The sequence below is a fragment of the Microtus pennsylvanicus genome, chromosome 1 (genome assembly GCF_037038515.1).
Source record: "Microtus pennsylvanicus isolate mMicPen1 chromosome 1, mMicPen1.hap1, whole genome shotgun sequence".
Lineage (NCBI taxonomy): Eukaryota > Metazoa > Chordata > Mammalia > Rodentia > Cricetidae > Microtus > Microtus pennsylvanicus.
In genome coordinates, this window is record NC_134579.1 from 222,191,727 (window position 1) to 222,263,815 (window position 72,089).

The 72,089-nt window shown below is 35.2% G+C and overlaps 7 protein-coding genes across 7 annotated transcripts in view; all 7 read left to right on the plus strand.

The window, feature by feature from the left end:
• Nucleotides 1–13,054: 13,054 nt before the first annotated feature.
• LOC142834213 (olfactory receptor 10AG1-like) lies at nt 13,055–20,013 on the plus strand. The gene is made up of 3 exons (XM_075946513.1): nt 13,055–13,983; nt 17,803–17,860; nt 19,924–20,013. Exons 1-3 carry the CDS (start codon nt 13,055–13,057, stop codon nt 20,011–20,013), a joined length of 1,077 nt encoding a protein of 358 aa, XP_075802628.1.
• Nucleotides 20,014–24,874: 4,861 nt separating this feature from the next.
• LOC142842689 (olfactory receptor 10AG1-like) lies at nt 24,875–25,855 on the plus strand. The gene has a single exon (XM_075959382.1). The coding sequence runs from the start codon at nt 24,875–24,877 to the stop codon at nt 25,853–25,855; it is 981 nt and encodes a 326-aa protein (XP_075815497.1).
• Nucleotides 25,856–30,584: 4,729 nt separating this feature from the next.
• On the plus strand, nt 30,585–31,571 carry LOC142834276 (olfactory receptor 10AG1-like). Its single transcript, XM_075946621.1, has one exon. It carries the CDS (start codon nt 30,603–30,605, stop codon nt 31,569–31,571), a length of 969 nt encoding a protein of 322 aa, XP_075802736.1. The 5' UTR covers nt 30,585–30,602.
• A 6,215-nt stretch (nt 31,572–37,786) lies between these two features.
• On the plus strand, nt 37,787–38,740 carry LOC142834324 (olfactory receptor 10AG1-like). The gene has a single exon (XM_075946745.1). The coding sequence runs from the start codon at nt 37,796–37,798 to the stop codon at nt 38,738–38,740; it is 945 nt and encodes a 314-aa protein (XP_075802860.1). The 5' UTR covers nt 37,787–37,795.
• Nucleotides 38,741–52,581: 13,841 nt separating this feature from the next.
• Nucleotides 52,582–53,532, plus strand: LOC142834375 (olfactory receptor 10AG1-like). Its single transcript, XM_075946880.1, has one exon. It carries the CDS (start codon nt 52,582–52,584, stop codon nt 53,530–53,532), a length of 951 nt encoding a protein of 316 aa, XP_075802995.1.
• Nucleotides 53,533–65,672: 12,140 nt separating this feature from the next.
• Nucleotides 65,673–66,653, plus strand: LOC142842690 (olfactory receptor 10AG1-like). The gene has a single exon (XM_075959384.1). The coding sequence runs from the start codon at nt 65,673–65,675 to the stop codon at nt 66,651–66,653; it is 981 nt and encodes a 326-aa protein (XP_075815499.1).
• A 5,402-nt stretch (nt 66,654–72,055) lies between these two features.
• The window catches only part of LOC142834415 (olfactory receptor 10AG1-like), a 1,823-nt gene continuing 1,789 nt past the window's right edge, over nt 72,056–72,089 (plus strand). Inside the window, exon 1 of the mRNA XM_075947024.1 lies at nt 72,056–72,060. Within this exon, the coding sequence (XP_075803139.1) occupies nt 72,056–72,060 (5 nt within the window). The remainder of the gene's footprint in view (nt 72,061–72,089) is intronic.

A 72,089-nucleotide genomic window follows, 5' to 3' on the forward strand; every position in this document is an offset into this window, starting at 1 on the left:
AGAAGAACCTTCCACACCAGGCTATTAAAGAAAACCACAACTGAATATAACGTCAAAAACAATGGGTTATGAAAAGTCCAGCACCAAATTATACATCCTCAGTTCATCTCCTGCATATAAGACTCAGGAAATGTGGCAAAAGAGTAGAAGGGGATTATAAAAGTCAGAATACAAGGATTCCAGCTGTGATACCAGAAACGGTAGCTTAAGTGAGACTTGAACAATGATCATATCAATAAATATACTTTTAAAAATCTTTTGAACTCCTGCCTGCTTGGGCGCTGGGTCCTAACCCCAAGCATAGGGTAAAGGGGAGCTCGGGGGTTTCTTTGTCCCCATAGCCCGCCTGCAGCAAGCAGGGTGGGCCCTTTGTCTGCGAGCGAACCAAGCAGCACGGAGTTTCATCAGGGCACCTAGTGAGACATCATTGTGGTGAGTGAGTGCTGCAGCACCCGGGAACAGCCCGCCTACACTTCCTGATCAACCTACAGGGCTACACTGCCCGGTACCTCCTCTCTCTTCCTATCCCATCCAGCTTACATCCAGATCCCCCCACCCTCTGTTTCTCTTCCCCCTCCCTTCCCTGGTGGCAGAGAGCCTCCCTGCTCTGCCTGCTTGGGCGCTGGGTCCTAACCCCAAGCGTAGGGTAAAGGGGAGCTCGGGGGCTTCTTTGTCCCCATAGCCCGCCTGCAGCAAGCAAGGTGGGCCCTTTGTCTGCGAGCGAACCAAGCAGCATGGAGTTTCATCAGGGCACCTAGTGAGACATCATTGTGGTGAGCGAGTGCTGCGGCACCCGGGAACAGCCCGCCTACACTTCCTGATCAACCTACAGGGCTACACTGCCCGGTACCTCCTCTCTCTTCCTATCCCATCCAGCTTACATCCAGATCCCCCCACCCTCTGTTTCTCTTCCCCCTCCCTTCCCTGGTGGCAGAGAGCCTCCCTGCTCTGCCTGCTTGGGCGCTGGGTCCTAACCCCAAGCGTAGGGTAAAGGGGAGCTCGGGGGCTTCTTTGTCCCCATAGCCCGCCTGCAGCAAGCAGGGTGGACCCTTTGTCTGCGAGCGAACCAAGCAGCACGGAGTTTCGATCAGGGCACCTAGTGAGACATCATTGTGGTGAGTGAGTGCTACGGCACCCGGGAACAGCCCGCCTACACTTCCTGATCAACCTACAGGGCTACACTGCCCGGTACCTCCTCTCTCTTCCTATCCCATCCAGCTTATATCCAGATCCCCCCACCCTCTGTTTCTCTTCCCCCTCCCTGCCCTGGTGGCAGAGAGCCTCCCTGCTCTGCCTGCTTGGGCGCTGGGTCCTAACCCCAAGCGTAGGGTAAAGGGGAGCTCGGGGGCTTCTTTGTCCCCATAGCCCGCCTGCAGCAAGCAGGGTGGGCCCTTTGTCTGGGAGCGAACCAAGCAGCATGGAGTTTCGATCAGGGCACCTAGTGAGACATCATTGTGGTGAGTGAGTGCTGAGGCACCCGGGAACAGCCCACCTACACTTCCTGATCAACCTACAGGGCTACACTGCCAGGTACCTCCTCTCTCTTCCTATCCCATCCAGCTTACATCCAGATCCCCCTACCCCCTGTCTCCCTCCATCCCTCCCTTCTTGGAGCAGAGTGCCTCCCTGTTCAGCCTGCCTGGGCGCTGGGACTGAACCCGAAGGTGAGTGCAAAGGGGAAGGTGGTAGCTCCTTTGTCTCCATAACCTGCCTGCAGCAAGCAGGGTGGGCCTTTGTTTGGAAGCTAACCAAGCAGCAAGGAGATCGGAACTGGACTCCAGGAGAAACAGCACGGGGGAGTGACAACACTTGGAAGGTACATCAGTTGGCAAGAAGACCTGATCCTGTAAAAGAAGATCCATAGGAGAATATTGGAAGGAAGAGATGGGGAGACGCCAATGCAAGAATTCACCCAACAATCTGAAGAACAACACGAAACCACCAGAAGCCAGCGACCTCACAACAGGAGGACATGAACACCTTAATCATGAAGAAGGAGAAAAAACTGACTTCATGACAGTGATTGACACCCTTAAACAGCATATAAAAAACGCCCTTATAGAAATGGATGAGAAGTATAACAGAAAGTTCGAGGAATTGAGTAAATCAGTGAATGATACCCTAGGAAAGCAAGGAAAAACAATCAAGCAGATAATGGAAACAGTTCATGATTTGAAAAATGAAATGGAGGCAAAGAAGAAAACACAAACAGAGGGCCGGCTGGACATGGAAAATCTAGGTAAACGAATAGAGACTACAGAAACAAGCATAACCAGCAGAATACAAGAGATAGAAGAAAGAATCTCAGAGTCTGAGGATAACATAGAGAAAATAAACGCACTGATCAAAGAAAACAGCAAGTCCAACAAACTCTCATCACAAAACATTCAGGAAATATGGGACACAATAAAAAGACCAAACCTAAGAATAATTGGAGTAGAAGAAGGAGAAGAAGTGCAGCTCAACGGTCCAGAAAATATACTTAACAAAATTATAGAAGAAAACTTTCCCAACCTGAAGAAGGATGTACCTATGAAGGTTCAAGAGGCATACAGAACCCCAAATAGGCTGGATCAAAAAAAAACATCCCCTCGTCATATAATAATCAAAACACAAAATATACAGAATAAAGAAAGAATATTAAGAGCCGCAAAGGAAAAAGGCCAACTTACTTATAAAGGTAAACCTATCAGACTTACACCTGACTTCTCTATGGAAACCATGAAAGCCAGAAGGTCCTGGATAAATGTACTGCAAAAACTAAGAGACCATGGATGCAAGCCCAGACCACTATATCCAGCCAAGCTTTCGTTCACCATAAATGGAGAAAACAAAATTTTCCAGGATAAAAACAAATTTAAGCAATACGTAGCCACAAATCCAGCCTTACAGAAAATAATAGAAGGAAAATCACTAACCAAGGAGTCCAACAAAGACCTCAATAACTCAGACATCTAGAGACCCTTCACCAGCGCAACTCAAAGAAGGGAAACACACAAACCCTACTACTTAAAAAGTGACCGGAGTTAACAACCACTGGTCATTAATATCACTTAATGTCAATGGACTCAACTCACCTATAAAAAGGCACAGGCTAAGAGACTGGATACGAAAACAGGACCCAACATTCTGCTGTCTACAAGAAACACACCTCAACCACAAAGACAGGCACCTACTCAGAGTAAAGGGCTGGGAAAAGGCTTATCAAGCAAATGGACCTAAGAAACAAGCAGGTGTGGCCATACTAATTTCTAACAAAGTTGACTTCAAACTTAAATCAATCAAAAGAGATGGAGAGGGACATTTTATACTCATAACAGGAAAAATTCATCAGGAAGAAATCTCAATCCTGAATATCTATGCCCCTAATATAAAAGCACCCACGTATGTAAAAGAAACATTGCTAAAATTCAAGGCAGCCATCAAACCGCACACACTAATAGTAGGAGACTTCAACACTCCTCTTTCACCAATGGACAGGTCAATCAGACAGAAACCTAACAGAGAAATTAGAGAATTAATGGAGGTAATGAAGCAAATGGACTTAACAGACATCTATAGAATATTCCACCCAAATAGGAAAGAATATACCTTTTTCTCTGCAGCTCATGGAACCTTCTCGAAAATTGACCACATACTTGGTAACAAAGCTAACTTACACAGCTACAAAAAAATATTACTAACCACCTGTGTCTTATTAGACCACCATGGATTAAAGTTAGAATTCAACAGCAATGCTACCCCCAGAAAGCCTACAAACTCATGGAAACTGAACAGTCAACTACTGAACCATACCTGGATTAAGGAGGAAATAAAGAAAGAAATTAAAGTCTTCCTTGAATTCAATGAAAATAAAGAAACAACATACTCGAACTTATGGGACACTATGAAAGCAGTCCTGAGAGGAAAGTTCATAGCACTAAGTGCCCACTTAAAGAAAACAGAGAAAGCACATATTGGAGACTTAACAGCCCACCTGAAAGCTCTAGAAAAAAAAGAAGCAGACTCACCTAGGAGGAGTAGAAGACTGGAAATAATCAAACTGAGGGCTGAAATCAACAAAATAGAAACACAAAAAACAATCCAAAGAATCAATGAATCAAGAAGCTGGTTCCTGGAAAAAATCAACAAGATTGACAAACCCCTATCCAAACTAATCAAACGGCAGAGAGAAAATTTGCAAATTAATAAGATCAGAAATGAAAAGGGGGACATAACCACAAACACAGAGGAAATTCAGAGAGTCATTAGATCTTACTACAAAAGCTTGTATGCCACTAAACTGGAAAATGTAAAAGAAATGGACACTTTCTTAGATAAATACGATTTACCAAAATTAAATCAGGACCAGGTGAACAAGCTAAACAGACCTGTCAGTCGCGAAGAACTAGAAGCTGTTATCAAAAACCTCCCTACCAAAAAAAGCCCAGGGCCAGATGGTTTCAATGCGGAATTCTACCAGAACTTCCAAGAAGACCTAATACCTATACTCCTCAATGTATTCCACAATATAGAAACAGAAGGGTCATTACCAAATTCCTTTTATGAAGCTACAGTTACTCTGATACCAAAACCACACAAAGACTCAACCAGGAAAGAGAATTACAGGCCGATCTCACTCATGAATATCGACGCAAAAATCCTCAACAAAATACTGGCAAACCGAATCCAAGAACACATCCGAAAAATTATCCATTATGATCAAGTAGGCTTCATTCCTGAGATGCAGGGCTGGTTCAACATACGAAAATCTATCAATGTAATCCATCATATAAATAAACTGAAAGAAAAAAACCATATGATCATTTCATTAGATGCTGAAAAAGCATTTGACAAAATTCAACACCCATTTATGTTAAAAGTCTTGGAGAGATTAGGGATACAAGGGTCATACTTAAATATAATAAAAGCTATATACAGCAAGCCGACAGCTAACATCAAATTAAATGGAGAGAAACTCAAAGCCATCCCGCTTAACTCAGGAACACGACAAGGCTGCCCACTTTCGCCATACCTCTTCAATATAGTGCTGGAAGTTCTAGCAATAGCAATAAGACAGCATAATGGGATCAAGGGGATTCGAATTGGAAATGAAGAAGTTAAACTTTCGTTATTCACAGATGATATGATAGTGTATATAAGCGACCCCCAAAATTCCACCAAAGAACTTTTACAGCTGATAAACAGCTTTAGTAATGTGGCAGGATACAAGATCAACTCCAAAAAATCAGTCGCCCTCCTATACTCAAAGGATATGGAAGCAGAGAGGGAAATCAGAGAAGCTTCTCCATTCACGATAGCCACAAACAGCATAAAATATCTTGGGGTAAATCTAACCAAGGAAGTGAAAGATCTATTTGACAAGAACTTTAAGGCATTGAAGAAAGAAATTGAAGAGGATACCAAAAAATGGATGGACATCCCTTGCTCTTGGATTGGGAGGATCAACATAGTAAAAATGGCAATTCTACCAAAGGCAATTTATAGATTCAATGCAATCCCCATCAAGATCCCATCAAAATTCTTCACAGATCTGGAGAGGACAATAATCAACTTTATATGGAAAAACAAAAAACCCAGGATAGCCAAAACAATCCTATACAATAAAGGATCTTCTGGAGGCATTACCATCCCTGACTTCAAACTCTATTACAGAGCTACAGTAATGAAAACAGGGTGGTACTGGCATAAAAACAGAGAAGTCGACCAATGGAATCGTATAGAAGACCCGGACTTTATCCCACAAACCTATGAACACCTCATTTTCGATAAAGGAGCTAAAAGTTTACATTGGAAGAAAGAAAGCATCTTCAACAAATGGTGCTGGCACAACTGGATGTCAACCTGTAGAAGAATGAAAATAGACCCATATCTATCACCGTGCACAAAACTCAAGTCCAAATGGATTAAAGACCTCAATATCAGCCCGAAAACACTGAACCTGATAGAAGAGAAAGTGGGCAATACCCTACAACAGATGGGCACAGGCGATCGCTTCTTAGGTATAACCCCAGAAGCACAGACATTAAGGGCAACATTGAATAAATGGGACCTACTAAAACTGAGAAGCTTCTGTAAAGCAAAGGACACTGTCACTAAGACACAAAGGCAACCTACTGACTGGGAGAAGATCTTCACCAACCCCGCAACAGACAAAGGTCTGATCTCCAAAATATATAGAGAACTCAAGAAACTAGACTTTAAAATGCTAATTAACCCAATTAAAAAATGGGGCGCTGAACTGAACAGAGAATTCTCAACAGAAGAAGTTCAAATGACCAAAAGACACTTAAGGTCATGCTCAACCTCCTTAGCGATCAGGGAAATGCAAATCAAAACAACTTTGAGATATCATCTTACACCTGTAAGATTGGCTAAAGTCAAAAACACCAAGGATAGCCTTTGCTGGAGAGGCTGTGGAGGAAGGGGTACCCTCATCCATTGCTGGTGGGAATGCAATCTTGTGCAACCACTGTGGAAGTCAGTATTTCGGTTTCTCCGGAAATTCGGGATCAACCTACCCCTGGACCCAGCAATACCACTCTTGGGAATTTACCCAAGAGATGCTCTATCACATGTCAAAAGCATTTGTTCAACTATGTTCATAGCAGTATTATTTGTAATAGCCAGAACCTGGAAACAACCTAGATGCCCTTCAATGGAAGAATGGATGAAGAAAGTATGGAATATATACACACTAGAGTACTACGCTGCGGTAAAAAACAATGACTTCTCGAATTTTGCATGCAAATGGATGGAAATAGAAAACACTATCCTGAGTGAGGTATCCCAGGCCCAAAAAGACGAACATGGGATGTACTCACTCATAATTGGTTTCTAGCCATAAATAGGGTTCACGGAGTCTACAATAGGCGAATCTAAAGAAGCTAAGTAAGAAGGTGAACCCAAGGAAAAACATATAGTTATCCTCTTGGATAAGGGAAGTAGACAAAATTGCCGGGGGGAAAAGTGGGATCTTGGGGGTGGGGTGGGATGGGGGTTAGGGGAGATGGGGAGAGAAAAGGTAGAAGGGAAGGAGGGTGGACTTGGGGAAACAGGAGGATCGGGATAAAGGAAGGTTGGATAGGGGAGCACGGAACCACAATTCTTAGTTAAGGGACCCACTTTAGGGTGGGCAGGAGACTTGACCCTAGAGGGGCTCCCAGGTGCCCAAGCTGAGGTCCCCAGTTAGTTCCCTGGGCAGCTGAGGATAGGGAACCTGAAATGACCCTACCCTAGAGCAATACTGACGAATATATTGCATACCATCCTAGAACTTGCATCTGGCGATGGATGGAGATAGAGACAGAGACCCACACTGGAGCACTGGACTGAGCTCCCAAGGTCCCAATGAGGAGCAGAAGGAGTGAGAACATGAGCAAAGATGTCGGGACCACGAGGAGTGCACCCACCCACTGAGACAGTGGAGATGATCTACTGCGAGCTCACCAAGGCCAGCTGGACTGTTACCAGAAAAAGCATGGGATAAAACTGGACTCTCGGAACATGGCGAACAGTGAGGGCTGATGAGACGCCAAGGACAATGGCACACGGTTTTGATCCTATGCAATGTGCTGGCTTGGTGGGAGCCTGGCCAGTCTGGATGTTCACCTTCCTAGATATGGATGGAGGGGGGAGGACCTAGGACGTACCACAGGGCAGGGAACCCTGACAGCTCTTTGGACTGGAAAGGGAGGGGGAGAGGAGTGGGGGGAGGGGGAGAGGGGTGGGAGGAGGGGGAGAAGAGTGGGAGGAGGGGGAGAAGAGTGGGAGGAGGGGGAGGGAAATGGGAGGCTGGTGGGAGGAGGTGGAAATTTGTTTTTTTTTTCTCTTTTCTTTATCCTCCTTTTATCAATAAAAAAATTAAAAAAAAATCTTTTGAACTATCATAAAATGGTTTATGTCATAAAATATACTTTTAAATACATCCTCATCTATAAATTTCTATTATATTCAAATTGTTGTTCACATCATATTTTCATAAATGGTTGTAGTTAAAGTTCTTAAAGTTTTTTAAACAAGAGATTATGTAAATATTATGTGTAAAATTGCTCAGTGGTAGTGTGCTAGGTTTTCCTAGCAGTCATCTTTGGTTTTTGATTTTGCTATTGCTTTCATTTTTTATTGTAGCATTGAAAACCAACAAACAAAACAAGAGCATCTACATACTGCCTATACGTATTTGTTAACCATAGTATCTTTTAATCTATATTATACATAAATATGAAAACATGTTTATTCACTTAGGATATTTTGATTATGGTGACAAAAGATGAGATATTTTAGTATTTTACTGTTTAATATGGAGTTTTATATATGGAAAACGAAATTTTTTAATATTCCTGATATCATAACGAAATTCTGAGTATTTGCAAGTATATCTCATCTTATTATACTCAATTTTCCTCTAGGTATTAAGCTTGGAATCTTAACAACAACCTTTAAAACCCTAACCCTTTAAAACATAAATGGACGCTAACTTCCAATTGCATTGAATATGTCTCATTAACTTTAAAGGTGCAATCTTAATATGAAAATGGTTATAGATGAAATTGATTTGAAAACATCTCTATGACATGTTGACTTCAATTGGTTTGGATGAATAGCAGTTTATCTGGGTCACATAACAGTTCTCATTTTAGCTTTGGAATATCTTTCAAACTGAGGTTTTTACACATACCAGCAATATCTCAAGTTTCCCCATTGTCCCTATCTGTCCTAAAATTTTATCAATTGTATTCATTTAAATAATATAATTGAAATAATATTAAATCCATTTCTGCCCTCCCTTTTCTTTTTTCTGTTTTATCCCATTATTCTCCTTTGAATCTCTATGAAGCACTTCACTCTTAGTATATTGATTGGCACTTTTTCTTTTATTATTATTGTTTTACAGACACACATTCACATGTACATGCCTACAAGCAAATACAAATGTGTACAAATGCACAATTATATATAAATACATCATGCTGTGTTTTTATTTATTTGTATATATGTGATTGTAAAGCTGACCACACTACAATAAAACAACCAAAAAGGGGCTAATCACTAGGAAAGCCTAGTTTTCCTTCTACCAGTAGAAAATATTTACCTGTGTTCTTCTTTTTCTTTTTGCCTAAGACTAGAACCCTAGGAAATTTCCCTCTTCCCATGTTAACATGTCCATTGCTTTTACCTTTATTATGCTCTTGTTTATGCAACCATTTCTAGAAGAGATTGTCTTACAGCAACCTTATTCATAATTCTGGTTCTAACAATCCCTTAGCACCATTGTCCATGAAGTTCTTAGAGTCATAGATGCAGGATATATTAGCTCTTGGGTCTGAGATCTCCACCATTTTTGATCTCTGCGGTTTTCTGTAGTTTCCATTTGCAGTAAAGAGAGTCTCCTTTGATGAGGATTTGTACATGTATTTACTAATGGACATAAAATAAGATTTTGAATGTAGTAAGAAATTATGCTAATCTGAATAGTTGTAATAGTAGATTCTTTTCTAAGCTGGGCATGTTTCCTGGAGTAGACATGAGTCTTCTCCTATTAAAGAGCTCCCAAGTCTGATTAATCAGCAATTGTATCCCATTCATCTGTGAATGCCACTTAATTTACCTTTGCGCATATCTTGATATACTGGTAATTGTTATGGTTTATAGATGTTGCAGCTGGTTAGAACTGCTTAATTGTTTCTATCCTTTGAAAGTTTGCATAGTGTTTTCTAGAATCCTTGAAATTAGAACTCAGGAGAGAAGCTGGCAGGCCAGTTTCAGCTAAAATTATCATATCAATGTCCGAATTACTGTTTACCTTTCGACAAAAGATGCAAATTAAAAAAAAAAGGATGTAACCAAAGATTGACTCAGATAATAAATGGAGAAAAGACATGTCAAATTTGCTTAATTCCAATTACATAGTTGCATAAATGTAAGAAAAAAGAACACGACTTTCAGCTATACCAGTATGTTAATAACAACTAGGATTTAAACACATTAATGTAAACTGTATAAGTCAAATTTAGCCCATTAACACATAGTCTTCCATCATTGGGAAGGATGTCAACATGTAGACAGGATGAAATTGAATAGTTCTTAATCATAATTTCTTTTATCTTAATCTGAAAATCTGTAAATTAATGACAGATTTTCAGTCATTTAACATTTTCTTCCATTTATTTTGTGAACGTGAATTTATGTCTGTTTATATGGGGTCTTTGAGTTTTTTTCAATTTTCTTTATGAATTGGGAATGAAAAAGGGCAATAATTGATGGAAAATTCATTAAGTGACAAGGTAGATGTCTAAATGGTTGAGACAGCTAAATTCATACTTACCCATCATGGTAGTTCAGCTAGACAATAAATTCAGAAGTTTTTTTTTTTTCTCCCAGTTGCTATAAATTTGTAACTAGATTTTGATGAGCTATTGCTACTTGAAATTCTACTTCCTGATTCAAATAGTTAATAATGGAACATGGGCAGCTGTATTTATTTATTTAGTTTTGATTTTTTGTGTATTTTTGTCAATTAGAATTAAATGTGTCTATTCTTGGCACTATATTTTTGAATGAAAGACATATTGAAGATGTCAAAATGTTATTAGATTTGTGGTCTAAAAAAGCACATTTCAGTGTATTCTAAGATAGTACATACTTTTAGTCATGGTAAAATATCTTGCGTATATAAAATGCAGAAACACTTATGAATGTGTCAGAAACAACAGACTTCAGCACTAAGAACACATATGCAGGTTGATCACAGCAAAACCATTTTTTGTAATCAAGTGGTCTGTTACCCTAATAAATAACTGCTGAGAAGTGATTCAGTAGCTGAGTGTGTATTTTCCATCAGGAGGCCTTAGCTTCAATCTTCAGCATTACAAAAAGTATAGTTACTAATTTCTCATATTTTCAATTCTAGTGTTTCCTAATAATAACAGAAACAAATACTGACTATGACTATATATATATATATATATATATATGTATATATATATACATATATATATATATATGATTATAATTTAATTTGTGGCACTTGTTTTACTAAATTCATGACTGACATTTTAAAGAAGGGTGCTGTTTACAATTAGAAATTACCAAGGAAAGGAGTTGTCCCCAGGGTAGAAAACATTCCTTTTTATGTAGAAGAGTGATTGTGACAAGAGAATATATTTCAGAAGTGTTTGACCTCTGTTGCAAATGAAGGTAAACTCTTGAGCTTAGAAAAAGAAACTTCCTCATCATTTTGCTCTTGTATGTCAATAAATCAAGGTAAGAATTGTAACTTACATAATTCCAAAGATCATAGACTACAATTGACTAAAAATACTTTGTACTTTTATTTTGATATTTTACTATCAGCATTTGAATAAAACTACACAAAGTAATTAATAGAAAAATTGAATGATTTATTTCTGGTTTAGTTTCAAACACCATTTCATTTCAGCTTGGTTTTGCACTGTTTTTCTGTCCATTGATGACATATTGATGAAATATGACTCGAGAAAGCATCATATGCATTGTTTAACATGGAAGATTGGTACAATAAGGATCATGGTCATCAATATTAACACAGTATTGCTAAGGTGTATTAGTTTATCATTTTATGTCAGGTATATATTTAAATGTGTTTATGATAAGAAATCAAGGGAGAATATATCCAAAAGATACACCTATCTACAATATAGAATGAAAATATTAAAGGAAGATCACTGATATTACCTTGAAAGCTACAATTTCAAAACATCTCATGAAGACAGAATGTTAAGATCTATTTGTAATTAATCTAAAAATATTAATAGAATCACTGCATGTGTTTATTTGGTTCAATAGAATTTTATCATAGGAAAGTTCTTCAAAAATAATGCACATTTATATATATATATATATATAATATTTAATTTTTAGATTATTTTATATTATCATATAAATAACTTAAAGACAAAAATCACAAGCTCCTCACAATAATAGCAGAAAAGCCTCTACTTTTATTTTCAATTTCTAAATTTTATTATTTAAACACAAGACAATGTATATTAAAAAGTTTTCATTAATGCCACAGTATCTGCATCAAAGAAAATCATTGCTTCAAAAGCAATAACAGTTAATATTTATAAAGAATTTAAATAAAAACCAATACCTGTAGTTAGTTTGAAATTTCTACTAAATTTCTTTCTTAGTATGAACTTGAGAATTTGAAGAATTGCAAATAACACACCTGTACATAGATAAGATGGAGAGAAAGACAAGGACAGAAATGTTAAATGATTTGAGAAAGCTTTATTATTTATTAGCAATTTGTGCGTATAACTTGCCTAGAGGAGTTGAAGGAATACCTTGGGGGAGAGAGGTCACCTAGCATTCATGAAACTATGTCTGAGACAGTTGCGTCACAAACAAATGAAACTGCAAGGTAAGTACCATTTAAAAATCTATGATTACTCTGTCTTTTGATTTACATTTAGTATTCAATAATTTCAACAATGTAGAAAACATAAATTATGATTGCATAGATTTTACACCACACTTCCAAAATTTTATATGTAAAAGAGAATCTCATCAAATCATGTGTACAATTTATTATGTACTTTGCAATGAAATTGTATATATTTTGGATTATTGGGATAAAGGGGATTTAGAAAATCACATGAAAAGATGAATAAATTCTTCTGTTCATACTTTTAAGTGTATAAAGAATATTTAATTGAAATGAAATTGATTTGTAAAAATAATAAAAAGCAATTTTGGAAGAATATTAAGGAGATAACTAGAAATGAAATAATTAATTCAGAATTTGTCACATTGCATATTTAGATAAACATTTAAAATATTATGAGTTATTGTGCCATTAAAAAGAATATGTATTATATATCTAGTAAAGAGCTGAGAGTGCAGCACCATTTACCTCAAAGGTACATTTAATAACAAAGAGTATATGCCATTGCAATTTCTGATTTAATAAGGTATAAATATACATATTTGTAAGCAGAACTTAAAATATGCAAATAAGATTCAAAGCTGAGAATAAGGAAGTGTACTTCTTCTTGGATCATCCTCACAGATGATACACACAAACATCATAGAAGAGGACAATACTTCCACAGTGACACAGTTTCTCCTCCTCGGATTCTCTGACATTCCCAACCTCCAGGGCTTTCTATTTGGAATGTTCTCTATAATGTATGTAATTATCCTATTTGGAAATAGCTTCATAATTGTGATAACAAGAATCGATCCTGCACTACACAATCCCATGTATTTTTTCCTGTCAAATTTCTCTTTTCTGGAAATCTGTTATGTTTCAGTCACTCTCCCTAGGATTCTGTACAGCATTTGGACGCAGGACAGAAGCATTTCTCTTCTGGCCTGTGCCACACAAATGTGTTTCTTCCTAATGCTGGCAGCTACGGACAGTATTCTCCTGGCAGTGATGTCCTATGACCGCTACGTGGCCATCTGCAACCCTCTGCACTATCCTCTGGTCATGAACCAGACAAAATGCACACAGCTGGCAGTGGGCTCCTGGCTTGGTGGCATGCCTTTCCAGCTAGGGCAAACCTGTCAGATATTCTCTCTACATTTTTGCAATGCTAACCGGATAGATCACTTCTTCTGTGACATACCCCCTGTACTTAAGCTGGCCTGTGGAGATACTTCTGTTAACGAGTTGTACGCCTATGCAGTGGTTATCTTGCTAGCTACAATCCCTTTTTTATTAATATTAACATCATACAGCAAAATTATTGCCACGATCCTTAGGTTGCCAACTGCTGAAGGACGGGCGAAAGCCTTCTCCACATGTTCCTCACATCTGGTGGTGGTGATTTTGTTTTATGGATCTGCATCTATTACCTACTTAATGCCAAAGTCATCACATTCTGCATTAAGTGACAAACTCCTCTCTCTTTTTTACACGGTTGTGACCCCCATGTTCAACCCCATGATATACAGCCTTAGGAACAAAGAAGTGATTGCAGCTCTGAAAAGATTATTGCTTAGAGCATAGTGCAATGGACTTATGTACAGTGATAGAATGCAACCACAGTTATCACATAGACTGTTACATCTTTATTTAAACTTTGGGATGTTAATTACTGTTTTGACTGCTCTTTGTTACTTTTGAAAGTTAGTATAACATTATTTGCAAAAAATGCACTAACCAAATTGTTATATTGTCAATGTTTTATGGAAAACATAACATTTTAATTAAATTTGTTCTATGACTTTTTCTACATATGTGAAGAACATTCCTTATTCCTCTCAAAGCTCAATTTCTCCATCCAAATCCTTTCCCACATGTGTGTCTTATTGTTTTCTTTCATGAACCATGAAATTTAACTGAGGCCCTCTGTGTGACCAAATGTTTTTAGGTATTATGCCTAACCAATTGCAGATACTGAGTCCTGCTCTCTCTGAATCTAGTAGTAGGTAGAATTGGAGATATTATAGAATTTGATTTAGATGTGTCCTGATGATCTCTGTATTTGGAATATATATTTTTTCTTCTTCACATCCCTACACACACAAAATGGTATGTATTACTTGTATTTGTATATGCTACTATTTTATAAAATGTATTTTCATATAAATCCATAATATACTTTCAGTAGTTGCCTCCTATTAAAGTCCTTCCTCACCTGTCTTCTTGGCCTCTCTCTCTATTTCTTTTTAACAATAGTATATTACATACATGAGTTATAATACACATCATTATAGATATAATATAGAACCCATAAATTACAGAAAACAAGAAACACGGAATCTTTCATTAATGGCATAAGTAAACTCATATATTTCTGAGAAAGAATTAAGTTTATCATTTTTTTTCAGTTGTATATATTTTCTCTAAAGGAGGCTGTAGTGATATTTCATTTATAAGCACTTAAATGAAAATTAGTGTGCCAGTGTCTATGTGATCTGTTGATATAGAATCATTAGTTCATTACCTTAAAGTGCTATAGCTTGACCATACAGATGACTTATGTTCAGTCTGAAAACCAAATCTTTAATGCTCCTTTCCATAGAGGCTAACCCCTTAAGCATTCTACAAAAGTATAAATAGTCCTCTCTTTTTTTTTCTCTTGCTTTCATAAATTTTTGATATTTCTTTCCTTTATTTTGATTTTCTCTTTATTTGCATTTCTGTGTACCTGTGTGAGTTTCTGTCCATTACAGGAGGACAGGGCCACAGGAAGACAGAAAAGCCTGTTATATCCTTTGGAACTTTAATTTTTCTTTATTTCTAAACTACCACTCCAGTTCTTTTATTTATTTTCCTAATGACTAAAATTTGCAGGGTCAATATACAATCTAAGTGTAGTTTGGTCCATTTTTCCTTGATGTCCTAAGAGGCAGAACATTTTACTTTTATGTGCAATGAATATCTGCTTATCATAATTTGTAAGATGTCTATTTTAGTAGATGGTTCATATTTTGTGTAATTTAAATTATTTTCTCTTTAATTGTTGATATATATATATATGACATTAATTCTATGCCATATTTTGTCTAGCAAAGGTATCTTATATTCTGTAAATATCTCCTTAGTTGACTGTTTCATTGCTGTATAGATATTTTTTATTTAATGAAATAATTTTCGTCATTTTTAATAGGGTGCTGGTGTGGAAGTGGTACCACTTTCTTAGTCTGTTCGATCTTATAAGTTCTTAGGCATCATTCTTAGGTCTAGTATCTGATAGAATTTTAGTACCCCATGGACCATATAATCTCAACTTCGCCAATAAATTCATACGGTGTCATTGCTCGTGGTGGCCCAGGTTATACTAGTTGGAGTATCAGCATTCAATTCTTCAAATATTTGTGTTTTAAAGTTTTAATCCTGTTTTAGCATTTAGTAGAAACATTTCTAAATGTGTGAAGATTGCCATCTTTTAAAAAAAGAGATGGGAGTATGGCTATAGAATAGGGCCATTTCAGGCTCTCTCTCCTCAGCTTCCCAAGGACCTAGTTGGGAACATGTATCTGAACCCTTGGGAACCCCTATAGAGTCAAGGCTCTTGCCAATCCTAAAATGGCTCCCTTAATTAAGATATATACTTCCCTGCTCCCATATCCAACCTTCCCTTATCCCAACCATCCCATTCCCCCAAGTTCTCCCTATCCTCTCCTTCTCACTTTTCTCTCCTCATCTCCCCTTTCCCCCATCTCACCCCACCCCCCAGATCCTATAGCCATACTAAAGAATATTTTGCATATCACTATAGAATCTTCATCTTGCGATGGATGGAGATAGAGACAGAGACCCACATTGGAACAATGCACTGAGCTCCCAAGGTCCAAGTGAGGAACAGAAGGAGGGAGAACATGAGCAAGGAAGTCAAGACCATAAGGGGGGCACCCACCCACTAAGATATCACCAAGGCCAGCTGGACTGGGAATAAAAATGCATGGGATAAAATCGGACTCACCGAATATGGTGGACAATAAGGGCTGCTGAGAAGCCAAGGACAATGACTCTGAGTTTTGACCCCACTGCATGTACTGGCTTTGTGGGAGCCTAGCCGGTTTGGATGCTCACCTTCCTAGACCTGGATGGAGGGGGGAGGTCTTTGGACTGCCCACAGGGCAAGGAACCCTGACTGCTCTTTGGACTTGAGAGGGAGGGGGGAAGGAAGTGGGGCATGGGGAGTGGGGGGAGGGGGAAGGAAAAGGGAGGTGGGAAGGAGGCAGAAATTTTTAATTAAAAAAATTAATAAAAAAATAAAATAATAATATAAAAAGAGTTGAGACTAAATCAATGCTATGCCATTTCATGGATGCCACATTAACATAGATTAACTACAATGAAACTATGTACTGAACCTCCTACACCATATGTAATTAATACTGCATCTTCAAAAATATCAAATCTTTACTGACAAGTCCCATATATTTCTAATTTTATATTCTCTAAAAGGTTTTACAACTCATTATTACTATACTGCAGAGGGTGGGGAAAATTATAGGTTTTGTTCTATCTTCATAGGCTACTTAGAATATATACCCCCATTGAAGAGTCTTGGGAAGGAGGGTATTGTATGCATATGCATTGATATAATTTGGTCAACTTATAAAATATGAGTCTTTTGTAGTTGAATAGGACTCAAAACACTTAAGTTATGCAAACTTCAAAGATTTAAAAGCATTCAAAAAATAATTGCTAATATGGCAAGAATTCATATAATCCACCAATATAATTAGGACTTTAAAATATGACATGAAATATTTTAAAGACAATTCTTAATAGAAAACATACTTATTACTTCCTATATGATTTTCTGGCACGATCATCCATTAGGAAAAATCATACTTGTTTATAAATATAAGATATTTATGTTGTTAAATTTCAATTATTTTATGAGAAGTTTTGCATCTATGCTTCTCAAGTAAATTGATCTATAGTTTTCACTTGATTTTATATTTAAGAAGAACAAAGATTTATTACCACAGTAATACTAACATCACAGAGTGAATTTGGAAGTGACTCTGATCATTAACTTTACAGAACACTGAGTAGTAACAGTATTAGATTGTTTTATTAGATATTTTTTTAAAGTATCAATCAAAATTCCCACTCCCTCTCCTACTCCCATTCCTTACACCCCCTCCCACAACACCCCCCTCTAATCCTAGGAGAGGGTAGGCACTTTGGTTTGTGGAAGGTCCAAGGCCCTCCATACTAATCTAGGCTGAGCATTGTATACATTCAAAGAGAATAGGATCCCAAAAAGCCAGTACATGCAGTAGAAATAAATCCCAATGCCACTGCCAGTGGCTCCTCAGTCTGCCCAAGCCAAACAACTGTCAAACACATTCAGATGTACTAGTTTGGCCCTATGATTTTCCCTTCCCAGTCCAGCTGGAGGAGGTGAGCTCCCATTAGCTCAGGTAAGCTGTTTCAGTGGATGGTCTTGAACTCTTTGCTCATATTCTCATTTCTTCTACTCTTCAACTGGACCTTGGGAGCTCAGTCCAGTGCTCCACTGTGGGTCTCTGCCTCTGTTTCTATCTGCTGTTGGATGAAGGTTCTCTGGTGATATTTAAGATAATCGTCAGTCTGATGACAGGGCAAGACCAGTTCGGGCACCCTCTGCTCTAGTGCTTGGATTTTAGCTGGAGTCATCCTTGTGGATCCCTGGGAAGTTTCCTAGAGTCAGGTTTCTTGCTAACCGTAAGGCTTCCTCAATCAAGTCATCTCTTTCCTTTCTCTCATATCTGTCCTTCCTCCATCTTGACTATCCTATTCCTTCAAGTGCTCCTCCAATCTTCCCCTTCTCTCCTTCTCTTCACTTTTTCCCCTTCCTCCTATCCTCCCATCCACATGCTCCCAATTTTGTCAGGTGATCTTGTTTGTTTCCAATATCCAGGTGGGTCTATATATGTTTTTCTTTGGGTTCACTTTATTATTATAGCTTCTCTAAGATCATGAACTATAGGCTCAATTTACTTTGTGGATAACTAGTATCCACTTATGAGAACATACCATATTCATTTTATTGGTCTGGATTGCCTCACTCAGGATAGTATTTTCTAATTCCATCCATTTCCATGCAAACTTCAAGATGTCAAGTGTTTTTCTACCACTGAGTAGTACTCTAATGTGCAAATGTGACACACTCTCTTTATCCATTCTTCAGTTGAGGGACATCTGGGTTTTTTGCAGGTTGTGGCTATTATAAATAATGCTGCTATGAACATAGTTGAACAAATACTTTTGTAGTATAATGGGACATCTTTTGGGTATATTCCCAAGAGTGGTATTGCTGGATCCTGAGGTGGGTTGACTCTCAATTTTCTGAAAAACCGCTACACTGATTTCTAAAGTGGTTGCACAAGTTTGCATTCCCACCAGCAATGGATGAGTGTTCCCCTTACTCCATATCTTCTCCAGCATAAGCTTTGGTGTTTTTGATCTTAGACATTCAGACAGGTGTAAGATGGTGTCTCAGAGTTGTTTTGATTTGCATTTTTCTGATAGCTAAGGAAGTTGAACATTCCCTTAATTATCTTTTGTGCATTGAAATAGTAGTACACCTAATGAGTCTTTAAATTTAATATTGTTGGTAGGCTTAACAACTGCATTGATTTCTTTGTCTCATTATTGGTGTATTTTTAATATCCTATTTACTTGATATTTGGAATTTTCTAAGTTTTAGAATTTTTAAAATTTTATATCTGTAAAGTCACTAAACAAAACTTTGTAGAACATCTTCTCATGGTCTTGTGCATGTCAGTTGAATCTATTGTACTGTACATTTTTCATCATTAGTTTTGTTGATTTTTTTCATTTATTTATTAAAGATTTCTGTCTTTTCCCCGCCACTGCCTCCCATATCCCTCCCCCTCCCCCAATCAATTCTCCCTCTTTCATCATCCCCAAGAACAGACTGGGTTCCTGCCCTGTGGGAAGTCCAAAGACCTCCCACCTCCTTCCAGGTCTAGTAAGGTGAACATCCAAACAGCCTAGGCTCCCTCAAAGCCAGAACATGCAGTAGGATCAAAACCCAGTGCCATTGTTCTTGACTTCTCTTCTGATGACGTAGGATTGAAATATCTAATTGCCAGTAATTTTGCTGGCAGGTGTTTTACTTAGAACACATTAGACGAAATCTTCATGACAGAGATCCATAGTGATTTAGACCTTTATTTCTAGTGACATGGTGTGGTTTACCTCCAGTACTTAGTAAAAGAATCCCAGGAGAAATGTTATTAATGGTTGTCACACAAGTTTAGGTTAGTGATATTTCTCAAGTTCGAAATACTACTACATAGGAGTACTAAGCTGTTTTTTCTTGAAATTCAAGAAGACATGGAAAAAATTACAAGGTATAGGCACTTGGTAAATATTTCAGAAAGGGCTCATTACATTGAAGCAAGTATACTTCCATCATGTACTAATGTTAATTACAAGCACTTGTGTTTACTTACTAGGCCAAGGTTAAGGATACTGCTGGAGATAAATTAAACCACACCTGTGTTGGAGGGGACACAGCAAGACTGAGACTTTTACATTTTTATTGAGAGCAATCATACTTTTTACATCCTTATCTGAAACAGAATATAGTAATTGCTAGCATCAATAACCTGGATACAATGAATTTTACAAGGTATGTATGGTACTCATGATTAATGTCTAAGACCAATTTTCTTATCATGCATCCAAGATTTCTTCATTTCTAAAGAAAAATAGAAGGAAATGTTGAGTACTTCACTGTACTGAGAAGGGAGTTCCTTGCCTTCTCAGGAAGTGAAAAACTCATAGTGCCCCAGAAGCCATAGACTGGATTCTTAAAATCCTATGACTTGCGCCTCTCATATAGGCTAGGCCAGGCCAGGCCAACTTTATGATTCTCAGCCGTAATCAATCTTTTTTTTATTTTTTTTTTTTATTGAGAAAATGAGAAAGAAAAAACAAGTTTCCACCTCCTCCCAGCCTCCCATTTCCCTCACCCTCCTCCCACTCTTCTCCCCCTCCTCCCACCCTTCTCCCCCTCCCCCCACTCCTTTCCCCCTCCCTCTCCAGTCCAAAGAGCAGTCAGAGTTCCCTGCCCTGTGGTAAGTCCTAGGTCCTCCCCCCTCCGTCCATATCTAGGAAGGTGAACATCCAAACTGGCTAGGCTCCCACAAAGCCAGCACATTACGAACATGGCGTAATCAATCTTTTTGACTGTGTGCATGTAATATATATGAGATGAATTTAATGAAATACAGACTGTCTCTTGATCTGTTAATTTAGTATAAAAAGGAAGGTATTCAATTTATCTGTGTTAATATTGAAATTGCAAATATGAGCAGTATTAATGTTTTAAAAATCAAAAAAACAATAAAAAATGAAAAGTATCCCAGCCATTAAATGAATTACATTTTTTAAATTGAGAAATATTTAGGACAAAGTAGAAAGCGGTTTAGAATAAATGAAGCATGAGAGTTTTAAAATATTAACATTTGGTAGCAGAATGTGCTAAATGCCTTCTTCTTCCACAATTAAAATCCTCTTCAGTTGTTCACGGCATTGATTTTGTGGCTTCAGAAGGATTTGTTTCTGGAGTATCTGTTAGATTGCTAGAGCATAACAATGTGATGGGAGGGTGGTTCATCTTCATTCCTCTGGATAGTGTAATTCTTCCCATGGGAATGAAAACAAACAACATAACACAGCTAAGAAATCAAACAGATAAACAATGTGAATGCTCACATTTCATAGATAATATAAAAGCTGTAATATTTATTCTTCTGGGGTTAGTGAATAATTTGAATGTGTTTGGGGAAGAATTCTGTGGAGATGTTACAAAAAAGTCTAGTGTGTGATACACAATAGTAATTTGTAATGTGGACACTTGCCAAATTAATTGCAAACTTGGGCACCTAGGTATTAATTTAGGTGTGACAATTGAGAATAGTTATCCCCACTGGAAAGAAGTATTTTCCCTATAAATGACATAGGGTGTTTAGAAGACAACTAAGGCTCTGATTTCAATATGTTAAAGCTCCTGTTTATATATATATTAAAAACAAAGTATTTCAATGAAAAAGAACAACTTTAACAATACCAAAAAGGTAACCTGATAATATGTTCTCATTTCTCTCTGCAATATGAGTTTGAGAATCATGATTTAATAGTTCATGTTAATCATCTTAAATAATGAATTTTAATATATTGAACTTAAAGTTTTATTGCTTGGTAATCCTGTAATTTTTTACTGTATAATTTAATTGATAAAATAATATTGTAACCCACTGAAAAATTTATTTTTTTACATTTATCTATCATTATGAAAAAATATTAAGGAGGATAATGAAAGAGTGTTGTTTTGATTATAATGAAAGTACAGTGTGTTGTGTTGCTAATAAAGGGAAATCTACTATGGTAACAGCTTTCCTAGAAATACTTTCCCTGTATTAAAGATTCTCCTGGCAGATGGAAAAACAAACATCAATTCTTTCTTCTACATTACAAGTGTCATGATTGCTGAACAGTAGCTGATTTGATTGTAAGGATTTGTGTCTTTATATTGGACATATGACTCCCAATAAAAATCCTGACAGAATTTGTATGTAGTATGTGACTAAATGTGCTTAATATGGTAAAAGTTGTTTTACTTTTCATGAAATAAATTTAGATAAAATGAAAATATACAGAATTTTACTCAAATAAATAAAGAATAAAAAGCAATTGTATATTTTATGCAATACCACATATTTTAATCTAATCGGTAAAAATTAGTATGATATTTTGATATCTTGATTCACATGAAGTACCCAACTCTAGTGATAAGGTGTACCATTACTTTACTTTGAAATCATATCGGATGAAATAGTAGAGAAGAATCTTGTATGTATCTGTAATACAATGGATCATGTTACATTGTGTGGCGTGCAGAACAGACATGAACACAGACTAGAAGGGGTTTTCCAGAATCTAGACATCATGATTGATAACTAGATTAGGGTTTTGTTTTTTTCCGAATACTGTTAAATATTTGACTTCAGAGAAATAGGCTGTGGTACTTTCCAGTAACTATCTCTGCATGTTTTCTACCATAAAGGGCACATTTTTATATATGCATCTAATTTTTCTTTTCTTGGATAGGACACAACATCTGCTATTACGATAGCATTGGCCTATTTTCAAGCCTTACTTCCTTCATAAAATCTGGTGAAGTCCTTTCATTAACAAATAGACACCAAGTAAAATGAATAGACAAAAAGAATTAAGAAATTATGAAAGAAAATTTTGAAAATATGAAAAAAGAAAAATCTCTAAAATTTTCAAAAACCAACATGATTGTTTAACTAACAGCATCTGCTATTGGGAGAGTGTTTTGTTTTATGAAACATTTTACTTTTACAGCCAGTATTGCCTTGATCTCACACCAATCCCCTTGCCTTCAAACCAGGATTGCCTTGATCTCACACCAATCCCCTCGCCTTCAAACCCTAAAAACTTGGATTATGGATGCTCATTGTGACGACTTGTTTTTACCAACATTTTGATTCTCATTTTTTTTCTGTACAATAAACAGTGGGGATATAAACAACTTATTTTTATTACATGAAATGATGAAATATAAATAATAAACCATTTGACCCATTTTTATGAATGCAATTCTTGATAATTCCCACAAGCAACAAGTGACTTCCATGAAATCTGTAAATGCACTAAGTTTTCTATATTTAAAGGGTTTCTAAATATGTATTTCATCATGTCAAAAATAAAAGGAAATAGTTGAAGGCATTTAAGCTTGGCTTTCATAGGACCCTGAGCTAGAACATAGTATTAGAAACAATAGATCGGAAGAATGAATACACAGAATAGCATGGTAATGTAAAGAACAGTCAGAGTTGAAGTTTGGTTAAATAGCTCAATAATAAGGGAAGTTGCTGCTTCAATTCAATTCCTTGGTTACACATGCAAGAAAAAAAATCAAATACCAAAAGAAATCCTATGACCTCTGCTTGTGGGCTGTGGAATTTGTACAAAACCCTCCTCAGCTACAAATACAAAAAGAGAGGTAGAGAAAGATGGAGAGACAAGGAGATAGAGAGGGACTGAATGAGAAAGGGATAGGAGAGAGAGGTGGTGAGGAGGGGGACATGAAGGGGGGAAAGAGAAGGAGAGAGACAAACATAATAAAAATTATAAATAGGCAATCTGAAATTAAGTAATTCTTAATATTTGCATAATATGATGGGAATTTAAATATATCAAATATGAGAAGTTAAAAGGAATTATAATTCAAACTTAAAATAATAGGCTTCATGCGGTGTTTATCTTTCTGGGTCTGCATTCTCTTATACAATGTACAATTTTCTAGTTCCATCCATTTTCTAGAAAACTTCATGATTACTTTTTTCTTTATAGCACAATATAACTTCATAGTGTACACATGCCAAATTTTTTTCATTAATTTATCATTGAGAAAAACAGTTTTATTTTCCATCTTCTGGCTATTGTGAATAAAGTGACAATAAACACAGCTGAGCAAGTGTCTGTGGAGCAGACTGCCAGATCTTTGTCTATGTGCCAAAGCTGTACCAAATGATAAATCATTATTTGTTTATTTGAAATTAAAATGTTTATTCTTTCTCTTTCCTACATAATACCCTACTTTTTAGCCTGCTTTTGAAATAATTGTTGACACATTGTCATTGCTGAAAGCTGGATATTATTTAATAAAAGCATAAAGATAAATATTTTTATTTAATACATTTTATTTGTTATTAAAATATGTATTGTCATAACAAAGTAACAATAGTCAGTCATTTTTCTACACTACAAGTGAAAGAAAAAGTTTGTTTAAAAGAATATCAGCCTCAATGTTTCATACATCTAAAGAGAAATAGTAATTCCATTCACAGGAAAAGTAACTGGAAATTCTCATCCGGTCATTGGCAAATGAGGCAAAACCTTCAGTTCTATTTAGCTTAGACTACATGCAAGATTAAAAATTCATGAGTGAAGTTAATAATAATAAAGTCTCAAAGATGTCAAAGTTACTTTTAAAATTCAAAGATAAATAATATTCTGAAAGTTTTAAAGTTTTTAAAAGTCAGGAACTAGCTTAAACAAATTCTGAGGCTATGATATACCAAGGGAGGATAAAGAAATGTCCCTATAGTGTAACATGAACATCAAGTATGTGCGTATTATCTTTGCGCTATGGCAGGTGAATAATATCATACGTCTGCATGGATTTCATTGGTATAATTAGAGTATATATCTAACGTGACAAATACATTCAGAAGACCTTATTGATAAAACTGGTTATATTTTGATTCATTCCTTCTATTTTCAGAGCACAGAAACTCCAACTGCAAGATTCAGAAAAATAGAAGTTATAAAGACCAAAACATAAATTCCTTCTTATTTGAAAAGAGGAAAATGAAATTCAACCTGGTGAATCTACAAAGAGCAAATAAACTAAAAATCATCGAAACAAATCTTACTCTACCTATGGAATTTGTTCTCTTGGGATTTTCTGATATTCCCAAATTGCACTGGTTTCTCTTTGGAATCTTCTTATCCATCTACATAATTATTCTGTTGGGAAATGGAATCATCATTCTAATCACAAGGGTTGAGCCCACTCTGCAAACCCCCATGTATTTTTTCATCAGCAATTTTTCTTTCCTGGAAATCTGTTATGTATCTGTCACTCTTCCTAGGATGCTTATGGATCTTTTTACAATGAGAGGAAATATTTCTTTTTTTGCCTGTGCTACACAAATGTGCCTATTCCTTATACTGGGGGCCACAGAGTGCTTCCTCCTGGCTGTGATGGCCTATGATCGTTATGTGGCCATTTGCAACCCTCTGCATTATCCTGTTGTCATGAGTCACAAGGTGTGTACCCAACTAGTGGTTGGTTCCTGGATCATTGGGATTCCCATTCAGGTGGGGCAGACATATCAGATTCTGTCTCTTCCCTTCTGTGAATCTAACCAAATCAATCACTTCTTTTGTGACATACCTCCCTTGCTCAAATTGGCATGTGGAAACATCTTTGTAAATGAGATTGTGGTCTTTATATTTGCTGTCTTGATTGTCACTGTTCCCTTCATGTTGATCCTTGCATCTTACAGCAGGATCATCTCAACCATTCTGAAATTGTCATCAAACACAGGAAGGACCAAAGCCTTTTCCACATGCTCTTCCCACCTTATAGTTGTGTTTTTATTCTATGGATCAGCTAGCATCACCTATTTAAAACCTAAGTCTAATAAGAGTGAGGGGACAGACAAACTTCTTTCTCTGTTTTACACCATTTTGACTCCAATGTTTAATCCCCTAATATACAGCCTGAGGAACAAAGATGTCACAGGGGCACTAAGAAAATTATTTTCCAGATTGGTAGCAGTGTGAGAAAAATAATGTCCATTAAAATATTTTTATATATTTTATACATTTAATTAGAGCATAATTTCATTTTGTAAACAAATTAATGAAATGATTTACTCTAAATGAATTCTATGTTTCATACTGATGTGCAAGCTCTTTAGCCATGTTCTGATGTTAAATATCAGTGTTTCCCCTTGCTTTATATGGATGAACAGAAGCTTGTAAGACAACTGGAAATGATTGTGCTTTGCCTACTGCAAAACATCACCAGTAAAATCTCTGTCCTTGTGTTCTTCTGACTCTTTTTTTCCTGCCCTTGGGACCTTTTTCCTCTACTGGTTTTCTACATCCGGTCTTGACAAAAGGGTATGTGGCTAGTCTCATGGTAGCTCTTTATGCAGTGTTACATTTATAGCCACAGGAGGCCTTCTCTTTTCTGAGTGGAAAAGGTTGAAGGGTGAATCTGGGTGAGAGAAGTGTGGAAGAGAGTGGGAAGACTGGAAGGGAGGATAAACTGTGATAAGGATGTGATATATGATGTAACAATAAAAATAAAACTACTTTTCCTTTGTTTTCCATACAGTTATTTACAGTCCATGCAATGTTCAAAATTACAAACAATATTTCATCATTAGGACATAGTTTTTCTAAAAGTGGATACCTTTCTAACAAAGGAAAATACCCATGGTAGGGATCCAGAGAATAATAAATTATGCCAAAAGAAGTCACTGTTTGCATGAACATAGGAATAAAATAGGTAATCAGATTTCCTGAGAAATTGCCACACTGCTTTCCATTGTGGTTGCACAAGTTTGCAATCCCACCAGCAATGAATGAATGTACCCCTTACTCCATATTCTCTCCAGCAAAGGCTATCATTGGTGTTTTTTATTTTAGCCATTCTGACAGGTGTAAGATGGTATCTCAAATTTGTTTTGATTTGCATTTCCATGATCGCTAAGGAGGCTTAGCATGCCCTTAAGTGTCTTTTGGCCATTTGAACTTCTGTTGAGAATTCTCTGTTCAGTTCAGTGCCCCATTTTTTTAATTGGGTTAATTAGCATTTTAAAGTCTAGTTTCTTGAGTTCTTTATATATTTTGGAGATCAGACCTTTGTCTGTTGCGGGGTTGGTGAAGATCTTCTCCAGTCAGTGGGTTGCCTTTTTGTATTAGTGACAGTGTCCTTTGCTTTACAGAAGCTTCTCAGTTTCAGGAGGTCCCATTTATTCAATGTTGCCCTTAATATCTGTGTTGCTGGGGTTTTATGTAGGAAGTGGTCTCCTGTGCCTATATGTTGTAGAGTACTTCCCACTTTCTCTTCTATCAGGTTCAGTGTGTTCAGACTGATATTGAGCTGTCATTAGGTTTTATCCAAAATACTTAAAAAGTATAACAACTCTAATTACTGTGCTAACCACTTTATTATGCTTTCTTCTGTCAGATTTTGTGTTTCTTAATAACTGCACACATAACAGAAAGACTAGTTCTAAAGCCCATGGGATTTTTTTACTGATTTAATCAACTTATTAATATTTAAACTCCCTGAGTAGCAAGAAAAATTTTGTTTTTGTTCAATTAAAAAGTAACATGGGAAAGATATTTCTTCCCAGAGAAACTGCAGTGTGTTTTTCACCAATATAATATATACCAGTCTCTGACAAAAACAGAATCCAGAAGCACAGTTTAACTAATTTCTTCATCAGTTTCTGAAGTTTTAATTAATAAAGGTAAGAACGCTTACCTACTGTTACCCAAAGTGTTCCTGACTGTTAAGAGATAATATTAATGAAAAATTAATCTGTAAAAATTAACATATTTCTTTTGGGCTTTAAAAAATAATGTTTTTATTCCTCATCTTCAATATTATTCACATACATTTTCAGAGAAATAGAATAGTTGGTGAACTCTGATTGATATTAAATGTTACTTTTAATACCACAGCAACAACTACAGTAACAGAAGTCAGTATTTCATAAAGAATGCCAGTTAAATAAAGATAAAGTTCATGAATCGAATATTCCTAGAATTACCTGAAATGACTATTGGTTTTTTACTTCTTACTGTAAATACTCATTTTTAAAGGTTCCCAAAAATGTTGTCCAATTGTGAGAAACATAAAAGTAGGCATGGTGAAACATTTGAAGAAATTGGTGCCAAGACTGTATTAAGGACACATGTCAGGGGTAGATTGCTTGGCATACATGAATCCCCAAGTTAGAGAAGAATCAAAAGCACACAAAAAAGGAGAATGTAAGAATGTCTTGAATCATACAATTTCATTCTCTTTTCCTTTCTATACAGTTTTAAATGTAGAAATTCATAAATGTGAGTACAATTATTTGTTCTTTAAACAGTGTAAAAGTGAAACTCCTTCATCTAAACCCTTTCAAGAAGAATCAGAGACGTTTAATAAATAAAAATAAAAGAATTCTAGAGATGTAGAGGGAATCTGTTTATGCTGTTTTCTTTTTCCTTAAAAAGCTCTGAACCTAGTTTAGTTCAATGCAGATATTTATTATATGGCATAAACAGTAAGCAATGATGGATAAAAGTGTAAGAAGAAGCACATGAAGTTAAAAGAAAACAAGGCAGGGTACTCTATTTATGCTATTTTTAAGGAAGCGTTTTCTGAGAGAAATATTTGGCTAACCAAACTAAGAAAAACTAATACTTCCTACTCTTCAATTGGATGAATAATTTTTAACATCACTGTGTTTACAATTAGTCATATATTGAAATAAATGGTTGATCAAATGTTTTCATGAATTTATCGTGTGTAGAAAAATGAAAATTTTGTGTTATACATATGTGATTGTAGCATCATACCTTCATAATATGAACTATTACCCACTAGTTTCTATTCATGAAATTTTCAGTCAATTCATTTCACATCTTAATAATTGCTTTTAGTCCATTAATATTTAATATGAAAAACTTCAAAATGGAAAATAAATTATAACTTTCCATTCCCATCATCTTCATATTTAAGACAAGCTTTCTAGCTTATATATATCTTTTAGGATTAACATCTTGGGACACCAACCACACATAAATCTTTAAATATTCCTGGTGGTCAGCCTCCTATTTGCTGTGATTTTATCTTTTCTCTTTGAATTAAAAATGATTAGTTTAGATATTAATCAACAAATGCTGAAAATAAATCTTGTTGTGAGTGATTTCTCTAAGAGGAGGTAAAAATGCTATTCAATGTATTCATGCATGAATCTTCTGAAAGTATGACCAAATGCATATTTACATTTTCTTTCTCTGTCTCTCTGTTTCTGTTCCTGTCTCTCTCTTTCATTTTTTTCTCTCTCTTTCTCTACACACACACACACACACACACACACACACACACGACACCAAGTGAAATTATAATGCATGCCTAAAGACAAAATGACAAATTATGATAAAATAAGAAATGCATGCATGAACCCTGACAAACTAAAACAATACAGTGGACAGAATGAAAATAATGAGACTAAAAGGATAAGGATAACCAGCGACTATTTCAATGATTTGAGATTATCACAATGATCTGCAGTTGATACCCTTTATATATCAGATCTACATTCAGATATAGAAATGTCCACCTTCCTGTAGCTTCTTTTGACCCTCAATGCCAATGAAACTTTTTCTGTCTCAAGAGTTATTTTATACAGGAAGCCCACCCTTAACATTATTTTCTGCATCCTAAACTCATAGTTGGATGCCACACCATACTTAAAATCTGAGTAAAACGTATAAATATTGATTTTTATGGACTTTATAATGAAATGTAAGCATGGGTTTACATATTAATTATACCTCATTATACATGGTAGCTAGTTAATAATTATTTAGCAATGAATGTCTTTGTGCTGAAATAAAGAAGTAAAGAAGATCTGAGAAAATAATTTTTAGATAATAAATATGTCCTTGCCTAAATGTATAACAAATGTTTAGAGGATAGTTCCTCACGTAGAGCAACACAGGTTCACAACAGACAAAATCCAGCACTTAGAAAGAGAAGGGACTATAAAGTCCCACCACTAAAGAAACAACTATTTGCAGTTGATACCTGGCAGAGAATGGAAAGTTTGTATTTTCTAATGGAATGTCACTGTGTCTACCTACAAGTCACCATGCTCAGGATGATTTGCAAGACAAAACATCATGTTTTGTTTTAATTATGGTGGACTTTTGCTTTGTTTTGTATGAATATTATTGTCTTATTCTTTCTGTCATCTTTTTCATGGAGAGAGAGAGAGTGTAAGAGAGACAAAGAAAGAACATAAATTTGGATGGTAGGGAGGTGGGAAGTATCTGGAAGAATGAGGGCAAAAGGAGAATGAAAAACACATTACATGAAAAGATAATTTAAAATAACAAAATAAATTTTTATTAAACTAAATAAATCATTAAGTGTGATAATTACATATACAAAAATAAAATATTAGTTAAGAATAAAAATATAAACTTAAAGTTAAGAATAATTGCATAAAGAAGAATTAATTTGGAGTTCTGCCTCTGAGTAGTTGAGAATTAAAAGTAGCATGTCTTATTGTATATTATAACTAATACACACATTAGCATCTAATCCAAAAGCAAAAGTGAAAATGAAAATAAAAATCCTTACAGATATGTTTAGTAACCAATAACATAGTTTACCACATTTTTGAGAGCTTCTTCTCTGAGTTTCAGGCATTGAGTATGATACTGTTTACCATGAAGATAAAGTTATAGACAACGCCAAAGAAATAATTGCATTTATCGTTTGATTTTTCCACAGATGGAATGCACAGACAACAAGCCAGAGGACAATGCTACTACAGTGACACAGTTTCTCTTTCTTGGGTTTTCTGAACTTCCCAAAGTGCAAGGATTTCTATTTGGGATGTTCTCCCTCATGTATGTAATTATCTTAATAGGAAATAGCTTCATAATTGTCATAGTCCTAATTGACCCTTCACTAAAGAAGCCCATGTATTTTTTCCTGGCCAATTTTTCATTTCTGGAAATCTGTTACGTATCTGTCACCCTTCCTAGGATTCTGTACAATCTTTGGACTCAAGATAGAAGAATTTGTCTTCTGGCCTGTGCTCTTCAATTGTTTTTCTTTTTAATTCTGGCAGCTACTGAGTGTTTCCTGCTGGCTGTGATGTCCTATGACCGTTATGTGGCCATCTGCAACCCTCTGCACTATGCTCTTGTCATGAACCCAACAAAGTGTACTCAGATGGCCATTGGCTCTTGGCTCGGTGGCATCCCAGTCCAGATAGGACAAACTTGTCAAGTATTCTCTTTACATTTCTGTCGATCTAATAGAATAGATCACTTTTTTTGTGATATTCCAGCAATTCTGAAGCTTGCCTGTGGGGACACTTCAATGAATGAGTTTTCTGTCTATTTAGTGGTTGTGGGGTTTGTTGCTTTCCCTTTTATGCTGATACTTGCATCTTATAGTAAAATCATTGTCACCATTCTGAAACTGCCAACAGCCACAGGACGGGCAAAAGCCTTCTCCACGTGTTCTTCCCATCTGGTGGTAGTGGTTTTGTTTTTTGGTTCAGGAATCATTAACTACTTTTGGCCAAAGTCGATTCATTCTCCAGTAACTGATAAGATACTCTCTCTGTTTTACACAATTGTGACCCCCATGTTCAACCCCCTGATATACAGTCTTAGAAACAAGGATGTGACTGCAGCTCTAAGAAGAGTTTTACTTAAAATATCGAGCCATAGTTTTATGTACAAGTGAATTAGCAGCTTTTTCCACACTTATCAGAAATATTTCAACTATGTAGATTCCTTTTCACATGTTCGCTGTGTCTATGCTATCACATATATTTACTTTTTAAATTTAATATATTTTATTTAAAATATTTGTACATCATTTCCCATTTCCCTTTGCTCCTTCTAAACTCTCCCATGTCTCTTCCTCCAGTCCCTCACATGTTAGATTTCTGTCTCAAAATGATGAACTTTTTTCTTTGATTATTATTTGTATGTCAATAGATAGATGGTGATAGAGAGATACATAAGTACTTAAATTATAGGTGATAAGTACATAGGTAAAAAATATAGAAATACATAAATGATCAATCATAGGTAGATATAGATACATAGATGATAGATACATGATAGGTAGATAGCTTATAGCTGATAAATAGATAGATAGATGATAGATAGATAGATAGATAGATGATAGATGATAGACAGATAGATAGAAAGTAGGTGATAGATACATGATAGATGAGAGAGATAGATAGATCGATGGTAGATTGATAGATGATAGTTAGCTAGCTAGCTAGATGACAGATATTTATAGACAGATATATAGAGAGATATAAACAAATATTTTAATGCAAACTTCTTGGTCTTTCTGTGCTGTTTGAGTGAATATGGTTATATGATTTCAGGGCAGTTACCCCCATCAAATAAACTTTTCTTTATAGCAAATGAAGACTATTAAAGAAAACCACAACTGGACATAACACAGACAAAATGGATTGTGAAGAGTCAAGCTCTTCAACTCAACTCCTGCTTTTTCATGACAGAAAAGGGGAGGTGAATCATAAGAATCAGAAGACCAGGATTCCTGCTGTGACACTAAAAATAGCTACCTTGAATAACAATAACAAAAGACATAATTTTCAAAATCTTTTAAACTATCCTAAATTGTTTTCTGCCATAAAATATACTATTTTAAATATCCTCATACATATAATTTTATCATATTTAAATTAGTGTGTACATCACATTTCCATAAATGTATTAAGTTAAAGGACTTGAACCTTATTTAACCAAGATAATGATGATATGCTTAAAATTGAACAGGGGTAGTGTGTTAGCTTACATATGTAGTCATGTTTTGATTTTGTTGCTGCTATTGTTGTTTCTATTATTTTATAGTTGCACTGAAAACCACCAAACAAGGCAAAAGTATGTCCATATTGCCAAAATAGAGATGTTAACCGTAGAATTGTATCTCATTGTCTTAAAGATGCAATAATTAATAAGAAAATGACTGTAGATAAAAGTCATTTGAAAAACATCTCTATGACATGCTGATTTCAATTAGATTGAATAAATAGTAATTTAATTGGGTCATATGACAGCTTTCATTTTAGTTTTGGAATATCTTTCCTGTGGCTTCCATTTGCTGTAAAGAGAGTCAGATTTGAAAAGGATTTGTAGCTACATTTACCTATGGATATGAAGATAAATTTAAAATGTAGTAAGATATAATGCTGATCTAGAAGTGTGGGCTCCTGGTGTGGTGGCTTCTCAGTCTAAGAATGTTATCTAGTTAGGGTTTTTATTGCTATGAAGAGTCACCATGACCACAGAAACTTTTATAAAGGAACAAATAACATAGTTTTCATATTAAAGAACACACTCATCATTGTAGACATAGACTGATGAAATTCAGAAATACTCAAAAATATTCACAAAATAACTGTAGTTGCTCCACTGTCTCAGTGGGTGGGTGCACCCCTCGTGGTCCTGACTTCTTTGCTCATGTTCTCCCTCCTTCTGCTCCTCATTGGGACCTTGGGAGCTCAGTCCGATGCTCCAGTGTGGGTCTCTGTCACTATCTCCATCCATCACCAGATGAAGGTTCTATGATGATATGCAAGATATTCGTCAGTATTGCTCTAGGATAGGGTCATTTCAGGTTCCCTATCCTCAGCTGCCCGAGGAACTAACTGGGGACCTCGGCTTGGGCACCTGGGAGCCCCTCTAGGGTCAGGTCTCTTGCCAAACCTAAAGTGGCTCCCTTAACTAAGAAATGTTGTTCCATGCTCCCCTGTCCAACCTTCCTTTATCCCAATCCTCCTGTTTCCCCAAGGCCCCACCTCCTTCCCTTCTAACTTTTCTCTCCCCATCTCCCCTTACCCCCATCCCACCCCACCCACAAGATCCCAATTTTCTCCCCAGCAATTTTGTCTACTTCCCTTATCCAAGAGGATAACTATATGTTTTTCCTTGGGTTCCCCTTCTTACTTAGCTTCTTTAGATTCACCTATTGTAGACTCCGTGACCCTTATTTATGGCTAGAAACCAATTATGAGTGAGTACATCCCATGTTCATCTTTTTGGGTCTGGGATACCTCACTCAGGATAGTGTTTTCTATTTCCATCCATTTGCATGCAAAATTCGAGAAGTCATTGTTTTTTACCACAGCGTAGTACTCTAATGTGTATATATTCCATACTTTCTTCATCCATTTTTCCATTGAAGGGATCTTTTGGGAGCTCACCAAGGCCAGCTGGACTGTGACTGAAAAAGCATGGGATAAAACTGGACTCTCTGAACATGGTGAACAATGAGGGCTGATGAGACGCAAAGGACAATGGCACGGGGTTTTGATCCTACGTAATGTGCTGGCTTTGTGGGAGCCTAGCCAGTTTGGATGTTCACCTTCCTAGATATGGACGGAGGGGGGAGGACCTAGGACTTACCACAGGGCAGAAAACCCTGACTGCTCTTTGGACTGGAGAGGGAGGGGGAAAGGAGTGGGGGGATGGGGAGAAGGGTGGGAGGAGGGGAAGAAGGGTGGGAGGAGGGGGAGGGAAATGGGAGACTGGGAGGAGGTGGAAACTTGTTTTTTTTTTCTCCTTTTCTCAATAAAAAAAATAACTATAGTTGCAAACTTTTTTTTCTTACAAATCAATAAAGGAAGCAAGAAAAGTTTGGAGCTTGAGGTTTATAATTTGTGACACTGATCATGAGAGGGGCTCCTGTTGTTTTGTTAGGTACCTGTTCAAAAATCAAGTGATAAACTCATTATTTATTATTTATTCTTATATTTACTTATTTGTGCCAATGAAGTAATTCATGACCTTCTTCTATACTGTGTCACATCTTTACCACAATTTGAGTTTCAACTTTAAGTTAGTGATGCTCTTCAACGACGAAGAAAACTGAATTGAAGTCTACAAAGTTAAATAACACTATATTCCATCTTCTATCCTTTGAAAATTACTCTTCTTCATAGGTACTTATTAAAGATCCCAACCTCTCTGGTTATTTGCACTGTTGCACATATATCAAAGGTTAAAAACTGGATTCTACATAGGATAGAAAATAATATTTGTCTTTTTCTCATTGCCTCACTCAGGATAATTGTTTCTAGGTCCATTCAATACCTTAAAATTTGAAGATTATACATTTTTAACAGTTGTATAATATTCTATTGTTCAAATGTACCACATTCATATTATCTTTTTGTTCATTAATGGATTTCTAGTTTGCTTCCACTTTATGGCTATTGTGATAAGAGGAGTTTACCACCACAGAAACTGACTCCATGTTTTATTATGTTTTTTTGTTGTTGTTTTTATTTTTAAGGGGGAGCATGAAATTGCAGTAAGTAGGAAAGTGGCAAAAATCTGGGAGGAGTTAAGAGAAGAGAATCATTATAAAAGTTAATTGTATGGAAAAATGGAATTAAAATTAAAAAAAGAAACTTTAAATAGAGAAAAGAAAAAAAAAGACATTTCAAACTAACTTTACCTAAAAAATCATTTCAAGGGAATTGAGCGATCAGTGTAAAATAACACTAAAGGAAAGATTGATCTTTTATTTTCAGAAAAAAATATTTTATTTATTTTTATGTTAAACATAAATATATTAAAATTTCAATCCCTTTCCTTTCTTCAGAGACTTCCATATACTACTTCTACATTTCTTTCAAGTTCACAATCTCTTCTAGCATTAATATTTTAGTATATTATGTGGGATTCCCCTTTGTATGCTAAAAATATGATTGGTAAATTAGTAAAGGAAACTGGCATGGCCTGATAGGGCAAAAGAATAGAGGTAGGCAGGGAAAAGTAAACTGAATTCTGAGAGAAAGAAGAGCAGAGTCAGAGAGAAGCCATGGAGCCATGGCTGGAGACAGACATGCTGCAGCCTTGCTGGTAGGCCATGAGCCTTGAGGTTAAATGTAAAATGCTAGAAATGGATTAAATTTAGATGTAAGAGTTAGCCCAATAAGAATCTAGAGTTAATTGGCCAAGCAGTGATTTTAAATAATATGGTTTTTATGTGATTATTTCCGTTCTAAATGGCGGGAAAAACCAAGTGACCTCCTTACAACTTACAATCACACACACACACACACACACACACACACATATATATTCAATTTATATTCTTGTTGTACTAAAATTATGAATGACAGGAAAAAGGAGTTCTCTACAATTAGAAATTAACTTGGGAAAGTCGTTGTCCCCAGGGTAGAAAACATTCCTTTTTAAACAGAGTAGCATGCTATGTAAGGAGAATATATTTTGGAAGGTATTTGACCTCTGTTTCAAATAAAGAAAAACTCTTGACTTTAGAAAAAGAAACCTCTTTATAATTTTACTATTGTATGTCAATAAATCAAGGTAAGAATAACAATTTACTTAATTCCAAACAGCATAGACTATGTTTAACAGACAACAAATTTGTGTTTTTATATTTTTATATTCATAATATCAGCATTTGGATAAAATTACACAGAGTAATTAAAAGAAAAAATAAATCATTTATTTTGGTGATGGTTTAGAAACCATTTCTGCTGAGCTTTTCATGACTTTCCTGACATTTGGTGATACAAGATCCAAATAAACAGCAAATACAATCCTATGAAATATGAGAGAATAATACATTAAGGATTATGATTATCAACATAGTATGCGCTAAGTTGTGTTACTTCATTATTTTATGTTAAGTATATGTTTAAATGTTTCAATAATATAAAATCCTATCAAAAATAGGAATGAAAATATTCATTGAAGATCATTGAAACAGCACCTGGTGGCAGATTGTTAAGATCTTACAGAAGTGAATCTGAAAATGTTATAGAAATATTAGCATATTTTCATTTGGTTCTACAGAATTTTGTCATTAGAAAACTCTTCAGAATTAAGAAAATTATATATATATATGTATATATATATAATTTTTAATTTTTTAAATATAGCCACCATAATGGGCTTCAATCAAAAATCACAGGCTTGTCTCAGTAGTTGTCTCAGTAGACTCCATCCCTATTTTTATTTAAATTAATTTAAAGTTCAAAAGTTCATTAGTAAAACAATACAATCTATATTCTGACTTTTAATTAATACCACAATGTCTACATTAAAAAAATCATTGTGCCAAAGGTGATAGCAGCTAATATTTACAAAATATTAATTAAAATCAAATGCTTATAGTTAATTGAAATTTCTACTGAATTTTTTTCTTAGTATAAAAATGAGAGTTTAAAGGTTGTCAACCGACTCACCTACACAAAAAGACAAGAAAGAGATAAAAAGGCAGAGACAGAAACACAGAAAGAAATGTTAAGTGATTTGAGGCAGTTTGTTTTAGCAATTAGGGTCTATAACTTGCATACAGGAGCTGAGGAAATACCATGGGGGTAGACAGATCATCTAGCATTCATAAAGGTATGGCTTCAGCTGTTGCAACACAATCAAATGAAACTGCAGAGTATGTACTATTTGAAGAAAGCTTTAATTACTATATCTTTTGATTTAAAATAGTTTAAAAATATCCATAAATATAAAGAATATGAATGCTGTTTGCATAGACTTTTACACCAAACTTCCAAAAATTTTAAATATAAGATAAAATCTCATCAAATGTAGTTCTAAGCTAATCATTAATTTTTAATTAAATTTGCAATATATGAAATTGCATGTATACAGAATTATTGGGTGAAAAGGAGTTTAGAAAACCAAATGAAATATAGGATACATTTTTCTCTAGATAACTTTTAAGTGAATAAAGACTATTTCTACATATATATCTTCATAAACATATATATGCAAATATATTTACATGAACATATCTATATATGCATATATATATTTACAAGCAAAACTGAGAACATGCAAATATCCAAATGTGAAGACATCAGTTTCAGAATTATATAACACAAATGAGGATAAGGAAATGTACTCCTTGTTGAATCATCTCTACAGATGAAACACACAGGCATCAAGGAAGAGGACAATGCATCCACAGTGACACAGTTTCTCCTCCTGGGATTCTCTGACCTTCCCAACCTCCAAGGCCTTCTATTTGGAATGTTCTCCATTATGTATGTGACTATCATAATTGGAAACAGCTTCATTATTGTGGTAACCAGAATTGATCCTACACTACACAAACCCATGTATTTTTTCCTGACTAATTTCTCTTTTCTGGAAATCTGTTATGTATCAGTCACTCTCCCTAGGATTCTGTACAGCATTTGGACGCAGGACAGAAGCATTTCTCTTCTGGCCTGTGCCACACAAATGTGTTTCTTTCTAATGCTGGCAGCTACGGACAGTATACTCCTAGCAGTGATGTCTTATGACCGCTACGTGGCCATCTGCAACCCTCTGCACTATCCTCTGGTCATGAACCAGACAAAATGCACACAGCTGGCAGTGGGCTCCTGGCTTGGTGGCATGCCTTTCCAGCTAGGGCAAACCTGTCAGATATTCTCTCTACATTTCTGCAATGCTAACCGGCTAGATCACTTCTTCTGTGACATACCCCCTGTACTTAAGCTGGCCTGTGGAGATACTTATTTTAATGAGCTGTATGTCTATGTAGTGGCTATCTTGCTTGCTGCAATCCCTTTTGTATTAATATTGACCTCATACAGCAAAATTATTGCCACCATCCTTAGGTTGCCAACTGCTGAAGGACGGGCAAAAGCCTTCTCCACATGTTCCTCACATCTGGTGGTGGTGCTTTTGTTTTATGTCTCTGCATCTATTACCTACTTAATGCCAAAGTCAAGACATTCTGCATTAAGTGACAAACTCCTCTCTCTTTTTTACACGGTTGTGACCCCCATGTTCAACCCCATGATATACAGCCTTAGGAACAAAGAAGTGATTGCAGCTCTGAGAAGATTATTGGATAGAGCATAGTGCAATGTAATTATGTACAGTGATTGAACCTAATCACAGTTCTCACATAGACTGTTACATCTATATTTGTACTTTGTGTTAATTGCTGTTTTACCTCTTTTTGTTACTTTTAAATACTAGTATACCATTACTTTCTATAGACATACACCAACTGTAATGTTATATTGTTAATGTTGTATGCTTAATGAGATATTTTAATTAAATTTGTTTTTTGATTTTTTTCTACATGTGTATAATACATTCCCATTCCTCTCAAAACTCGATTCCTCCATCCTAATCCTTCCCCACATGCAAATCTTTTTTCTTTCATAAACTACAGAGATAATTGATGCCCTCTGTGTGATCACGTTTGAATATATTGTGCTTAACCAGCTGAGAGCATTGACTCCTGCTCTCACTGAATTTGCTAGCAGATAAGATTTCTGTAAGCAGAGGAAGTTTCCTCTTCATTTTCATAACTTATTTTTGATGGGGCCCATTTCATTCAGGCTCAGTGAAGGGAAGAGTAGAAGCTGTTTCTTCAAAATCTCTTTTACTTTGTTAAGATCAATTGTTGGTATTTTCTAACTACTCTCCCCTTCCTGTCACTCTCTATTTCTTTTGTGTCTCCTTTTAAAATATTTCTAGTACTTTATTTGGTATATAGGTGTCTTTTACAGAACTGAGTATTCAATTCTTAACTATTGTTAACAGTTTAAGCAGGTATGTTTATGCACATTTGCCATGAAGAAAAGGCAATATGTATCACAATCTCTGTATCAATACAGTAAGCTTAATCAGTCTATTTTCATATGAAATATCTATAAATCTAAATTGCATGATCTACAAAAACTAGCAACCAAAGAGACAGATCTCATCTGTGCAGTAACACCGTTATAGTTGTGAAAGTTTAGCTTTATAGAGAATAAGAAATAAAATTCTGCAAAGGGCTTTTTAAGCATTTAAAATTAAATTTCTTTGTAAGCTTTCTTATGATGTTGTAGGATTTTTTTTCTGCCCCTAATACTGGTCTGTGGGTACTTTTGTATTTACTTGCTAAATAAAATATGTCCAGTGTACAATATCAGCATGAATCCCTATCAACTTCCCTCACCCAGTGTTCAGCAAACATCATGAAAGAGTGAGTATAAATTTGCAAAAGCTATACAATGGGGAATAGAGGTCTGATAGCTTGAATTTAATTGACTGATGGAGGAAGGTCATTGGTTAATAAAGAAACTGCCTTGGCCCATTTGATAGGCCAGCCATTAGGTGGGTGGAGTAAACAGAAAGGATGCTGGGAGAAAGGGGAAGTGAGGCGGACACCAGACACCACGCCTCTACTCTCCAGGGCAGACGTGATGAAGCAAGCCACCAGGTCAGACATGCTGAATCTTTCCCGGTAAGACTGGTGCTACACAGATTACTAAATATGGGTTAGGCAAGATGTGAGAATTAGCCATTAAGAGGCTAGAACTAAGGGGCCAGGCAGTGTTTAAAAGAATACAATTTGTGTGTTGTTATTTAGGGGCATAAAGCTAGCCAGGCAGCCGGGTGGCAGGGACTCAGCCCGCAGCTCCCACTACAATTGACTCCTGTAATCTAATTGAGATTGGCATTATAATAAAATATAGTTTTGTTGGAGTACATATGGAGGAAGTTGCCACTTTAGGGAGAAGGCTTTCTTTGCTCAAGATACTTTCCAAAGTCTCAGACAATTTCTTTTTGTCTGCAAGATGTAGGACTCTCAGCTACTCCGTCAGCACTACATCTGCCTTCATGCTACCATGTTCTACACCATGATGGGAATAGACAGAACCTCTGAACCAGTAATCTGCAGTTTCCATTAAATAGTTTCCTTTATAAGTGTTACCATGGTCCTGGTGCCTTTTCACAACAATGAGAATGCTAAGTGAAACAAAAGTTGGTGATTGGAAACTTTGGAGGTGTTGTGATAGGCCTGTTTACGTTTTTGCTTGGCATAATATATACTTTGGACATTTGAATTAAAAAAGCAGAAAGATACTTTAATCACTGTTAAATGAGCCATAAGTAGGAGCATGTAAAACAGTGTTACTGGAGCTGAATTGATGAATTATGGGAATCAGGATGTTTCAGAGGAGAAGAATGATATTATGTGACCTAGAGATTGGCTTTGTGATTTTTTTTTTGAAGAAATGGCTGATTTTTGCCCTTGTTTGAAGAATCTGTCTGTAGCTTAATTGAGTAGTAATGGGTTAACTTGTTTGGAAGAGGAAATCTTAAAACAGCTTAGTATAGACACTGCTCTGTAGTTATTAGTGGCAGCTGTAATACAGTTTGTAATAAAATGTAGCAAGCTGAGCAGAGTAAATTACAAAATGTAAATTTTGAGGAGAAAAGTGCTTCAGGAAGTACAATGGAGCTAAGTCCTGTGTTCAAGGAGATAAATAGACTAAGAAATGGAAGATAGGGAGTGCTCACAATGACAAAGTACCACCTAGATAAGATTCCAATTTGTGAAAGGAAACTAAAGGAAAACTTACTGATGGATATGCTAAGGAACACCTTTTATCCCCTAACTAGGAAGACCGAGGCTGGTGTATCTCTGAATTTGAGGGCAGTCTGGTTTACAGAACAAGTTTCAGGAGAATCATGCTTAGGCAGTGAAGGACAGAAAGCTGATAAAGACCTAATGGAATGAAGGGAAAATGTTCAAGGCCCTTTAAGCAGCAGAGCTCAGCACCTTCAGCCACATGATTCAGGCTTTAGGGTTAAGCATAGAAGAAATGGGTTAGGGGATTTGCCTCCGTTCTTCAAGAAAGCTGCTGAAGTCAGGCATGTGTCATGACTGCCCTTGAATGAAGGTTTCATAAAGTTGTCACTGTATGAAGCTTCAAAGTTGGTGCCTGGATGGAGAACAAAAATGTCAGAGACACAAGAGTCATGTGATAATGGGATGCTGAATATCATATCAAATGAACATTGTTTGATGAACTTTAACCAAGTGAATCTATAAGAATCCAGAAATTAAAACAATTTTTACTTTCAGGAGTCAGCATTTTAGCACAAGGATGTAGGGGATAATGAACTTCTACCCCTAACTGAGGAGAATTTTGCAGTTGGTGTGTTCTTGGGGCAATAAAATCAATTTTCTATAAAGATGTATTGGCCTCTAGTGGTTTTACTCTGTCTAAAGTAGATGATCCTTTCCCAGGAGCACAAATTTGGTTGCATGAGAATTTGAAGTAAAGATTTCTAAGTTGGGGCAAGACACAGAAAAGATGTAGAGGTTGTAGGAGTTAGGGGATGGGTTAAGTGGTAAATGTGATCAGAATACCTTGTACAAAATTCTCAAATCATCCTATAAAAATGATTTTCATGTGTGCATTTCTTCTGTGTGTATTGATGAATTGCAATTTACTTTTCACACTTTTATGCATTAAAAATAGTCTCTAAATGACAATGTGATCTTGCAAAGAATTTTCTGAAACCCAGTAGTCCATGTGACTTTGATTATTATCTATGAATGGCATAATCAGAATTCCTAACTACAAACCACAAAAGTGTACTTTATTATGAGTGTAAGATTATTTTTTGGAAATTGTTAGAAAGGCAATGTTCTAGTTTCTGAGATACTTCAGTTATTGTTATATTTTAGTCAATCACAAAATATTTACTTGGTACTTTAGTGATAGGATATAAAACAGACCAAGATATATTCCATTTATAATGTATGCAGAGGTACAAGGAGTGACAGTAATGCTATTGTAAAAAGATACAGGATTCAGAACACAGTGAAAATGAGATTTAGGAAAAGTGTTCTAAAGTAGCAATAGAAATGCAAGTTGGATGAGTAAAAATGACTGTATCCTTAAGATAATTGTGTAAGGTGTGACCCATAAACACTTGCCTAAATTCTGCTCATTATTCATGCTGTTTGGGGTTTTGTTGCCTATTTTTTTTAAAGTTGATTTAGGAATACAAACTCCACTGCTGAAAAGGGTTCTAGTACTCTAAATATGCAAGATAAAGAGCCCAGAATGTAGGGAAGAACATAGGCTCATTGTCTTTAGGACAGGATGATCTGGGTTTGTGAGTCAGGAGAAATATAAAGGAAAGCAAAGCCTTGTAAGTAAGATCCTCAACTGCAACACCTGGAAATAGTTCACATCTTTCCCTGAAGTAAAACTAGCAATTATCAGCATTTGACTTTGAGAGGACTTCCCAAAATTACAATAGTCATCTATGCCAAAAAGAGTTTACAACAAAGATGGGTCCATTCAGAAGTCATGGCTCTGAAATAGAACAAGAATAATTACCATCTGTGTGTCTACTAGAAATCATATTCACACATGAGTCCAGGTGGTCCCCAGGGGTAATATACGTATTTCATTTTAGAGTAATAAATGCCCAGCTATTACCTTTTGCTGGCAGTGATTTCTTGAGAAGGGTTTGATAAGACACAGGTTAAAAGACACTACTACTATCCAAAGTAATTTGATGACATTAAATCAAGGTAATAATTAATTTTGTTGCTACGGTATATAACTTAGGATATCTCTGAACTTAAAAATCAAGTCATTGAAGCAGAAACCACATAATTCTAAGAATATCCTCTAAAGAAACTAATTATTCACCTCAGTTCCTGTATTAGTTCATTTTCTTAGCTGAAAAGAAAGAATACTTATTTTAAATAATATTAATGACAATAATGTTGTTATTAATGTATTTGAAATTGTTATAATCTAGTACTAACAAAAGTAAGAAAGTATGAGGAATTTTTGTCTACTGAAATCTATTCATTGTTTATATTGATTCAGGGTAGAAATTAATGTTCTCAATGATATGTAGGTGAAATATAGCTTAAGAAAAAATACACATGAGATTTCTCAGAATTTCAGAGAAAATTATGGAGAAGAATTCTACATTAAGAAGAGCACTACAATGCATAATTTGAGCAATAGCTTCTACTCATTAAGTTCATGTTAATGATATAAAAATATTATATTTTTTCTTTATTCACAAGTCAATTGAACCTATATACTCCTTTCAGCAGGAAAGTGCTATAACTCAAAGCTTCAAGTCTGCCAGAATTAGTATTTTTTGCAAACCAGATCAGAGCTGCTGAGTTGAAAAGTTTCCTGAGCAGAAAGTTGAGGCTAAGGTTTTCATACCTGAAATATTTCAGAGATTTATTAATCAGTATACCAGAAAACACATATTATCAACAATATTTATAAAAATAAATTATTTCTGTCTTCAGCTAAAATATACTGTAAAAAGGAAAGCCAGAATTTTTGTGACAATCATAGAGAAGCTTTGTATATAGAAGGAATAACACCAAAGAGCATTTCTCTTTATCTTTAAGAGACAAATAGGTGGATTGAATCTTAGAGGGGTTAGAAAGAGGATAAAATGATCCAAATTGATTGTAAGAAAAATATTTTAAAAGTATTATTAAATATACAGATAAATACAACCTTTTTCAAAACCTATGGGATATGATAAACACAATTCTAAGAAAACATATAATTGTGCCTAAAATAAATTAATAAAGTCAAAAGGGGAGATCTGATAATAACAATGGCACAATTAAATGATATAGAAGCAAAAAAAATAATAACCACTTGAAGTAGTTTGCTATACTTTTTCAACACAGTACTGAAAATGATAATATAGAAAAACACATACATTCTTTATATATATGTGTGTGTATACATATTCATACATACTTTTCAATGAAAACAAGTTGGTTCTTTAAAAAATTAATAAGATTAATAAGTTTTGAGACAAATTAACTAAATTATGGTAAATATGTAAATTAATTAAAATAGAGATAAAAAGGGAAACAGAAATTTGGGAAACAAATTTTGGTAACAAAATTTGGGAAAACCAGAGAAATATATGGATATACTTTAAAAATCAGTTCTCTGGTGGTGGCGCACGCCTTTAATCCCAGCACTTGGGAGGCAGAGGCAGGCAGAACTCTGTGAGTTCAAGACCAGCCTGGTCTACAAGAAGTAGTTCCAGGACAGGCTCCAAAACCACAGAGAAACCCTGTCTCGAAAAACCAGTAAAGTATTTACTAACTGAATCTAACAGCTTATCAAATAGATTACCCAACATTATTGTGAAAGCTTCATCCCAGAAATGGAATGATAACTTAATCACATACTCAGTATATGTAATCCACCATATAAGCAGCTTGAAAAACACAATACATGATCATCTCATTAGATGTAGAAAAGGGCATTTCTACAGCACCCATCAAGATAAAAGTTCTGGAGACATAAAAATGCAAGGTATGTACCTTAGCATAATAAATGCAGTTGACAGAAAACCCATAGCCAACATCAACTTAAATGGAGAGAAACTCAAAGTAATTCCAATGAAATCAGGAGAAAGGCATGATTTAGATAATGGGCTTTGAAGAAATGAAATTTTTATTACCTATCTTCAATTCTATTCATACACTTTGTAAATAGAGACTGTTTGCTTGTTTTCCAGCCACCCATACAGGAATAATCACACAGGAACTATATTAATTGCAACACTGCTTAGCCATTGGTCTATTCACATTTCTAGATAGCTCTTATATCTTAAATTTACCCATTTTAATTAATCTGTGTATCACCAGGAGGCTTTGGACTACAGGTAAAATTCCAGCAATATCTTTTTCTTTCTGCAGCTACATGGCATCTCCCTGACTCTGCCTACTATCTATATGTATGAATTCAAGCCTGGATATATGTTTCACTGCCATAGACCAAATGAGCTTTATTTATTAACCAAGAAAAGTTGCACATATAGAGAGGAACTTCCCACATTATCTCCCATTTTCTGCCTAAATTAAATGGAGGTTTTAACATAGTAAAATTATATATACAAGGTAGCTATCAAGCAAGAACTACCATTTCAATATTTCTTTATGAGTCTAAAGTTTCATGTATAATTTATCTTTTATCCTAAATAAGGAAAACTATAACTATTATTCAACTCCATCAAAAACCCCAGAAGGATATAATATTACCTAAGTAAATAAGAAGTGCAGTGTAAGAAAGTTCCTAAACTCTAGAATTGACAGAAACATCTCCCTGCCAGGACATTCACCCAAAAGTTCTTCTGACACATGGGGATATCCATCTTCAGCCTAGTGGCCCACAGTATCCAGTATACATTTTCATGAAGCAGAAAAGTTGAAAAATTGTTTCATGTATATTGGCAGTTTGTCAGTCACTTTCTTCTTTGTCCTGGGGAATGTCTGGCAGACTATTTCATGGAGCAGGAACCCTGAAGGACTGTCTCACCTTCTTTAGACAAGTGCGGCAGTCATTGTTTGTGGGTCTTGCATGTCCAAATCATAAAACATACGATTAAGTAGTCGAGGCAAGAGCAGTTTATTGCACAAATGGCTAACCAACTCCATAAGGAGCCTTTTCAGTGCCCATCATCTCTTGAAGTAGTTAGGTGCTGCCAGAAGTAGACATGAGAGAAGTCTACGTTCGTAAGACATTTTAAATACCATATTCTGTAGTCTTTGAAGTATTGAAGACTATCTAACTGAAATACATTTTTGTATATCTGGAAACTGTAACTAACATTGTTGGGAGCTGTGAACCCCCAGATCCTGAATTTCTTGTAAACAACTTATTTTTTCCCCTGATGTGAGTGCCTACAGCTGCTCTGAGCATGAGACACTCGGGAGTTTCTGATGGCAGAGGAATGGTTTATGGTACTCTTGGCTGGGGCATGGCTATCCCTATATAAGCTGCCCGTGAACACAATAAAGGGGGTATTCTTGGGGTATTCCTGTTTCAAGGATGACCCATGTCTCTGTCTCTGTGTCTTTGTGTGTTTCAATCTACAGCTCCTTGCCTGGTTCACGAACTGTATGGTGGCGCATAGAGCACAGAGTAAAAGGAGTACAGAAAGAATGAAAGGAAAAGAAAAAGAAAGTTTAAAAGAGAAAAGAGCATGTGTTTTCATCCCCAGAGATGCTCTGAGGGAAACTCCTCAGATAAAGAGGACGCAGGTGGGTGAATTGAAAGCCTCCAAAAGACAGAATTATACTGCTCAAAAAGATAAAATGTGTTTGTTGATTGTGTTGTCTTTTGTGTTCTGGACTGAAAAAGACACTTGACTCTGAGAACTGCAAAGCATTTGATGTGAAATATTGGTGTAATATAAGGATTTGACATCCTCTGAAATGTTGATGAAAAAATATGGATGTAAGGATTTAAAATATCCCCCAGAATGCAGTGTGCCCGCTTAGCATGAAGAAGCCAGACAGGTTGGTGAAGTCCAAATTCCCTAAATGTGGAGCCCATTAAGTGGTTCCCTCGAGAAGCAGCTGCAGAAGGTCTCCTAGCCTACCTGCTGCCTGGGCCTGTTGTGGTGGAGCATGCTGATAGGATTTGCTGAAGGAGGCAGAGGCAGGAGGAACTGTCAAGCCATCCTAGAGACTTTGGGATCACCACAGGTACGCTGTTGTCACTGCTGCAGCCTCCTTCATGGCAGCTGAAATTTTTGTCAATCAGATGGCTGCTGTGACTATCTTGTACCAGCATTTAATATCATTCATGTTGACTGTAGAATGAGCATGTTTGCTAGAGTATTTTTCAGTTTATAAGAGCAGTTGAATTTCTTGTGGGATTTGCATGTGCTTAGCTGCTCTACATTTTTCTAATTATATATATAAAGGCGGTGAAATGTTGGGAGCTGTGAACCCCCAGATCCTGAATTTCTTTTGAACAACTTCTTTCCCCCTGATCTGAGTGCCTACAGCTGCTCTAAGCACGAGACTCTCAGGAGTTCCTGATGGCAGGGGAATTGTTTCTGGTGCGTTTGGCTGGGGCAAGGCTATCCCTATATAAGCTACCCCTGGGCACAATAAAGAGGACATTTTTGAGGCATTCCTGTTTCAAGGTTGACCTGTGTCTCTGTGTGTTTCTGTGTTTTAATCACCAGCCCCTTGCCTGGTTCATGAACTGTATGGTGGCACATAGACCACAGACGGGTGCGATGGGCCGCAACCATGATAAAGTTTGACTATTATAAATTACTTTTTACTAGTCCATAATTTTTAATTATACCTGACATATTTAAATTAGTTCTATAAACATAACACCTTAAACAAGAGTAGAAATATGCATATAACAAAATTGACCTTAAGTTTGTATCAATAAACCAAAGTCAATACCAATATAAAGTATTCATCTCTATATATTATATTCCCTTATATATTTTTTAGAAACTATGACCATTAATTACTTATAATAAATCCCATTTAAATGGAAACAAATATTTATAAACAGTCATTTGGGAATTTGTTTGTAGTTTTCTATAAACTGCTTCCTGTTGTTTGTTGGGCAAAGTAATTTTAAGGTTCATAGACCTTTCAGTGGGTGTCATTACATCAAATCACATTAGCCACAAAGGAATCGATAGGTTCTCATCTTTTTTGGAAGCAAGTGTAGAACCTTTTTTCCAAATAACTTATCCTTAGACACAAATTTTGAAGACAAAATACCTTTATGATGGTACAGTTTAGCAGCCCCTAGAAACAAATGTCTCTCTGAAGTTAAAAAAAAATTAAAAAACACAATAATATGCATAATTCAGACTTTCTGCGCATATTCCATCTTTATGTGGCTTAATTTTTGCTCTATTATATTTAATATTTATTTTATAATCTTTACTACCTTGTTCCAGATTTAATCCTGCCTCTAACACAAACCAGCATGAACCAGGAAGCCAACTCTTAAAAGAGACGCACCTTTGCTTGGCACCAGCAAACAGAACCTATGTGACCAAAACTAGTTTGATGCTTTGGGTGATTTACTCTAGCAGGTCAGAATGAATTCAAGGCTTCTCTGTGATTGATGTTACTAGAAGAGAAAAGCAATTGTCCTAGTTTATATCCACAAAGAACTAGTGTGAAAGTGTATGTGCAGGCCCCATAAGGTAGAGCTGAATGTTCAGGAGAGATAAATCAGTATAGTCATTATTATAAGATCAAATTATTTTAGCCCACCTTGGTTCTGGTAAAGTTATTAGTGCTAAGAGAAAACTCACTTCTATGAAGTAGTTGCCTTCCAATTTTGTCTTTAGGTGAATATGTGTCTGAGCACAAGATTTTACCCTTGAAACTCATTTGAAAGTTCAAAGAAACATTTTAATAACATTAAAGATGATAATAAGGTATTGTAATAAAATATGATTTGTTCAGAATTATGAGACAGAAATTATTGAATATAAAAGACATTTCCATGAAAAAAATCATTTACAAGACATTTTTAGGAGTACACAGGAAATATTAACTCATTAATATTAATTTCAGAAGATAATAACAAATTGTTAAAAAAATAATATAAAATACCAATGGTAATAACGAATAACTGAAAGAAAATTAAAAATTTATTTCTTTGAAATTTTAGATACAAATTTAAGGGGACAAACTTAATATTATGATCTGAAACACATATTAGAGCCTTATAAAGACTAAAAAATATAAAATTTGCTTAAACATATATATTAGGTTTGCTAATGTATACTAAAATAATAAATAGAAAAAGACATGTCAAAGATGCTTAATACCAATTAGGTAGTGACATAATATAAGGAAAAACAAAGTGAATTACACTTATACCAGTATGCTATTAATGTCTAGGATTTAACAACATTAAAGCAAATTGCATTATTTATAATCGGCAAATTAATACAGTCTTCCATCATTGGGAAGGATGTCAGCATGTGACTGGATGATAATGCATAGTTTTTAATCATAGTTTCTCCAATCACAATCTTAACCTTTTTGTAAACTAACAATTGAGTCTCAGTCATTTAATATAACTTCCATTTATTTTGTGAATATGAGTTCATGTGTGTTTAAATGGGGTCTTTTGGGATTTGATCCAAACTTTCCTCATGAATTAGGAATCAAAAAGGGCAATCATTGATGGGGAGCTCAATCAATGACTAGGTGAACCTCTGGATGTGACATCTAAATGCAATTGCTGTCAAGACTTGAGAATACTAGCCCACCAATGGTAGTCCAGCTAGACAGTTCATTTGGAAGTTGAAGATTTATAGCTAGTTTTGATGTGATATTGTTACTTAGAATTCTACATATGTCCTTGTTTCAAATAGTTAATGACAGAACATTGGCAACTATATTTATTTATTTATTTATTTATTTATTTATTTATTTATTTATTATTTGTTGGCTTGTTTCTTTATTTTTGTCAGATGAGACCAAATGTGTATATTCTCAGCAGTATGCTTTTGAATGAAAGACATTGAAGATATCAAAGTATCATTAAATTTTCTGTGTCAAAAATACATTTTAATCTATTCTAAGATAGTACAGACTTTCAGTCATGGTAAAATGTCTTGCTTATATAAAATGCAGATATACTTATGGATGTATCAGATCCCACTGATTTCTTCAGTACTACAAAACTATAGTTACCAACTTCTTTCCTTTTGCAACTCTAGTATTTTTTAATAATAACAAAAACAAATACTGACTACATATATATTTAGTCAGTACATATATATTAATAATAACAGAAATAAATACTGAATAAATATGTATTTATAGTCAATATATTTATAATCAGTAAATATATATATTTATTTAGTCAGTATTTTTTTCAGATACTGTTAAGAAATATATGTGTGTGTATGTGTTAATTTAATTTGTGGTTCTTCTAATGCTAAATTCATGACTGGTAGGACAAAAGGGTTCTTTACATTTAGAAACTAACACGGGAAAGAAGTTTTCCCTTGGTAGCGAACAATCCTTGTTAACTAGAATAGTTCGTTATGACAGGGGAATATATTTTGGGAGGTGTTGTAACTCTGTTTCAAATAAAAGAAAACTCTTGATCTTAGAAAAAGAAACTTCCTCACATTTTATTGTTGTATGTCAATAAATCAAGGTAAGAATTATAACTTATCTAATTCCTAAGAGCGTAGACTGGATTTGACTGACAAGTTTGACTTCTTTTATTTTTACATTTTTTTATGTCAGCATTTGAATAAAATTACACGAAATAATTTAAAAAAATAATTATTTATTTTGGTTTAAATTTCAAACACTATTTGTGTTTGGCTTTACACTGTTTCCGACAAATGATGATATATGATGACTATGATCCTTAATTCATCACGATTTGATTTGATATGAAGGAGTGATGAATTAAGGATCATATTCACCAAAATCAACATGGAATTGGTAAAGTGTATTCAATTATTATTCTCTGTCAGGCATGTATTTAAATGTTTCAGTGATATGACATCTCGGGAACATATATCATAAAACTCCACCTATCTACGATAGAGAATGAAATGTCTAGTGAAATCACTGACGTGGCCTTGACACCTACAACAATCGCAACTGGTTCTACTGGCAGAGTGTCAATATCTATCACAAGTGAATCTGAAAATGTTATAATTATTGCATATTTTCATTTGGCTCCACGGAATCTTTTATAGAAAACTCTTCAAAAAACAAGGCAATTATATATGTAAAAGACCATAAATGAGACCATAAAGACAAAACTCACAAGCTCATCTCAATAATATTTTTTTTTCGAGACAGGGTTTCTCCGTAGATTTTTGGTTCCTGTCCTGGCACTAGCTCTTGTAGACCAGGCTGGCCTCGAACTCACAGAGATCCGCCTGCCTCTGCTTCCCTAGTGCTGGGATTAAAGGCGTGCGCCACCACCGCCCGGCTCAATAATATTTTTTAAAAGTCTATATCTGCTTTTGTTTGCATATTAATTTCAGTTTCTAAAGTTCATTAGTAAAATACAATACAGTGTATATTAATGGTTTTAATTAATGACACACTATCTAAATGGATGAAAATCACTGCTTCAAATGTGAGAACAGCTAATATTTATAAAGATTTTAAATTAAACTAAATGCCAGTAGTTACTTGAAATTTCTGCTGAATTTATTTCATAGCATGAAAATGAGAATCTAAATGAAGATTTATAGATGATACACCTCACACCTGCAGATATGAGATAGTGAGGTAGAGACAGAGCAGGAAGGTGAATGATTTGAGAAAGTTTGTTTTAGTAATTTGTGTTTATAGCTTGCCTACAGGAGCTGAGGAAAAATCTTGGGTGTAGACAGCGCTTCTAGGATTCATAAGGCTGTGGTTTGGACTGCTGAGCCAGAAACAAATGAAACTAGAGAGTAAGTACCACTTGTCAAAAATGCAGTAATTACTATATCTTTTGATTTGTCTATGGTGTCAAAGAATTCCACAGATGTAAAAATGTAAATTCTGAATGCATAGATATTACAAATAACTTACAAAATTTCAATGTAAAATAGAATCTTACCAAATATGGTCTTCAGTTTATCATGAATTTTTCAATGAAAGAGCATTTATAGAGGAATATCAGGATAAATTGAGCTTTAAAAAACCATACTAGAACATTGAATACATTTTTCATTAGATAATAAATATGTGAAGAGAGTATTTTTATCATAATAAAAGAAAACAATTTTGGTATTAAAGAGCCAACTGAAAATTAAATAATTCTGAAATTGTCACATTGGTTACTTAGATAAACATTTAAAATATTATGTGTCATCATGCCATTAACAAGAATATTTATTAATCACTCAGTAGAAAGATGTTAAAACAATAGCATTTATTTCAAACACATAATTAGTGCCAAAGAGTATATGTTAGGACAAATTATAATTTCATCTGTATATATGTATATTTTTATGAATATATATATACAAATATTTGTAAGCAGAAATTAAAAATCTGTGAATATGACTATATCAATTTCTGTATGATAAAAAAATACTGAGTAAAAGGAAGTGCAATTCTGGTTGAATCATCCCCACAGATGAAACACGCAGACATCAAGGCAGAAGAAAATACTTCCACAGTGACACAGTTTCTCCTCCTGGGATTCTCTGACCTTCCAAACCTCCAGGGCTTTCTATTTGGTATGTTCTCCATAATGTATGTGACTATCATAATTGGAAACAGCTTCATTATTGTGATAACCAGAATTGATCCTACACTACACAAACCCATGTATTTTTTCCTGACTAATTTTTCTTTTCTGGAAATCTTTTATGTATCAGTCACTCTTCCTAGGATTCTGTACAGCATTTGGACGCAGGACAGAAGCATTTCTCTTCTGGCCTGTGCCACACAAATGTGTTTCTTTCTAATTCTGGCAACTACAGACAGTATTCTCCTGGCTGTGATGTCTTATGACCGTTATGTAGCCATCTGCAACCCTCTGCACTATCCTCTGGTCATGAACCAGACGAAATGCACACAGCTGGCAGTGGGCTCCTGGCTCAGTGGATTGCCTTTCCAGATAGGGCAAACCTGTCAGATATTCTCTCTACATTTCTGCAATGCTAACCGGATTGATCACTTCTTCTGCGACATACCCCCTGTAATTAAGCTGGCCTGTGGTGATACTTCTCTTAATGAGCTGTTTGTCTTTTTAGTGACTGTCTTGCTTGCTGCAATCCCCTTTTTATTAATATTGACCTCATATAGCAAAATCATTGCCACCATTCTGAGACTGCCCACTGCTCGAGGACGGGCAAAAGCCTTCTCCACATGTTCCTCACATCTGGTGGTGGTGCTTTTGTTTTATGTTTCTGCATCTATTACCTACTTAATGCCAAAGTCAGCACATTCTGCAGTAAGTGACAAACTCCTCTCTCTTTTTTATACCGTTGTGACTCCCATGTTCAATCCCATGATATACAGCCTTAGGAACAAGGATGTAATTGCAGCTCTGAGAAGATTATTAATTAGAACAGTACAATAGACTTATGTTAAGTGATTAAATTGCAACCATAGTTCTCACATAGACTGTTACATATGCATTTCCCCTTTGAAATGTTACTGACTGTTATGACCTCCCTTTGCTACTTTGGAAAGTTAGTATAGCATGACTTTTCTTAATAATCACTAACCAAATTGATTTATTGTCAATGTTGTATGTCTAATAAAACATTTTAATTAAAATTTTCTTTGACATTTTTCTACATGTGTGTAATACATTCCCTAATCTTATTAAAACTCAATTCCTCTATCAAAATTCTTCCCCACATATAGGTGTTTTTGCTGTTTCATGACCCATTGAACATAACTTAAGCCCTCTATGTGATCACAGGTTTGAATATAATATGCATAATCAACCTTAGGCATGGATTCCTATTCATTCTCATTGAATCTGTTCGTAGATAGGATTTATGTAGGCAGAATAAGTTTTCTCATCATTTTCTTAACTTATTTTTGATAGTGTTATTTGTAGACATATGTATTTCCTAAATACAGACTGCTCAGTGTGTTTAATGTTATTTGTTTGCATACTTTTAGGGATGATCATTTGGTTTTGGATAACCAATTCGCCTGCTCTTATCCTGGAAAGACAAAAGAATATTTGTTTTTCTGTTAGTGTTCTATTGTTGCCTTTAGTTGTTTGGTATAAGTCAAGCTTTCTTGACTTTCCTCACTCCAGCTTAGCCTGTCTATTGCTGTTATCCTTGTTTAGTTAAATTTTAGTTAGTCACATTGGTGAGATTTTGTGTGTTCACACACATAGAAATGATACAAAACTTTGCAAAGGACGTTTAGTAATTGAATATAGCATTTATGTTCACTTAAAATAACAAAATGAATTTCTAGCCAGACAGGGTAGCACACTCCTTTAATCCCATCACTCAGAAGCCAAGGTGGATCTCTTTGAGTTTAAGGACAGCCTGACCTACAAGAGGTAGTTCCAGGACAGGCTCCAAAACTACAGAGAATCCCTCTATTGAAAAAAAATGAAAAGAAAAAAAGAAAGGAAAAGAAAATGAATTTCTAAAGTTAATGTCTGAATTGTGTTTATCTTTGTACAAAATATTCAATAGAATAGAATCAAAGTTTTACTAAGCGACTAAATGGGAAAAAACATGCAAAAGATGCTTAATACCAATTATGTAGTTGTCGGAGACCAACTTGAAGAAAATATCTCTTGCCAGGTTAGGGCCATTGGGAATCAAAAATATAGTAAAGAAAATGAAGACATGAAAATAATAAGACAGAAAGTCATAGAATAGTATCGGGAGGGAGTTTCAGTGAATACTGAAATAGCCTGCGTTTAATTTCCAATTGCTTACAATACCCCAAAAGGTAGGAGAAAGACAACAAAAAGGGCATTAACATGATACAGGGAAATAAACAGACCAGTTGAAGTTTGTGGGCTTTATCCATAGTTAAACATTTTGTGACTATATCAAAACAAGGCAAGTGCACACTGTAGACCAAAATATTCTGTAAACAAACAACTCCCTGGGTGGAATCCAAAGTTATCTCCTTAAATGAATTGGAACACCCAGTTGGATCCTTAGACTTTTGTTTGAGGTAGAAATATATCTACTTCTCTATTCCTGAAATACAAGGTCTGGTTATTAGCCACACCTGTTGATAATAACCTTGATAGAGCAGAATGCACTGATTTACATCTAGGTGGGAGTTTTGTTTGAGGTAGAAACATAATAACTTAGAAGGAATAGAGGTTAGTCCCAGCTCTCTGACCTTTGGTCAGCATGGCAATAGGATCATATTTTTGGGCTTCCACTTGTAGTGACATAAAAGTAAGTTAAAACAAAGTGACTTATAGTTACAGCAGTTAGCTATTAATATATAGGATTTAACCACATTAAAGCCAATTATGTCATCCAAAATTGACACATTGATACATAGTCTTCCATCATTGGGAAGGATGTCAACATATAGAATGGATGATAGTGCGTAATTATTAATCGTACTTTTTAAAATCACAATCTTAACATTTCTGTAAATTAATGAAAGAGTCTCAGTCATTTAATATTATCTCCCATTTATTTTGGGAATGTGAGTTCATGTATGTTTATATGGGGTTTCAGGGGTTTTATCAAAATTCTCCTATTGAATTTGAAATCAAGAAGGACAACCATTCATTGTTAGAAGTTTTAATGGTATACAGATCTCTTCTACAGGACTGAGAATTCAATTCGTATTTGTTGTCAATGGTTTAAGCAGTCACATCCATGTGCATTCACCAAGAATGAAATGCATCGTGTATCACAATCTCTCTATAAAAACAATAAGCTTAATCCGTCTGTTTCCATATGACATATTTATAAATCTAAATTACATTGTCCCTAATCTTGACATCTGTATTTCCTGTTATATTTTCTTTATTACCATAATATACTTAATAATTATATTGGCATATCAAATATTTTTAAAGAATAGATTAAGACAATTGATAGAGTAATGAAATTTAAAGTATTCTGTCAGAATTTTGGTGAGCTTAGATTTATAAAACAATAATTGAAAACAACATTGAACCTACGAATTATCTCAACAAGATTACTGCACTCATATAAAAATGTAAGCTTCTTTGAACTTAATTTCAAAACCTATGGTAACTTGTAATATATTCATTTAGTACTACATTCATAACATAAGTCATTGGAAAATTATAAAATTTGGTTTATAATTGTACTGACCATCTGCCTTTCTTTCCTTCCATGCACACACACATAATGGTATATATTACTTGCATATACTACTAATTTATTAAAGATACTCTCATGGAAACCCACCAATACTTTCAGTAGACTTCTGACTAATGTTGTACCTCTCCTATCTTCTTATTATCTCTCTCTCTATCTCTCTTTCTCACACACACTAATACATTCTCTAAATATTCATATATGAGTTCAATATATATTGATATATATAAAATATAGAATCTACAAATGACAAGAAACAAAAAAATCAGACTTTCGTAAAGTAAAGAAATAAAATCATATTACCAAAAAAGAATTACTTATTATAAGTCTTTTCAATTTGTATGCATTTTCCTCTAAAGAACATTTTTTTTTCCTTCATGGTTGCCATAACAGCTACCGTGTGTTCATATGCCACATTTTCTTTAGCGATTCCTTTTTCAAATAATGTTAGGATTGCTTTCTAAACACACCTATTATTAACAGTGCTGCAATGAAAATGGATGTGACAGTACTTTTGTCATCTGTTGATTTAGAAACAAGTGATGCTTCTTCTTATAAAGTTCAGATTGGTTTGCAGTCTACAAAAGTATAAAATTATTCTTAATTTTTGTTCTCATTGGTTTTTAGTATTTCTTTTCATTATTGTGATCTTCTATTTCAGTGAATTCGTGTATACATGTGTGAATTTAAGTCTATCACAGGAGGACATGGACCATGGAAAATCAGAAAGGGGTGTTAGATCCTTTGAACTTAAATTTTTCTTAATTGCTAAGCTACCATTCCTGTTCTATTATTTTCTTCCTAATATCTAAAATTCACAATGATCAAGATACAATTTAGTGTAGTTTTGATCCATTTTTCCTTAAAGGTCAAAGGGGCAGGACATTTTACTATGTGTAGTGGATATCTATTTCTCATCTTTTGTCAACTGTTTGTTTCAATAGCCATTTATATTATGGATAATTTAAAATGTTTTCTCTTTAAAATTTTATGTTTTTATATTTTAGATGTTAATACTGATGCTGATGTATCCTAAAAAATGATATCTTGTATTCTATTCTGCATATATCTTTTTAGTTGATTGTTCCTATGGATACTTTTATTTAGTGAAATCATTATTTTGTTCATTTTTAATAGGGTGCTGGCGAAGAATTTATATCACCTTCTTGGTCTGGTATATCTTATAAGTTATTGGGTATCATTCTTAGGCATGGTTTTCAGAGAATTTTAGTACCTCTCATGTCAAATAATCTCAGTTTACCCCAATAAATTCATAAGGTGGGTGTCATTTATATAAACACTCAGATTCACAATCAACCTGTATCCTAAGTGGAGTCAAACCTGCCGATAAAATGGAATCCCTAAGGGCAAAGCAAATTCTGACAAACCACTCTTTACACAAAATGAAGTAATTGTCTAAGGAACAGAATTATATCAACACATATATTTCTATCATATAATAATAATAATGTTGAAAAACAAGTAAAATTAAAAAGATATATAGTAAATCTATATAAAGAAAACTGTTGATATTAAATAAAAATTGAATTTTCATCTTAAAGAAGACATCTGTATAACATCTAAACTTCTAGGAATATTAAAAATGAATCACTAAAGGAATAGAGAGCAACAGGATGAAGAGAATGGTTATAAAATGTCAGAAACACAAAAACATTGTGACTTACAAAGATGGGTAAGTAAAGAAAAAAATCTTATATGTGAAGTCACACCATTACAGAGGTTAGCTTTAGAGAGAAGATGGAATAAATCTTCTAAAGTGCTTTTCAAACATTTAAAATTATATTTCATTTTGAGTTTTCTCACAATGTAATAGGATGTTTTTCTTCCACAATACTGGACTGTTTGTACTTTAATGTTGACTTGCCAAGTAATATATGCCCAGAGTGAAACATTTGCATGACTCCTATGAGGAGAGCAATTGACTAATAGTTAGATGTCAGGCCTGCTTCAGAGGAAGGAAATCATGTCAGTTACTCTAAACCTAGTCAAAATCCCAAAGCTAGGGAAATCATAGGCTCTAGTTAGGAATCTTCTTGATGTTGCTAAGTGGTCATAATGTTACCTGCCTTCTAAATGCTATATCTGTGTTGCTCACAGGCTTGCTCAAAGGAATTTATCTTTTACAGATTGTGATGATTATGCAGAGATTAATCAATGATTAAATGTTAAAAATTAGTGACCAAATGTTCAATTATAGATGGGATAACTCATCCTCCTTTACCCCAGTGTTCAGGAAACATATTGAAAGACTGGGTATAAGTATGTAAAAGCCATAAAATGAGGAAGAGAAGTGTCATAGATTGAATTTACTTGTCCCCCATAATCTCATAGGGAGTGGCACTATTTGGGGGTAAGGCTCTGTTGAAGTGGGAATGGCCCTTTTGGAGGAATTGTATCACTTGTGTGGAAAGCCTTTGAGGTTTTCTTTGCTCAAGATACCTCCCAACGTCTCAGTCAAATTTCTTTTGCCTGCAAGATGTAGGACCCTCAGCTCTTCCTACAGCACCACATCTGCCTGCATACTACCATGTTACTCACTGTGATAGCAATGGATTGAACCACCGAACCAGTAAACTGCTACCTCAATGAAATGTTTTCCTTTTTAAGTGTTGTCACGGTTATGGTGTCATTTTACAACAATAAAAACTCAAAATAAGACAGAAGCTGGTACTCAGGGACTTGGGTACTAGTGTTTTAGGTCTGACTGCATTATGTTTGGGATAGTATGTACTTTGGGCAACTGAGCAAGGAAATCAGTGGGTGCCTTAAGCACTGTTTCACAAACAATCCTAGCAAAACATGGAAGACAGTGATGATGAATTTGAATTTATGAATTATGGGGTTTAAGAGTTTTCAGAGGAGAAGAATGAAAGTATGTGGTCTAGAGACTGGTATTGCAATATTTTGGTGAAGAAAGTGGTTGTTTTTGCCCTTGTCTCAAGAATGTATCTATAGCTAAAGTGAAGAGTGTTGAATTAGCATTGATGGCAGAGGAAATCTCAAAACAGCCTAGAATACACTCTTCAGTGTGGTTATTGGTGGTAAAAGTAATAAAGATTAATAATAAAAGGTACCAAGCTTACTAGAAGAAATCATAAAATATAAATTTTAGGGAGATAAAAAGCACCAGAAAGTAGAAAGTTGCTAAGATCTGTGTTCAAGAAGATAAACAGTTTAAGAAATAGAACATAGGAAATAGTAACCAAAGAAAGACCCAGCCAGCTAATTTTCCAACTTTTGTAAAGGAACTAAAGAAAATCTTCCTGATAGATATGGTGGGGACTACCTTTTATCCCAGTTCTGGGAAGAGTATCTCTGAATTCAAGGGCAGCCTGGTCCACAGAGCACGTTTCAAGGTAGTCAAGCATAGGCAGTGAAGGACAGAATACACATGAAAATGGAATGGAATGAGGGGACCATGTTCCAGCCCCAGTATGCATCAGAACTTGGCAGGTTTGGCTATCTGGTTCTGGTTTTAGAAGTAAAGATAGAAGAAATAGGTTATGGGATTTTTCTTCATGCCTAGAAAAGGCACTGAGGCAAACATGTGTCAGGGGTGTCCCTGAATGCAGTCCTAGTAGAGAGGCCTTCATGTGAAACTTTGAAGTTGATGCCCCTAGTGATATTTCATTTGTAGCAGGGAACCCGGTCTGCTCTTCAGGCTGATGAGAAAGGAAGAGTTGATTGGGGGAGGGGGAGGGATGTTGGAGGCGGTGGCAGGGAAGAGACAGAAATCTTTAATAAATAAATAAACAAAAAAATAAATAAATAAAATGGATACTCGTTTTTTTTAAAAAAATAAATAAATCATAAAAAAATAAATAAATAAAGCTTGCTTGAAGATCAGAGAATAAAAAAGCCCCAATAGTCAGTCTTACAGACCAAGCAGTGGTGAGACACCTTTAAACCCAGAAGCCAAACTAGTTTGTCATAGAAAGCAGGTGGTAGTGGTATACAGTTTTAATATCAGCCCAATAAGATGGAAGAGGACAGCTCTCAGACACAGGCTCATTCTGAGTTTCCTGAAGGTGGGATGGCTGTTTCAGAGTGAAGTAGAAGTAAGAGCCAATGGGTCTTCAGACTGAACTTCAATATCTGTGTCTATATTTTTATTAATTATGCTACCAATGGCACCCAACATTCAGCAACTACATCCACATAAAACCTTAGAGAGCTTGGAAAGGAATTCTAGACACCAAAGAAGTGAGTTATTCACAGTTTTGGAAATGACTCTGTGGTTAAGAACACTGCTTGGTCTTCCAATAGTCCAGAGTTCAATACTCAGCAAATACATGGTGCCTCACAACCATCTGTAATGAGATTTGGTACCCTGGTGGAAGAGACCTCATCAGTCATTTTCATCAACTTATACCATCAAACCCAATATAGTCAAGTTCATCAGAACAGCCATAAATGGGCTGCATGTGAATGTTTCAGCATTGCCAGTGCATACATTTCATTTCATTCATTTTGGTAGCATCACCTTCTATAGTAGGTTCTGTTTGCTGGTGGCAAGCAGAAGCACGGATCCTTTAAGAGAGACTACCTGACTCAGTATTCGTGGTAAAAGCCTTGCAACTCTTTTAAAGGCCCTGTCATGAAACATTAAATGGTGTTTTGTTTTTGTTTTTGTTTTTTAAATGGTGTTTATGAGCAACTGGCAGGACGCTTCTTTGTATTGGCGTGGGCCTAGAAACTCCACAGAGTTGTGTCAATAAATTTTACTGACCATTTATCTGCAGAGTCTAGCTTCTACATGTTAAAAAATAAAATGATGACTAATTGAAAATGAATAATTCTAACTAATGATGGGATTAGTAAGATATAGATAAAATAGAACTGAAATGAAAGTATTGGTTTCAAAAAGATAATGAAAAAAATTACTGTTCTGTGTAGAATGTTAACAATACCATGATCATCACATGAAGTCTTTGAATACGGAAAACATAGCTTGTGCACCACTGCAACTAATGGAACAGAAAAACTGATACATTGTTAGGAATTTAGGAAACAGTAATGGAACTATTGACCTTTTGTAGAATAATGGATCAGACAGTCATAACAATCTCAAGTGGGATTTAAGTATTTCTCCCTACTGCCTTCTTACAGATTGCTAGAATGTATAGGAAATAGAAGTTGAGTGAAGGGGACTATTTGATTAAACGCCCTTGATGTCATCCTCCAAGATGTGGTGGGATTTCAAAGTAGTGCAGCTATTTTGAAGTATAACTCGCATGTTATTCTTATGCCCTGTGAGCAAAGCCAACAACAGTGTCATTGGTTTGCAAATCAGTTTCTAATGTAAATTTCTAAAGTAGTTTGTCTTTCTTCCCTTATCTGAATATAATCTAATTTCAACCAATAAAGCTGAAATAGAATTACACATTTGACCATATAACATTTTTTACTGTTTTACAATGTTTGAGACTGAACTCATCAAATCATCTGTAAGTGAAAAATATCAACATCATTAACTCATCAACAGATACATACAGAAGCAATTTGGTATAAGAATGAATAACAGTTAAGTATTTGGGTGGGTTTTGGGGGGAAAATAACATAAAAGTATCCAGATAATTTGATAATAGAAGAACACAAATTTGATTAATTTGAGTTTCTCAGAAGCTCATTATAAATAATCGCCTGAAATTAAGTTGATGCACAAGAGAAATATTCCTCAGAGGTTTGACAGTCTTTATTTAATAACAATCCCTATCTTTAACTGAAATAATTAACGTGGGTCAGTGTAGCTGTTTGAGAAAAGCAAGACCATATAAAACACAAAAGATAAATTTCCATTTGCTTTCATTGATGATTTCAAGTGGAATTTTAGAGGTAAGCTTGAGTTCTTTTCTTACACCATTTACCAAAGACAGCTCTGACCTGTAGGCTCAAGATGCTCTAAAAATACCACAGATGTGTCCATGATTTTACTCTGTACGTGATCTACCCATTAAGCAGATCTCACTTACTTCCATTCCCTTATTAAGACAAGTTAGATATTTGTCAAATTGTAGTAACGATGCTGTTGGTAAAAAAATTAATTGCATATGTACTGAAAGTGAGCAGAGAGAATTTAAAAAGCACAGGCGCATGTGATCATATTTATATGTCAATCAATACCTTATTTTAACTTTTATTATGTTTGGAAAGGATATTTTGCATATAGTTCTCTGTAGCACATGCATTTCTGGTGTCCTTCAAGGACAAATATGGATACAAGATCTGTAATTAGCATTACAGTGTTAGTGATCTGCCTTCTGAGTGCTGAGAATGGAACCCAGGTCATCTGGAAGAGCAGGCATCCATTGTGGTAATTTAGATGCTTCACTGAATGAATCTAGAAGACAAATGGTATACAAGGATAGGAAATATCTAAAGACTTATCATGTGCTATTAGAGACCAATTATTTAGGAAGTGTCATGAGATTTCTTGATTTCTTTCAATTATGCAGCAGAACAGATAATTAATATGAGAGTTTTGCTTTATTTTGTCAGTTACTCTTCTTACATCCATGTATGTTGCATAGTAGCCAAGAGAGTTGATGAATTGGGTATGGTGAGAGATCTGGTTTTACCACAAATACTAATAAAAAGAAACTAGACCAAACACACATGTGTTACAAATGAAAAAACTAACAGGAAAATCTGGCATTGTAAAGGTACTATGAAAGTAGTCATAAATTGAAATATTAGAGAAGAACTATCTAGTGTTCATGTTTATCATAATAATATCAGTGATGGATTATGCAGAACAATATAATAACACAACTCTTATTTCTTATTAGAAAAGTTTTGCTTTAAGAAAATTGACTCTGTTGGATTTTATTTTTCATTTCTCATCTTTAATGCATTTGGGTTTTTTTTTGGCTTTTTTTTTTGTTTTAGTTGCTTGTTTTTCCCCATATCTCTGGTTGTGCAGACTTGTAGAGGTCAGATTTTGATGTCAGAAATATTTCCCAGTTGTTCTTCTACTTAAAGAGCTGAATTGTGTTCTCAGGAACAATCCCAGCACTCAGTGAGATGTCTAGGCTAGATATCAGCTTGCTGTAGATTCTGTCTTTGTCTTTAATATTTTTGTAACTTTTAAATTTTATATTTTTAAAAAATATCTTTTCTCATTTTTTTTGTTCTTAATATTGTTTATTAGCACAGTAACAAATGCGGACGTAAGAAGTCTAAAACACATAACCAGTCCACTGAGCAGTTCCTATTTCACGCCTACAGTTAACAGCTTAAGGTATTTCACTACAGGGTTCCACAAATCCTGATTCAACCTTTAAAGTAACTTGCATATGAAATAAAATACATTAACTACTCGTTTCCTGCATGGTGTCTCATAGCCAGGTGTCCATTTTACATATACGAGGTAACAATCCCTACAAACTGTTAAATACTATTTTTTTCCTCTAAGAAGGAAAAACAAATTCCAACGTTTTAAAAGAAGAAAATAGGACTTTGCATCAATGGCCAAGTGTGTAATCTATACAAATGTAAGCTCATTTTGAAATTACAGTAGACTACACTCAATGAAACCCAAGTGTCTACACGCGCATTCTTTCCTGTTGTACTAAAAGTAAGCTAATCTAGCAAAACTGACAACTCTAAAAGTCACTATTACCAATTTGTCTACTGTAGCAAGATACCTTATCTTTTTTTAATTTTACATGCCAATTCCCAGTTCCCACAGCCTCCACTCCTCCTTTTCCCTCCACTTTCCCCCTTTGTAGCATCCACTCCTCAGAGAGGGCAAAGCTTCCCATGTGGAGTAAACAAGGCCTAGCATATTATTTTGAGGATGGACCAAGGCCCTCCTTACTATATCTAGACTGAGCAAGGTATCCCTCCAAAGAGATCTTGGGTTCCAAGATCTAGTACTGATATGGAAAGTCCTTTTATACATGTGTTGCTTTTATTGGTTAATAAATAAAGAAGCTGCTTAGGCCAATGACAGGGCTGAATAGAGCTAGGTGGGAAAACTAAACTGAATGCTGGGTGAAAGAAGGCAGAATTGGGGAGAAACCATGTAGCTGCTGGAGGAGACAGACATTGGAACCTTGCTGGTAGGCCATGAGCTTGTGGTGATACACAGATACTTTAAGATATAAGAGTTAGCAAGGAATATTCCTAAACTATTGGTCACGCAGTATTTTAATTTACACAGTAACTGTGTAAATTATTTTGGGTCTGGGTGGTTGGGAATGAAAGAGTGGTCTCAGCCAACGCAGTCCAAGCAGTAAAAATAAATCCTGGTCCCACAGCCAGTGGCCCCACAGTCTGCCCCAGTCATACAACTGTCCCCCACATTCAGAGGGCCGAGTTTTGTCCGTATGCTGGTTTGCTTGCTGTCAGACCTGATTTGGTGGGCTCACAATAGCTCAGGTAAGCTATTTCAGTGGGTATCCCCATCGTGGTCTGGCTACGACTGCACGTAGCCGAACAAGACTTGAGTGATCAGGTATCCATTGATTTCCTGTACTGTACAACTCCGCTTTGTCATTTTGCCTGGAGGCATGGAGAACATCCTAATGAGAGGGAAGGCACCCAGCTGAACCCTATTCTCTAGGCCCTTGATACCAGGGCAAATCCCCGCACCACTCCCCCACCTGCCGCAGCTTTTCTAGCCAGCCAGCAGGAAAGCTTCTTGTAGTTAGGCTTCTCCAAAACCCCCACCTTATGGATGAGAACATGAAAGCTACAAGTCTCAATCAGCCTTGAAACCCTCTTATTTAAAGGGACCTCAGCGGAACTCTCAAGCCCAGGCTGGGACTGCACATAGAAGACCCACCCAGCGGGACACCCCACTCTTGGGTAGAATAATACTCGGGCTTTCACATCCACTTCGGTTTCTGGAGATGTGAACTCTGCTCTTCAAGGTAGCAAGCTGAAAGTTGAAAGCTGCAAGCATATGACCATGACTCCATCTTTCTTCGCATACAGCATGACAACATGGATTTCACAATAAAATGTTTACTACTTCTTTAGAATAAAAGTTAAGGGAAACCTTCAAATAAAATCTATGGATTTAAAGACTTTGTACTGAAAAATGAAGGAAAGACAATATGCAAACAAAAAAAAAAACAGGAAAAGGTTTGCAGTAATATCTCATTTTAAAGAACAAAGTACAAAGATATAATTTTTGTACAGTGTGCCAATATTTGGAATGTTTGCATCTCAAAACCTGCTGAAACATATCTGAATATAATAAAATAAATTGATGTCATGGGTTTATTTTAACCATATACCAGTTCTTTTATGATATTAAAAATCGCATGCTGTAGTTAATAAACAAAATGGTGGTAAATGTCTGTGTAAAAGAACATATAAGAATATTTACTTATCTCATTCAGCCAACATAAGAAACTTGTGGACTTGAAAAAGCAAATGCTTGGAACATATGGAAATTGTTTTATCTGCAGACAAAGAGCAAAGTAAAACAGAAATTTCAAATATTACAATTACAGAGTTTATTCTCTTAGGATTGTCAGATGTTCCCCATATCCAGAGGATGCTCTTTGGGATATTTTTACTAATGTATCTGACTATTCTGATGTGCAACAGCACTATAATGCTAATAACAAGAATTGACCCTGCTCTGCAGACCCCTATGTACTTTTTTCTTAGCAACTTCTCTTTTGTGGAAATCTGCTATGTAACAGTTACCATCCCGAGGATGCTCATGGATCTTTGTACACAAAAAGGCACTATTTCGTTGCTTTCCTGTGCTGTACAACTCTGTTTCGTCATCATGCTTGGAGGGATGGAGTTCCTCCTGCTGACAGTCATGGCCTATGACCGTTATGTGGCCATTTGCAATCCTCTGCACTACCCCTTGGTCATGAACAATAAGGTCTGTGTGCAGCTTGTGGCCACTTGCTGGATCAGTATCATTCCAGTTGTGACTGGGCAAACTTATCAAATTTTCTCTTTGCCTTATTGTGGATCTAATGAAATTAATCACTATTTTTGTGACATCCCCCCTATACTTAAGCTTGCTTGTGGAGACACATTTGTGAATAATTTAGCAATTTATGTTGCTTCGGTGGTGTTTATCATGGTTCCATTTCTCTTGATCCTTGTCTCCTATGGCAAGATTATCTGCAATATTCTAAAACTTTCTTCAGCTGGAGGAAGGTCTAAAGCCTTCTCCACCTGCTCATCTCATCTTATAGTTGTGGTTTTATTCTATGGAACAGCTACGATAACATATGCGCAACCAAAATCAAATCGATCAGAAAGCATGGGGAAACTGCTGTCTCTGTTTTATACCATTTTGATCCCACTGTTGAATCCCATCATATATACATTGAGAAATAAGGATATCATGGTAGCATTGAGAAAATTACAAACTAAGTTATCAACATATGGGAACTCTTAAAATTACAGAAATGTTTTCTTTATATGTTTTGCACCACAGTAGACATATTTACTTTATTTCTGCAATATGTAATTATAATAGTTAATGTTGCATCTCATGTGTAGTGAACTTTTTTGGTGAACTTTAATTAAGGGTCCCACAGAAATCCAGAAATTAAAACAATTTTTAATTTCAGAAGTCAACATTTTAACAAATTTGGTAAGGGATAATGAACTTCAATGCCTGAGAAAATTTTTGCAGTTTGTATGTTCTTGGAGTGAGAAAATCAGTTTTCTTTAGGGATGTATTGACCTCTGGTGATTCTATTTAGACTACAGTGGATGATTCTTTATCCAGGAACACAAATTTGACTATATGTAAAAAACAAAATAAAGATTATTAAGTTGGGAACAAAATATATAGATATAAAATATATAAAGTAAAAAAGATATAGATATTGGGGACATTAGGGGACTGGTTAAGTATGAATGTGATCAAAATACATTGTAGAAAATTCTCAAATATTTATGTAAAATGATTTTCATGTATACATTTGTGCTGTGCATATTACTCAGTTGTAATTTACTTCTCAAATTATTATGTAATAAAAATAGCCAATAAAAGAGAATACGCTCATGAAAGAAATTAAAATTGGTAAATTTATTGTAGTGAGAATCACCATGTTATATAAAATACAAAGTTTTAAACCAAGGAGTAGAGTTATAATAGGGAGAAACAACCGTGACATATATCAAGTGCCCAATGTGGAAACACCTAGTTCTTTGCACACTTAAAAAATAATAACAATTCCAAAATAGTATAAAAGGCTTGTTCTTCTAATAAAACTTCCCTTTTGGTAAACTATTCATATTAATTTGGATAAACTTGTCAATAAAAGGTGTAACATGATGATACATATATAGTATATCTATAGTATAGTATGGGCAATGTTACCACTTCATCTCCAAGAAAATTAAGACAGAAGGATCAAAAAGTCAAGAACAGGCTTGAAACTACATTGTGAGTTGGTGGCCAGTCTGATATAAAGGAAATATTGTCTCAAAAGTTAAATAAATAAAAGATAGATGTATAAGTCCTCTATAATTTAGCAGCTCTCCTTGAACCCAAATATTTTTGCTTTATACATATTATTGAAACAGAATTTTTAAAGATCATGTGCTAACATAGAAGAAATGTTGACTCAAAGCTTATTATAGTATGTCCAGATGTTTTATTTGATTCTATTGTATATAATCATATATTATGGAAGTGCATATAGAAGTATTAGAAAGGATTCAGAAAGATCTAAATGTCTACAGTGCATTGCTGATATTCCGTATACCATAAGGAAATATTACTTGCATAATTAGATCAGAGGGACGTAAAATAAATTGCACTTTCTAATATAGTGGCAATACATTATGGAAGTGGAACAAAAATTAGTTAATGCATATTTGTATCAGAAAGTGTTTAGTATAGAAATATTTTGAACTATAGTCTTAGAAAACCAAAAGAAGGTTATTTTGCTTCTCTCCTGGGTAGCCCTAGCCATATCCTTTCTTCTCTGGACTCTTCCAGATGCCTCAGAATTTTCTAGCTCAGCTATAATACCCCCTCCTCCCATGAAAAAATCCTAAAACAAAACCTGAGTCCTAACAATTTACTAATTAAAATTCCATTTCAAACTGAAAAACATGTAAACAAATATGGTTATACAAACAGAGTTTGTGATGTTAGTATGAATACATAATTCTTGAAACAGCAAAATTGAATCAGTGTGGAAGAGTGGCAGGCAGAGAGGCAGACACAGTGGTTGTGACAACATACCCAGAACCTGCGCAAGACCAAACCAGACAAAATACAAATAAGTAAAACACAAAAAATGTAAGTTACGTTAGCTTCTCGGAAAGGAAGAGTCATTTTTCTACTATAGTGTAGGCCCTGGTAAGTCAACAGTTTTGGGGGAAGAACAGACTCCCATACTTTTTACTCTAACACAAAGAATATACATTCCTACCTGCATGCCATTGAACTTTCTCTGAAATTAAGCCCATACTTGAACACAGAATAAGTCTGAACAATTAAATCCAAATTGAAATAGCTCTCTGCATTCTAACAGACAACCATGAACAAGAGAAAACTTATAGACTCATTGAAACTGAACTCTGTAATAAATGAAAAATCTGGTCTGTAAACTTTCCAGAATTTAATGAAAATGAATACAGTACACACCCAAAAATATAGGTCATATGATAATCGTTCTAGGAGGAAAGTTTACAAAATGAACCATCATTATTAAATAGTTGAAAAGAAGTCATACTAGCAATTTAATAGCACTTCTGGAAGCTTTAGAAGAAAAAGAAGAAACGACACTCAAAATGAATAGAGGGCAAGAGATAACCAAATTCAGAATTATGATCAATTAATAAGAAACAAAGTGAACATTAAGAAACAATGAAATAAAGAGTTTGTTATTTGATAAAGTCAACAGTATAGACAAGTCCTTATCCAAATTATCATAAGACAAAAAAACAATATTCAAATTAATAAAATCAGAAATGAAAAGATAGATATAATAACAGACACCAAATAATTCCAGAGAATCATAAGGACATATAATGTGGGAGTGTCATATATCAATCTGTTGATTTCATTGGTTAAGCAATAAAGAAACTGCTTGGCCCTGATAGATTAAAACTTAGGTGGGAGGAGTAAACAGAACAGAATGCTGGGAGGAAGAGGAAGTGAGCTCAGAGAGACACTATGCTCTGCTCTCCTGGGCAGACATACTCGATGAAGCTCCGACCCAGGATGGATGTAGGCTAGAATCTTCTTGGTAAGCACACCATGGGGTGCTACACACAGATGATTAGAAATGGGCTAAATTAATATGTGAGAATTAGCCTAGAAGAGAATGGGCCAAGCAGTGTTTAAATGAATACAGTTTGTGTGTTGTTATTTCGGGGCATAATCTAGTCAGGCAGCTGGGGTGCTGGGGAAGCAGCCCCACAGCTCGTATTACAACAGACATATTTTAAATATTTGTATTTCATCAAATTAGAAAATCTAAAATAAATGGATAATTGTCTCAATACTTAACACTTATTTAACTTAAATCAAGATCGGGTATGCAATTTAAACAACAGATAATAGGATAGTATACATCAGTGACCCTAAAATTTCCACTGGGGAACACCTCCAGAAGATGAACACTTTTATTTAGCAAAGTAGCTGAATAAAAAATTAACTCACAGAAATTTGTAGCCCTCCTATATATAATGACAAATGGACACAGAGAGAAACCAGGGAAACAATAATTTTCACAATAGCCTTAAGTAAAATAAAAAATTATCTTGTGGTAACTCTAACCAAGCAAGTGTAAGAATTGTATGATAAATTTTACTATGTTAAAGTTAAAAACTGTTTTATTTAAACAGAAAAGAGGAGGCAATGTGGGAGTCCCCTCTGTATGTTGTGATTACCATTAATGAATAAAGAAACCACTTTGGACTTACAGCAGGGCAGAACTTAGGTAGGCAGGGGAAGAAAGAGAATGTTGTTAGAAAGAAGGACAGAGTCAGAGAGAGAAGCTATGTAGCCATGCTGGAGGTGGATGCCAGAACTTTATCCGGTAAATCCCAGCCATGTGGTGATGCACAGATTAATAGAAATGGGTTAAATTAATATGTAAGAGTTAGCCAATAAGAAGAGAGCTAATGGGCCAAGAAGTGATTTAATTATACAGTTTCTGAGTGATTATTTCGGAGGTCTGGGCAGCTGGGAAATGAACAAGCAGCCAAGCGGCCTCCTTTAACCGTCAAAGTTATTTTCTCTTGGGTAGTAGTAGTGGTAAAAGAAGTTCATAACTTTGTTTTTGAATTTGTGATATGGTCTTTACTGTTAGCTTTAACTGAAACATCAATATGTTTGTTTTCAGGAATTTTTCTTAAACGAAGTATTGTATGGAAGTAACATAAAACAGAAAGCTCACATAAACTTGAATATGAAAGCAAGATAACACACAAGTGCACAATATGATTGCTATATTTGTTATTTTATATATTTATTTGGACTTTTAGTATATGTTACTCATTACTACACATGTGAAAATAAATCTGGCATATAATGTGACTGTTCAAAATATTAGTAAATAAATAATATCAAGGGAGAATGTAAGGATGCACTTTTCCAAATACACTGTAACTGAGAGGAAGAAGCAAACAACATATTTAAGCTTGAACCCTATAGGAGAACATAGAATTGTGTGGGAGACTTCTCTTGTATGAAAGGGACTGGAAAGAGTTAGAAGGGAGAGTATGTGAGTAGATATCATTAAAAAATAATTGTATTTATGTAGTATATTTTCAAATAAATAAATAAAAATAATTGTTATACAACAAAAACAAAAAAAAAGATATAGTTTCTCTAGATTCATTATGGGTTTCCCTAAATAGTCTAAACAGTGACTTTTCAAGCATAGATGGAAACATACACGTTTTTCTGCTTTCTCTCTCACACACACACAAGCAAACATGTTTATATGTGGGCACGGATTGGTGTACACTTATACCCGCAAACATCATACACAAACACTCACACATACATACACACACACAAACACTCTATCACACATAAATCGACACAGGCTGCATAGTATTCTTTCTCTCCTCTGTCTCTGTCTGTCTGTCAGTCCTTCGTCTGAATGGGCTAAATTAATGATGACGAGTGTGGGATGATAGGGACTTGTCTATGCAAAGAAAAAAAGCTGTGAAAAGCAAATAGAGTTTTTGCCTAATGAAAGGTTTATTGATGGTAAACTGGTACTCAGGGAAAGCTTATCCCCAGGGCAAATGTCAGTATTCCTATTTAAGAAGCATTGGTGTTCAAAGTAAGCAAACTACACCTTGAAAAATTGGTGTGACTTCCTGAAATAAAACTGTTTAAGGGGTTATAAATCACCTAAAGGTACTTGGCACTTCATGCAAATATCCAAAGGTAAGTTGCAATATTGTTGCTTGTTGATAACTTTAGGATAGCTATAAATTAATAAAAGAGAAAAATAAATAGTTGTGTTCACTTTAGTTAAAATGTATGACTTATTTTTACTAATCACCGACTTTTCAGCTGTATTACTTATAATATCAATATATAATAGATGTTTAAAGTAATGAATACTTACATCAAAAATGGAAATGAGACAAATTTGAAAACTTGTACTAATGGATTACAAAATGGGAGAGACTGTATGAACCCAAATACACTAATCTCATAATCAAAAACTTCACTATATTGATCTGGGAGCTATGAACTCTAGATAGTTATGAAAAGATAAAGAACAGCCTTGTTGCTCAAACAGGAAATAAAAAGAAAGGATAAATGGATCATAAAACAGTGCTGACTTCTTTGCATAAGACAATGGTAATATGAGGTAATATAAGAATTTCTGTTTACTTTTGC

Excerpts from the sequence above, each read along its gene's own strand:
- LOC142834213 (XM_075946513.1), top strand. The coding sequence starts at position 13,055 with ATGATACACACAAACATCATAGAAGAGGACAATACTTCCACAGTGACA. Across the intron at positions 13,984-17,802 it reads ATTGCAGCTCTGAAAAGATT|ACATTCAGATGTACTAGTTT; the intron begins ATTGCTTAGAGC and ends CAACTGTCAAAC. Across the intron at positions 17,861-19,923 it reads TCCCAGTCCAGCTGGAGGAG|GCCAAGGTTAAGGATACTGC; the intron begins GTGAGCTCCCAT and ends TTTACTTACTAG.
- LOC142842689 (XM_075959382.1), top strand. The coding sequence starts at position 24,875 with ATGAAATTCAACCTGGTGAATCTACAAAGAGCAAATAAACTAAAAATC.
- LOC142834276 (XM_075946621.1), top strand. The coding sequence starts at position 30,603 with ATGGAATGCACAGACAACAAGCCAGAGGACAATGCTACTACAGTGACA.
- LOC142834324 (XM_075946745.1), top strand. The coding sequence starts at position 37,796 with ATGAAACACACAGGCATCAAGGAAGAGGACAATGCATCCACAGTGACA.
- LOC142834375 (XM_075946880.1), top strand. The coding sequence starts at position 52,582 with ATGAAACACGCAGACATCAAGGCAGAAGAAAATACTTCCACAGTGACA.
- LOC142842690 (XM_075959384.1), top strand. The coding sequence starts at position 65,673 with ATGGAAATTGTTTTATCTGCAGACAAAGAGCAAAGTAAAACAGAAATT.